The sequence below is a fragment of the Dipteris shenzhenensis genome, chromosome 23 (genome assembly GCF_047967505.1).
Source record: "Dipteris shenzhenensis isolate YYH24624 ecotype China chromosome 23, Dip_SZ_1.0, whole genome shotgun sequence".
In the NCBI taxonomy this organism is placed as follows: Eukaryota; Viridiplantae; Streptophyta; class Polypodiopsida; order Gleicheniales; family Dipteridaceae; genus Dipteris; species Dipteris shenzhenensis.
Genome location: NC_141618.1, coordinates 5,887,006 through 5,959,094, shown reverse-complemented (window position 1 = coordinate 5,959,094; position 72,089 = coordinate 5,887,006). Strand labels below are relative to the sequence as shown.

Genomic DNA, 72,089 nt, shown 5'->3' with positions numbered 1-72,089 from the left:
GGGAGGATGCTAGTTCTTGTCATCATTGAGGATACTAAAAGAGTTGTACAGTTTTTTGGCAAAAGGAATGAGGCCTTTAGGGTTGTAGGCAAGATTTGGAATTAGATGCCTTTGCCTCTATACAAGAGGCAGTCGGGTTCTGTTTGTACTCGTATATATCTTTTTTCTTCTTAATATAATTTTGCAGAGTTCACCCACAAAAAAAAAACCGCAAGCAAATAATTTCTTTAGTGCATTAGGGTGGTTACACATCGTCGACCCTTGCCCAAGCTACACCCAGTATGTGGGTGGGTAAGTTGCATAATTCGTGTCCGCCACTGCTTACACACCTTATGGCCATTTGTGAGGTGAACCACCAGCAAACGGATGGGGTGCTCACCAAGCTGAAAAAGAAATTCGAATACTAGAAGTTACCATTGTAAGACCTATAACAATATGAAATCTTGACTTTTAATCTTTAGATTACTTAGATCAATAGTCTAGGGTAAGATGTTGGCTTATAGGCATTATAATTCATTACTTTGATCAACACTCTAGGCTAAGAAGTTGAGTACTTTCACTAGTATTAGGTCATGAATAGTTTTGGGTTTGTGACACATGAAAACAATAAAACATTCCAGCTTTGTATATCCATGTCTCATGTCTGATCAAATTATGATGAAGCAATTGACTATGTGCTTGTAACAACATATTACACTGACGATAACATTAATACTACATTGTAAATGTTGTTACGAGTCCTTAGGCAACCAATTGTTGGAACTTATTACCAAATGCTCGTAACAACATATTACATTAATATGTTGGAACTTATTGCCAAGTGCTCGCAACAACATATTACATTGATGGAAACATTAATAGTACATTGTCAAAGCCCTTACAAGTCCTTAGGGAACCAATAAGCCAAGAATAAAAGAATTTATTTCATGAATTGAGATGGCGTCTGCTACCAGGATGTACCAAGGTCAACTTAATTGAACCACGAGCTAAGAACCAAACCATTAAATGCATAATTTGGAACTCACCACCCAACCATAGAGCAATCAACTCCTCCCAGAGTACTAGAGATCATAGGAAGGCACACAGCCTGACTTAGGTAAGTAGACCTCTACCTCCTAGACCAAGTACATCCCGTTTACAAGGGATGCAATGAATTAAGTTGCCATGTATATCCATGCCTCTTAAAGGAGCCACTTAATCTAGATTACCGATGATTGTCCCAAACATTGAGCCCCCTATGCCATTAGAATGTATTCCATTGCTACAATTAGCATATAGGCTCCATTCCTTTCTAGAATTTCTCCCAGATATAATTCTTGTTATGCTTATTTGTCCTAAATTCTTGACTCCACCCACTAAATAAGGTCTCCCTTAGCCCATAAGTGAGTCACTAGCTAACTTAGGTTAGCTATGGATGTAAATGAATCCCCTAATAAAAGACTATGCAATAACAACTAGGATTACCCAAGTATTAGTAAATAAGCAAAAGACAAAATTTTCTCTAATAATTGTTAGAATAGAAAGCATCAGAATATTCTATACACGCCATGTCTAAATAAAAGATTTCAAACACAAAATTAGCAATAATACCAATACTCAAAGCCTTGTAGCATAAGTGCCCGAAGCTGCATGAAATATTAATAGGAGAAAATATAAATGATCTAATACACGATAACAACTATTTAACATGCTTATACTATTCCAAGCAACCAAGACGTTGGTGTAAATAATACAACGTCCACTAATACATAGAGGTCAATAGGGCTATAATAGTGAGCAATGAACATGGGAGAGTAGAGATCCAACCTTAGTATAGAATAGTTGATGATTATTTCATCCCCTCCTATCATTAAAGAAGGAATGTTTGCTGAGCAATCTAGTAGTCTCATACCCACGTGAAATGGTTCTTCTGAAAGTGCAATTATAATGCAAAGTGTAGATTGATTCATCCATGGAGAGATCATGTGCTTAATGGTAGAGATGTAAAGGTTTGAACAACATCCACCCCAATATTTAAACATAATAACTATATTATCGCCATTTCCTATCGCGACTCGATAGGTAGTTGGTAAAGGCAATAGAAGTACCTTGGAAATTGGAACAAGCCTAGGATCTTTTTAAGGAATTGAAGGACCTTTAGCACGTTCAAGACAAATGTTACAAGGCTCCAACATTCAAACTTGGTGAATTAGATAGTGGGATTCAATGCTATGAGGCATGGATTTGTAAAAACATCATGCATGTTCTTTATGATTGAACAGCAAGCCAATTTGACTTGGATCAACTGTGCAAGGAAATGATGCTAACTCGATGTACTTTGTTCAAGTAAGAAAGACCATGTTTGTGGCAATTGCAATTCAATTTTGTGATCATAAACGATCAGTATGGAATTCTCCTTAAGAGTGCCCATGTCTTTAGTACCTACATGTTTGAGCTACTTCAAGGTCATAGGCTATTTTGCATGTCGTTGTGTAGTCAAATAATGTCAAAGAAAGAGTTGCCATCTATCCAATAGAGAACCCTCAACTGTGAATGTAGTTGACCAGTAACTATCCCAATCCCCATTCCAATTTGAATCATAAGGTAGTACTTTCTTGATAAGTGGTCACATATGTACCTCTTGAGATACCCAAATACCTCTATGTTACAAGTCCAATGACTCACCTAGGTATGATCACCACTAATGATGAAGCCATCCATAGATAGAATGATGACCATCATCATTAGATCCCACATTTGGATTGAGAACTAGGTATGCATCCGACAGATTACGAGTGAAACATATCCTCATGTAGTTGTTGTCGATCCTCTAAACTAAGCCTTTGGGGCTTATTTAAACCTGTAAGTCATGTTGTGAAGTATGCATCCCCATTATTTTTGATAGGGGAAATCCATGTGGTTGTCCTATATGAACTTTGCACTCCAGGTGTTCATCTATGAACTTGGACTTTGATCTAAGAAAGAAACAATAACCTCTACTAGATTATCGCAAATTCACATCTCCACCAATTTAAGTCTATGTATCCCTCAAGCTCAGCTCCTTGTAAGTAGAAAATGCCAAAATGCCAAGTTTTCTTGTCAAATAGACCAAGAATGAGACTTGATACAAGCAAAAAACAACAATCTATAGTAGATTGTCACAAATTAACATCTCCAGCAGCTCAATCAAAGTCAATGTATCCTTCAAGCTCAACTTCTTGGAAGTAGAAGATGCCAAACCCCTAAGTTCCCTTTAGATACCAAGGAAGTTCTCTAATGAAATTGGTGAGATGACTAGTAGAGCTTACTGAACACCCAACTACAAAAGAAATAGATGTGTGTGTTGTCAAGGTAAAGAAGGCATCCTGCCAACTAATGATATACTGTATCATCAAGCAAGTGGAAACAATTTGTTTGGGAAGTTTGCTCCTTGTACCCATCAGTGTAACTATTGGACCACTCTTTATCTCATGAATAATCTCTCCAAAAGCTCCAAGAAATACTTGTGTTAGTTGAGAGTTATTCCATCATCCATCCACTTGAGCATGGCCTTGTCATTGTATGTTAACTATAAGCTCATCAAAATACCATATAATGAGCATGATAAGACCATCTTATACCAACATGTAGGATTGTCTTTTGAAAAACTCTGATTGAGTCCAATAATGGTGATGGGCTTATATACCAAACCCTTAGAGCATGTTTTAGCCCATACATCATCTTATTTAACTTACATGTCATTTGATTCCCCTTAACCTTTAATATTGGAGGTTTCTCAATAGATACCTCCTTTTGTATCTCCCCATTGAGGAATTTAGACTTCAAGTCCATATGCAATAGTGGCCATCCATGATGGGCTACCAAAAACAGCACGACCTAAATGCGTTTCATACAGGTTGTCAGAGCAAAAGTCCCACCCCTCAACCTAAGCATACACTTTGTCCACCAACCTAGCCTTGTATTTGTACAAAGTGTCATTGGACTTAAACTTGACCATATAGAACCACTTGGTACATATGACCTTCCTCATTGGCTATTGCAACAAAATCCCGTCTAATTCCTCTAAATTGAAACAATTTTGACTCCATCCATGGCTGCCATCAATTTTGGATGCTCAGTTGCTTCAAAAATGTGAGGCTCCACATCATGCAATACTAAAGTTGTGTATCCAACATGTGCATGGACTCAATTTTGGATGCATTGAGAACACCTCATGCCATGGTCAAAGATTTGAGAATGTTTGTAACTTTGCATTCTTACACGATCTAGATATACCATTTGCACAAAGCCTTGAAGGAAGAAGGAATAGGAAAATCTAGAGCATCATCATCCTATGAGTCCCCCTCTGTACGTAGAGAGAGGGGTGTGCTTGGACACCTGATCCTTTGTCATTCCATGATTGGGACCTAGTATATTAAAGAGTGTTGTTGTGTTCCCTTCATCACTAAAGGTGACATCTCTACTCATCATGACCTTCTTCATAACTACATCATACAAGCTGTATCCCTTAGTCTCCATGTCATAAAACTGATGAAGATACATTATCTTGTACTTTGACTCTAGCTTCTTCGTCTTTTGGTCTAGGATAGTGAATATGGGATTTAGAATGAAAATGCACAAATTATCAACTAAAGGCTTTTTACTTGAATAAGACTCCTCTTGTGTGACTTCATCATATGCTTTAGTCTTTATTCTATTGATGATGTGGATTGCAATCAAAATAGCCTCAAATAGTGAATCCTTATTATTAGGTTCTTTTCATCCATCATGCTCTTTGCAATTTCCATATGACTATGCTCGTTCACTTTGCTACTCAAATTTTTTTAAGAGCATGGGCTGTCATGTGTCTCTTATTCCCCCTCTACTTGTGACAAATACCAATAAATCTTTAGCAAATCTCCATCATTGCAAAGAGTCTTCAACCAATGCTCATTGTCTCACTCACCTCTTCTAGCCATTCTTTGAACTTCCCAAAGGCATGTGATTCTTTATTTAGGAAATATACCCATACCTTTTGGATTTTGGTTACAGTTGTTGGATAAATGTAAGAAAATATAGACATCCACCAAAGGATCTTGTGGACTTATGCCCACACAAGTATGATGAACTAGCTCTAAAGCTATGGTGTTCCATTTATAGCTTTATGGAAAGATATCCTAATGTTTCTTACCCTCAATCCAAAAACTAGGTGTTAGAACATCATAGTTTCAATTGGGTAGGCAGGTAATGCCTTTATTCCCTGGCGTGTTATTGCCCTACCGTTTAGATTCACATATATCAAAATACCATGTTATATGTACAATCAATGTTACAAATCCATCAATACCCTACCACCAAAGTGTGTGAGATGACAAGGGAACCAATATTACCAATTTAAAGGGAGTTAGTCTGCACTCATGTATGAAAAGTAATAAAAGAAATAAACATAGGGGGGTAGTCCACACCCTTGTTTAAAAATTTAGAAAAATATTTTTGAAAATGGAGGATAATCATCAACTGAGTAATCGCCAGAGTTTATATTTTAACAATGAACAAAAGTATAACAAAGGATTATATTAGACTATATAGACAACTGTAAATTACTAAATTTTTTTCCAAGTCCCTACTAACAAGACCTAGTGAACCATAGTTTTTTTTTGCTCATGTATGAAAAGTAACAAAATAAATAAACATAGGGTCTTAGTCCACACCCTTGTTTAAGAATTTAGAAAAATATTTTTGAAAATGGAGGATAATCATCAATTGAGTAATCACCAGAGTTTATATTTTAACAATGAACAAAAGTATAACAAAGGATTATATTAGACTATATAGACAACTATAAATTACTAAATTTTTTTCCAAGTCCCTACTAACATGACCTAGAGAACCATAGTTTTTTTAAATAAAAGAGACCGAAGTTATAAAAAGGCATCCTAAAAAAGACTAAGTAAAAAAGGGGTTTACACTAAGGGCGGGGGGGAAAACACCCAAATAAAAAGGGTTTCATTATTAGAGGGGTGGAAAAAGCCAACTCTTTCTTCACAAGAAATTTTAAAATTTCAATTGAACATCATACAAGGACCATTTACAAATAAACTTTTAATCATGAAGATGTTATAATAATCACGACAAAGTTGTCTAAAATACAAGGGACAAAAAAAGGGTTGAATATAAAGCTATAACAAGACTTCTTAGAAATTACTGTAGTTTAGTAAAGGAAGAGGTCCTTAAAAAAGTTTTAAAGAAATGCTAAACTTAGCAAAAAAATTTACCCTAAAGAAAAAAGTAGAGCGAAGAGAATAAAAAATAACACAGAAACATGAAATAAATACATAATCATATAAGTAAAAATATATTACTAACAAAAATAAAAGTAAAATTAATAGGGCAATAAGGCCTTAAAAACAAAGAAAAGGGCTATAAGGCCTAAATTAAAGAAGGAAATTTTTTAAGAAAGCCTTAACACACTAAGGGCTAAATTTAAAAAATTGCTAATAAAAAAGAAATAAATTACAAACAATTATAAGAGTAAATGAAGGTTAATTAAAATCATTAAATAAATAACAAAGTGAAAAGGAATGTAAAAAGTAAAATGTAAATAAAAAATTACCCAAATATACCTGAAGTATTAAAAACCAGAGAAGACGACAATGATCACGCACTAGTGAGTAAAAACGAATACAGTCACATAAGAGGCGTAGCTACGTAAAGTAGACGACGAGGCGCAACTATGAAGCAGGTCACTAAAATAGGAAGAGGGCTATGAGGGCTCGCATGAGTTGCTATGAGGAAGCACAAGAGCCATGAGCTACAAAATCAAAAGCACAAGGTAGAGTAGCTGATCGATCAAAAGGTGATTGTTCAGAGAGAAGCTAACGGAAGAGCTAGAAGGTGGCACAAATAGCCGACGAAACTGTGCGAGAGTTGGGAGACATATTGAGACCTACAGTGTAAGGCAATAAAGATCTAAGAATTCTCAAGGTTGGTAGTCACAAAAGCAATAGCAACAAAGTATGTAGAGGCCAAGGTCGCAACAACAACAGTTAGTTGATAAGAAAAACCATGCAAGTCAAGAAGAGCGAACAACGAGAGCAAGGAATAGAGGTTGGTAGTAGAGGAGAGTCTTGAGAATGTGTCCACCCAAACTAGGGGAAGGGGGGAAGATGTATAGGCCAATGTACTTAGTAAGCAATTATGTGAGTGGTTGTAGTGGGATTATCCAGTGGTCCAAGGGATGTCTTATATGGAAGTAACATGATACGAGGCAAAATCCATAGGGTCAAAGTGCCGCATCTCCTCCTCTATGATCACACAACTATAGGACTCTAATAATTATCCTTATAATCATAGCTCTTTGGATTTTTCTTTACACATATCCATATCAAGTCTAACTACTTCCCACATCTAATATCATATCTAGTAGCTAGCTAAGTCATCAAATTTTGAGTTATTGTGGGTCAAGTACTAACCCTCTCTTCGATCCATGAGCAAGTCCTCAAAATAATGAATCTATCAAATCCTGATTGAGTATGTGGATCCCATCTTCACCACTACTAGAAGAAATGGAATAAATAAGTACAGTGTGACTATTCTTCCTTCGCGATGAAAATGAAACAAATCAAATGCCCAATTCCCAGTGCTTACAAATACTCTCTCCCATGTCCTTCTCGCATCCATGTAGAGCCTTACTACTAATCTCTAGGGTAGATACAAACCATTTTTTAGCAAAAATGTTATCAGAATGAGCCACACCCCTAGAAAACAAGGGTTCCCAAGGGGGAGGGGTGTGTGTGTGTGTGTTTCCCACCGACCGCATTCCCGCAGGTCCGACACACGATCCAAGTGAGGGCAGCAGTCCGCCCATCACAATGCACTGGGTTGGACTACTGCCCTAGATTAAGTCATAAACTAAAACATAAACTTAAATGGATATACCAATGTCTCATTGATCCTTTCTAACCAGTAAGTGAAAAGTAAGTAAAAGTATCAATCCTCTCTAACGCGTCATTGGAGGGTGGTCAAATTTCCATAGTCATGGAAGAGTCTTTAGACCAGTAGGTCGGGGATAATCATAGAGTGTATCAAGTGTAAGACGCTCGACCAGTTGGTAGAGGTTCAGGCCCAAGTATCAAAATAACATGCTTCTAATGATAATTAACATTTCAAGCTTCTAGATAGATTACCTCTACCATATGGAGACTTCATGTGAATATCAAATAGGTAAAGAGAAATTGCATTTCTTTGTCAATCTTCCATACCATGGGCAATGGATGCGTCCAATAACTTGATGGTTGTCCAAGCATCACAGCATAGCAACTAAGAAAAGGGGTTTGTCCCATAATCCTTGTGCCACAATCAGGCCTGAAACTTCAATCAGCTGAAACAAGTCAATCCAAGTATAGCCATTAGTCGTAAGATTTTTCTTATCTTACAATGGATATACTAGTATGTGTTTTTGCTATTAAACATCTATCCTACTATACTATTGGACCAGTTATCAATGTCATACAAACCAATTGCAAACATCTACTATTGCCATTTTCAAACACCTAGTGAGAGTAGTCCATTAATAACCAACTTCTCAATACGCATAAGTGAGAATAATCCATATCATACCATTCCTCTTACCAAGGTGTCAAAGTGAGAGTCAAATATTATACTCACATTTATATTAATACATTTCAGAAAGTACAACGGTGCTCCTCGAAGTTGCCAACACCGTGTCTTCATGCCTTAGATTTTCTAATGCAACCCTGATGGAGAGGTATGCCGACTCATCTGCATCCATCCACAAACATAGCACATTAGAACATGTACACTATGAATTGTGGGACTGCAAGCTTCAATTCCGGCACACAGTTGTTATCCGTGTCACTCGATCTAGATTAGCATAATCAAATCTTGGCATTTTACTGTTCAATAGTAATCAAAGGTGGGCAATTAAAGATATGAAGAAATGTATATAAAATGTTAGTGAAATCCAAGTAATAAGTGGAAATCTCACATAAACCATAAATATGGGAGTTCCAACCAAGTCCAAGGGAATTCCCAAGGTCAAAAAATCCAGATATAACCTCAGTATACTTATACCTTTTCTTGATTACCTGTTGGCATTTTCCAATTACCAGTATCATAATTAAATTTATGCATACATCAAAGTTATAACAATGGGAAGTACCATGAAAATGAGGTGTTATAAAATCCCAATTATCAATATTTAGGCTTAATGCCTCAACCTTGGGACTTGTCCCTCAACAAAGAAAATGAAATAAATTCCCAAGGGGAATTCCAAAGGTACTTTTGCAAAATACAATCCTACCAAAGTCACCCAAATCCTAAACCTAACAAAGTCATCAATCTCTACAATAAAGGAAATGCCATCTTTATACTCTTCTTTTCAAGCAATGGACTTCATGTCTAAAGTATAGGAATCCCAAGTAGAATGGTGCCTTAGTGCAATTGTATGATTCCCAAGTAAGAAATTGTAGTAAGAGAGTGTTTAAGGGTGAAATTTCTCTCTTAACATAATAAACTTACCCCACTTGCATATATTTATCAGTTTAAAAAAGGGGATTTGCTAGGAAACTATATAAGGACAATCCAATGGTAGGGGACCTTCAATGAGACCCTTACACCCTCTCCCAAGTATCCTCTTGCTTTAAACTCCAAAAAATTAACATAGCACTAAAGGTTAACTTGTTAATCTATTTTTATCAATTCCAGTACTTCTTCTAATTGAAAAAATGACATAATTAGATCTTTTGTCCTAGATCTTAATGTATCATTTGGCAATCATTATTAAAAAAGGTGGACAACATTCTCAGTCGGACATATATTTATGAACTCTAAGTGTGCACACATTCATTGTCCATAGATTCTAGTCCCTTCTATGGATCCAAAGGAAATGAAAATGAAAATACGTGGCTAAGACTGTAAGCCCACTATTGTAAAGTGACTTGGATGCATGTCTAAATAAAACTATCCTCTACCAAGTCCATGCAATCCTTAAATGATGGGGTAATGTGTCCTCATTTATCAATGTAATAATAATTAATCAAGCACCATAAAATCCAAAGGAGAATTAAAGAAAACCCTCTTCTCATCTCACTACTCTTGATTCCTGTGCTAAGTTGCTATTAAAATTCCAAGCAATATGGCAACACATTTATAAGGGGGATAACCCATCCTCAATATTTGGTCATCCTCCAGACCATACTGACATAGAGATATTAAAGCGGGGGGCTAGCAGTGCATGGTTTCCACAGATAAAAACCAGTAGCATACTATGTATACCTTGGGTGTCCCATAGAGGGGATCCTGAGCTCCACCTAGCTTACATTAGCTTACAAGATGAAATCCCTAGCTTACATTAGCCGCACCGTCCTCAATCCCACAATAAACACTATTATAGGTCAATGTAGCTGATAAATGCAAATATTTTCACACTTCCTTATCATTGACAGCCTAAACATGCGAAGGCTACTTCATTGCCTATGGGCGACATGCAAACGGTGAGTCATGCATCGGTGAGTCTAGCTCAAAGCAGTTTTCTGTGTTAATATGCTATAGTATTATGTGTTGATATCTAGTGATTCATCGTGATGTAAGGCGGGTATCTTACCCACATTGATAATTAAATACGTTCTCTGCATGAGCCTGTAACATTACCAGTAATCAGGGGATCGTTCCATCTCTGTTCGTAGCATGGATCCCCCAGAAGGTAAGCATGGATCCATCTCTATTCCGTTGTCCATGCTTTTCTGCCATGGTCACATTGTGATCAGAGCTCTGAATAAGAACAACTATCATATAAGCTCCCTGGCCACTTTTTAGCATCTAGTAGAAGGAAGTACAGCTTCATTGTGTTCTCCGCTTTGAAGAAGCCGGACAAAGAAAAAGGCTCATCCCCAAGGAGTTCACATGAAATGGTCACACCTTGTGGCGACATTGACCTTTTTCAAGTCTACTCATACTTGAATCTTTCTGTTCTTCTTCAGGACTATCACAATGGGTGACACCCAGTTTGTATGCTCTATCTCATAGATGAATCCCGCATCTATGAGTTTTTGGATCTCCTTCCTCACTATGAGTGCATATTTGGGATCATGTGCTACATGCCCATAGTGGGCACCCTTCATGTCTATGTACTTCTAGGCCATGCAATCCTTGTACTCTCGGAGGAGCATGATTATTCTCCTTATTGGGGATGAGGTCATCTGCTATGTATATTAGTTGTGGGTCTGTCCCTTCCGGCACCAAGTTTACTTCCTTAGCCTTAGTTGGGCCATCATATCCCTAGAAGCACCCTTCTTCCTGGGTTCTCTTGGCCTGCTGGTATAAGATCTTGCGATCCTCAATCGTGTAGGCCTTATAATGGGAAGATACATGTCTCGTAGGTCCTCCTTTTTTGCATCCTCCTCCTCCACTCCCTTTTGGGTGGTTTACCCCTTGCCCCTGGTGGGAGCCTTTGGGCTTTCAGAGCTTAGGAGCTTCGGACTTGAGGGGCCCCCCTTCATGGCACTCATGGAGCCGACTAGAGATATAAATTTACTCAACTGAGATCCCCAATCGGAGGAGAACTCATGGTACATAGTAGTGGCACCCACATATGTTAGCCAATGGAGGTCCGATTTGACCCTTACTGCCCCCTTGCTCACCTCGTGGGGTTTGAGCACGTTAAACATTCTAAGGGGCACCGCTGAATTCAACTCTTCATGCTCGGGGGTTGTTATTTGGAATTTCATTCTTTCTAGGACATCAATGTTTGCTAGAATATGCATCCAATTATGAGAGAACTCTAGTTCGGGGAGAGAATCTACCTCCTTCTTGTCACCTTCTCTCTCACAAGTTTAGAACACCTTCAGGGATTCGAGGAGAGGGGCATACCAAAATCATCTAGCTCCTTCCTGTCGCCTTCTCTCTCATAAGTTTGGAACGGTTTCAGGGATGCAGTCATGTTTCTTGTGTCAGATTCCATGGCAAATAGGTGTCTTGACAGTGGGTGGGCCTTGTATGTAAGTAGGTCCACTCGCACAATTTGCTCCTCATACCATACATATATGTTGTCCGTGCACCAATCATGTACGAGTACAGACATTTGCAGGAAGGGCCTACTGAGGATAGCTTCATATTTGGGCTGTTGGGTGAAGTCCATGACCACAAATCAAATGGGTAATGTGAAGCCAAACACTTTAATAATACCCGTGAGAACTCCTAGGGGTTCAACAATTGCGTCGTCGCTAGCTTTACTACTAGATGGGTTTGCTCGAGGAAATGTTTTCCCCACCTCTCCCAACATTCCTTGGTGCAAACACTCACACTTGCTCCCCCATCCAAGATGGCATCAACCTTTTGGTTTTGGTAGGTTATCGGGATAGCTCTATCAATGTCATCACCTTCGAAGGATTGGCCTAACTTATTGATGGGGACCTTGGGTAGGTTCTGGCTCTCCTCTTGTGGTTGGTTGTCTTTGGGGTTGGTAGGACCTTGGGTCAGGAATTGCTCGATCATCCAATTTGAGAGGTCTCACTAGAGGGTAGGATTCCCTCTTAACAAGGATGCGATTGGCATCTTGATCTCTCTGGAGAGGAGGGCCTGTAACCCGACAATATCGCAAGGTTCCTAAGAGGTCTCGCTCCCCACTGATAGTGGATCCTCGAGGCCATAGAGGTCTCTTCCTCTCTTAGGTTTTACAACACTGGGTCCTCCTAGAACATCCGTTGCATCAAGTCCAGGGCCTCTGAGTTACCAGAGTCAGGTGGCTCCTCTTCTTCCACTCTCTCTGGCACCCAAGTGCCTTTGCCTCCCTATGAGGTGGTCCGGGTGGATGGTATCTGAACCTTCGTTGACCTTGAGCCTATGCTTGAATTTCTCTTGGCATTGTTGTACCAAGTTCTGAGCATGTATTAAGAATTGTTTCTCTGAGGTTGGGTCTGAATATGTTCCCTTATAAGAAGGTGGAGATGTGAGGCCTTGGGCCCACACTGGCTTGTTTACATTCGAGTATGGGAGCATCCTTGGATCATCCTAATAAGGGGCTCATCTAGAGGTAGCGGAGGTGGTGAGGGTGGCTATGTCCTCATCTGAAGCACTTAGTTCGTTCCTTTTGCTGGTCTCCTTAGGGGCAATCCTTGAATAAATGCTCTACTCTGCATCCAGCACACAAGGGCATGGGACCTGTTATGGGAGGAACCATAGGGGTAAGATCCCTATATCAACAATCCTTTAAAAAATGTGGCCCTTTGCATTTAAAACATGGCACAAGAGGATTCGATGCACCCTTATATGGGCATTCGCTTGCCCTGTGTGGTCCTTGGCATGTATAGCATTGGATTAGGGGCCTTCGCACCAAGGAATTCATGTCTCTTACCCTCGCCTCCATGGGCTGGAACATTGGGACATGTTGATCCTCATGTAAGAGGTAGTCACTTATGATGCTACTTCCCTCCTTGTAAGAGTGATAGTCAGGATGTCCGTGATCATGTTTTGGATCCTCCCAATCATTAGGTAGTTCTTCCACCAATACTTGGTTGACTGGAAAAATACGACGCGGGGGCGGTTGTGGACCTAGTATGGGTGGCGGTAATGGAGCATGGTGGCGGCACTATTGTGGGCCTAATAGGTCGTAGAGGCAGCCTCAAGCCTTGCCTTGATAGTGGGGTCCATTGGGTTACCGGTACCGACATTGGGGCTGTGAAGCGTAGTCCCTCGTACATCAAAGCTGCAACTGCGGGAGTAAACTGTCGGCCTCTACTAGGAGGAAGTAGGTTACCGGGCATTTGCATGGAAGTTCCTTGCATTGGTCTATATGGTGGGGCTTGCGAGGGCACATAGCCGATGAATGTTGGGGGCTAGAAGGTCGAAAGTTCAAAAGAGTTTTCCCCTTAGAAGTCTCGTACATTTCCTTGGCCAGGATTTTGCCTTGCAAAGTCCCTCATCCATGGGTCTGTGTCCTCCATGCGCTCAAAGTTGAGGTGCCTTGTGAAAACTGTGGGTTCAGAGTCCCACAAAGGCAGCCTCAATCTCTGCCTATGGCTCAGGGAGACAGGTTGTCACACTGGCCTCCCCTTTCCATGGACATACTAGCAAAGGGATTCTCCATTTCTACTAAATCTGTTCGGTCCAATCATCCAAACATGTTGGATATCGTCCCTCTTAACATAAAGGCTGCCGAAGGAGCAGGAGAATGAGGTGGAGCTATGCTAGTTTAGTGGGCTTCAGAAGCCCTAAGGCCAGCGAGGTCTTGCATTTCCTCTTTCAGGCTCTTGGTCTCGTCAGAGCTGGGGGGGTCCCCACGTCGAGGCCCTAACACTGAGTGAGAGTTGGGAATTGAGCTCCCTATTGGAGCTGTGACTCGACGCTGGGGCAAAAGGTGGGCTCCGCATAGTTCAAAATACTGTCCTTGAGCTCGCGTTCCTTGGACAAAATTCTTATGGACCTCAAGTGCATGTATGAGATCTCTGCACACATACACCCTGCCTCAAATAAAGTTCTGTATTTTTTATAGAGAATCTGTTCCCAGAGCTATCCCAATGGTTGGAGGGTTAGCTGCTTGCTATAAGCCGACGAGCCATAGGGATTGTCTTAAGGCAACAATTGGAGGGTAAGTAGTATGATGACGGGGCATAGGGATAGTATAAGGGCGATGGTCAAAGGGTTAGCAATTGACACGTGTCAGCTTGGGTTAGGGTGAGATTGGTATGCGAATGGTCATAGGGTTAGCATTAAAGCAATGCGCGGGAATATATTCAAGTTGGTGGGATATGAGTATGGCAACGGTCGTAGGGTTAGCATTAAAGCAACAGGTGGCGGGATGGTTTGCCTCATAGGGATACCAAGATGGCAATGTTTGGAGGGTTAGCAATATGACGATGGATTGTGGGATAGATTTAAGGCGACGGTTCAATGCCTATCAAACCGATAGGTGGCTAATTAGGTGACTGACATGTGTCAAGTCGTGGGGATAGAGCTAAGGCGACAAGTCGTGGGGATAGGAATTGTCTACGAACATGTTGTTTCGCTGACTCCCTTCTAATGATTCCTGGTGGTTTTCCAAGTTCTATTCCAGGTTTGTGTGCATGGGGGGGTTGTTAAGGACCTACACTACCTACCACAAACAAAAAATAATAAAAAACAATAACTTTTGGCACACAAACAAGTGGTTTCTACAAGTTGGATTGTCAAGCACCCCAAACCACTTCAAAAAGTGTTTTTAGTTGGATTTGACACTACAACTAGCTTAGCAATCATTCTAGCTACCTCCTTGTATACATGAACAAAACAAGCTCAAATGGATGACAATGGCTTAATGGACAGAAAATTGAAAAGTGAGCTTTCCTACTCTTAAACCACTCTTTCTTGACTAGTTTCCGCTTCCAATCCACTCCTAATCTCCACTAACAAAGCATAAAGGCAAGTATAATGGGTTGTTTATTATGGGAGGAATGTAAACAAATGCAAAAGCATACCTCTTATCTCCCTGGCAGCGGCACCAAAGATGTGTGGTCTCGACGGAGACTCACATGTTGTGGGAATGCTTGATGTGTGCCAACGGAGCTCCTCACTCTCGCACTACTCCTTGAGGGAGCATTGTGTAGTAAAGCCTTCACTCATTTCACTCGAGTGCCTACCGGATCATTGCAATGGGGTTTCCACCAAGAAGAAGGGGGTGAGAGGAAGAGAGAGAGGAGAGGGGGAGGAAAGAAGGAAGGGGGATGGAGAAGGGGATTCGTGGCAAACAAAGAGAGCAAGCAAACCTCAATCTCAACACATGAGCAAAAAGAGAGCTTGTATTTCTCAAAGGTTGCATACAACAATGAAGACCAAAGCCAACCATTTAGCATTTTATACATGTCAGCGTTTGAAGGGAGGGCCAACCCAATTCCTTATAACACTCTCTCTTTTGCTACAATCACTTGGGCCCATATGGCGCCAAGGCATATGTTGATTCTCTCAACTTCCTCTTTGTCTTCCAATGGCTCTTGTGTTATCCATATACGGGATCGAAATGGCTCTTGTTTTATCCTTGCCAATTTGGGCAATCCCTATGACTACCTCGGTCCTGAGCCATTTGAGGCTCAAAACCCATAGGGCTAGATCTGTCAACATGCTCAATGGATGTTAACAGAGTGTTTTGTAGTATAGCGAAGACCTGCAAGGTGATGGTGCCATACCTATGACAATAAATATCCTATACTTCTCACAAAGCTACAAGATAGCATGAAAGAGAAGAGAGGAGATAGGTCGAATAAATTGGCTAAACTACGTGCTATGTGAACACATTGGTTTTGTAATACCATGTAGAAAGGAAAAGAGGGAGACTTGCCTAGGATAGAAAGTTCCAACACTTACACTATCCACATTTGAAGCTATAAACAACTTAGAGAACACATAGTAAACTAATTGTAAATATATTGCAAGAATGAATTTTGAATAAATTTTCACTTTAGGATTCCAACAAAGGGAAGGAACTCTTGTTGCACAGATGTTTCTTCAAGCACCTTAGCGAGATGATTAGGTAGGATAGGTTAGATTGGCATAAATCTATGGAGAGGTAGAGAAGGTTGGAAAACTATACTAGAGAGGCCAAGGTAGGAGGTTTACATATGAGCTAAAATAGTCCCTTTATTGGCTAGTTGAGTAGCTTGGTTGGTTGGCTGAGTGGGCGCTAGTTGTTTGGTTACAACCAATTTAAAGGAGACATAATATGGTTTTTCTAACGATAGAGGGGGCTGTTCTTGTACTACAACCTCCGATATTCATGATGCACCCAATGCAAGGCCTAACGAACCAAACAAGGATTGCCTCCCAAGGTGCCTGCCACCTAAATAGGGCATAAGCACACCAGAACAAAATACCCTCGAGTAGACCCTATGTCCCCTATTGGGACTCATACGTAGGAGTGTCCTCTATCAATAGCTTGTTCAAGATGTGTGGAATTCAAAATTCAACTTCTCCATTGGTGCATCTCTAGTGACCATTGCTTTCACAAATTGGTTATAATCCTTGTTGAGATCATCATGTAAAATTTGCACTAGTCTTTCATTATTTGTTTCTAGAGGAGAAGTCAATTGGGTTGCAATATCCTTTAATCTGATAAGGTATTATTGTGATAGTTTAAAGTTTCCTTAATTTCTTTGCATTATTAAGTTGATTTTGAACCATTATGATTCTTGACATGCTTTTGATGTTAAACTTACTTCCAATGATCTCCATGTATTTATTCTTACTTCTTTCCCTTGATGATTGGAATTATTATTGTGTGTTTGATGTTGAAGTTGATTAGTTAAGAGACAATTGCACTCTTCCATATTATGCTTGCTTGTCAATGATTTCTTTTGTTTTATTTGCTATCATTAATGGTGTTTGTTGACGTCAATGCTAGACTTGGTGGAATTTATCTCATCTAATGATTATTATAATTTCTTTAGTTGGGATACATTCAACAATAGCTAATGACCTTTTTCCATAGTTCTTGTCACCTAATTTGCTCTTTAGGTCCAAAAGTATGGTGGTCATGAGATTCTATCACTTTGATGTTGAAATTTGCATGACACTTTTAAGGTTTTGAAATTGTAGCTATAATGCAAGAAAAATACTTGCCAAGACAATGTAAATTCTGATGGTTGTTGCCAGGTTTTGTAAAAACAATATAAAAATCTAGTGCATGAATTGTGATTTTGCAAAATGTGCAAAATTATTGAAAAGTAGTTGCAAATATCGTATTTGAGGTGTTGGATATGATGGTGAAAACTACAACCAAATTTGATTTAATTTTATCAATGCATGATGAGTTTACTCCTAGATACAGCCTAGAATAGGTGAATATTTGGTAATGTGACCAAAGAACTTATAGTTGGAGTGCTTGTATGAATTTTTGTGGCATGTGCTAATAATTCATTCTTAAGATGCAAAATGCTGATGTTCAGGGATTTTCAATATTTGGCACTAATTTGGCAATAAGACATAAAAGTATCGTAGGCATTTTTATGTGTTGTTCAAAATTTTGCAAGTTTTTATTGACATGTCAAAAATGTGTTTTGTATACATCAATCTAGATCATGACCATTACACATTTTTCTAAAAATCCAAAATTTTCCAAAGCACTCGTGGCACCTACATGATGCCCGATTTGATGCTAAATTGAAAGTCAATTTTTTATTTTGGTTGTTGATACCAAGGGGGGATAAAAGGTATGGTGTAGCCATGATGATTTTTCCTTCCCAGTAGAACAATGACTTTCCCATGATTTGATCGTATTAGTAAAACTATCAAATGAAATTTTCTTAAGCGAGTGCTTTTGTCCCAAACATTCAAACAAATCACTACTAAAAAAAGCAACCTCTAGTTATTAGAGTGCAACTTACTAGAAGTATATCCCTTTCCTTGTAAATTAATTTTGTCCATGTCACTAGGATCCAAGCATTCAAGTAGTTATAGTTGGGTCTAGGGTTGCATTTTGTCACAAATTTTCATCCTTCCTAATTATGTCTTGAAATTATATATTCTTAGTTTTTTTGTTCTTTCATGACTAGAGAATCCATGCTTCCCCTTTCCTCGTCCCTTCTAAGATCTCCCTTTAAAGAAATCATGTCCTTTGTTCTATATTCAGATGTTATCAAAATTCCCTTGTAGAACTTTCCTTCCATGTCATATATCGTCCCTTTCATTCCCTTAAAGTTTTGGCTTCCCATATTTGCTATGCATATTACATTTGTATTAGGTCACCATTTCATTTCCCATGGGAAACCTTTCAATGGTTGATTCCAACAATGGTGGTGGCACTCATTACTAATGATAAAACCCTTGGTAAGGCACTTTGTGAGCACACCTCCGTACATAATTATTCCTTTACACAGAGGGATGATTTATCAAATTTTGAGTCCTTAACCAAGTGGCATTCAATTCGTTATGGATATTATCATTTTCATTTAAATTAATCCATCGACTCAAAGACACATGTGACCACAACATGTTGGAGTCAAAGTTGCACTTTGAAACATGCTTGCATTTGTTTTCATTGTCTTGACCACAACGTATAACTTTCATACGGGTGTTTTTGAGTGGTGCCCTTTAATTAACCATTATTACAGCCCTTGCTATAGAGAGAGGATATTTACTAGAACAAAAATAATTGTGTGTGGTGTCTTCATGGCACAATAATAATAGCAAAAAGCAATATTCACAAATCTTAGTAAAACATGAGTGTACTCATCTCATATATACATTTTTCATGTTTAGTTTCTCACATATGTAATTTTAAATGCTTGAACTTATGTACCATTTAATGGTTTTGCAAGTCACAAAGTATTTGGGTGTTTTTTCCATGAGTCTATTAAAGTATAAATCATTCTATAATATGAACTAATTCATTCATGTTTAAGGATACTATGTACATTTTGTGCTTTATGTCTATGCTTTAGGCATGTATCAACATAGTCCCCATATGGTATGTAGGATCCATTTCTTTGGCATATATGGTTAACATAGAGCTCCAAGTGTGACAATATAGACTCAGGTTATCTATATCAGTTACATTATAAAACCCCTAGTTTCATTATTCTTATTTGTGGAGTTTGAATAAGGTCTAGCACTATATACCCTATGGGCTTAGAGAGTAGCAAAGGAAAGATTTTCTACATTAGTTGGCAACCTTTGGGTTTCATCAAGGAGCTCTAGAGGTCCATGAAACAATTTATGACACCTTTCAATGAAGAGACAAATATCCGACACTAGCCATTAGGTAATTCAAACCACATTTGCTTGGTATTATGTCCTAGTATAGCATACATTGACAACCCTCATGATTGTTACTCTTGATTACGATTTGTAAATTTAAGGAATCCAACATCAAGATGACATATAAGATATGTGATTTTAGTGTTTAATAAATTCTATTCATCCTTAGAAACCCCTCTTTAGTATCATCTACTATTTCTCAACACAAAGCCAAAATCGTAGAAATCAACTTCAATGGCATAAGCACGTGTGAAATTACTCAAAGGGCTATGGACTTGGTCTTTTAAGACTATGAAATTAAAGATAGGTCCATGTAATCAAACCATTTAGGGATGTTGTTGTAATCTGCACCATCAAAATTACATGGATTCTTCTTTATATGATATAATTTGATCCATGAATCCTTTTTTCTATGATATAATTTGATCATAAGTTGCAATCACAGAGCTTTTAAATCTTTTCGATTCTACCCACTGGGATTGGACCTAGGAAATGTTGATAGAGCTATTGTTGCATTTCTCGTATAGGACCAAACATGGTTTTGATGATTTTTTATATGCTACTAACTAAAGGCGATAATCTAACATGTTTGAGATGATTATAAACATTATGAGAGATTATTGAATCAATGAAATCTCCAAGATATGAAGCAACTCTACATGGTGAGAAATACAATCAACCAATGAACCAATGAGGGCCGTTAGATCGGTGTCTTTCATAGCATTGGAATTGCCAAAACAAGTCATGGGTGGGCTTTCATCTTCATAATAGATCCTAGTGGCAACCAACTGCACAAGGATTTTAAGACTAGAAAACATTCATACATTAGAAATCAACAACCAAGCCAAAGCCTTGAAAGCAGGACTAATCTACCAAAGCCAAAGTAAGAGCTTGTCCCTTGAAAACACAAAATAAAAGACCCAAAACTACAAGTGCAATGAGACAACCTCATGAAGGGGGGGGGGGAGAAAATACAAACATGTGAAAAAGCCCAAAGCAACAAAGGAACAATAATATGTAGGTCAAATACTTAGAGATGTAAAATTTTGACATTGAAAGCCTTTTGTTCATGTTGTTCCATGCTCATCTAATTCTTCAGTATAGCTTAATTTCCTCATCCAATCTCCAAATCCTTCGTTCCATGCTCCGTTTGAAGGTTCACAATTTATGAGCGAGAATACTGATGCTCCATATATGTGAGTAAGAATAGTGATGCTTCAAATAATTATGAAGATTTTATCTTGTAGGAGAGCATGGTGATAGAGGAGTAGAAGAGGATGGCCACCATGATGTGTTGCATTTATCTAAATGTGGGAAGAAACATGTTTTGTGTTTCCTAAGATATGGGCAAAATGATGATAGCTAAGATATGGATATAAAAAATTAAAGGTTTCCATAGAGGAAGAACCAAAGACAAAATGCTAAGGTGTGCATTATAATGAGATGCAAAATTGACATACATTATATCATCCAACATGCATTGTTGACAATCAAGAAATAAGCCACTTATTAGTGAGAAATACATTTTAATACAAAGGGGAGGACTTATTTGCATTAGTCAAAGACCTTATTGCTATTGTGGTAACACAATGCAATACTTTTAGTGTACACCTTTCTAACACACCAAGGAACACAAGAACATTTGGTTTGGAACCTAGCATGAGAATTCTTTTTTTAAATCAAGAGGAAAAGCCAATTTACAATTACCTTGAATGCATTGTGCTATCACATGACATGGGCCATTCAACCTCTACCTTACCTATATGCCTTCAGTTTGCTCAATTGGTATCTTTGAACAAAAAATGTGCCATAGGACTCACTTTCCAACTTTTTTCATTATTGCTCACCTTTTATGAGTCGACCTAAGGCATTCTTTACTTATTGACACTCACTTACAATTAGGCCAATGTTTATCGTATAAAAGCACGGAGAATATCTGAACAAACATGCTATATAAATTAACAATCCCTTTCCATTAAAATCATGCACATAGCTCATTCAAATGAGACTTGCAACCCCCAAATCTTCTCCATAGAGCTAATGCATTAAACCACTCACTAAATCCAATTGTGCATTAGAACAACGTGTGAAAGATGAGGAGGGGTTTCTATGGTTTAAATAGCACCATTGGCTGATATATCAACTCCTATGGGAACCATTCATATTAAGTTCCACTCTCATGATTTAAGTATTTCTATATCTTGATTAATTTCATGTACTGTTTGATGTGCTCCTTGGTTGAGCAAAAAAGCATAGAATTGCTTACTTGTGACACACTAACACTTCAAAAAATTATGAATATCACATGTGAGCGAGCCATATCACTTGCTTTCTTACACATTAATATAAAACATGGAAATGGATTAGGGATAATAGAAGAGAAAAAAGACGAGTGAGCCTAAACACCCATGTTTCAAGACAAGACTCTGGGAGCTACTAGAAACATTTACTCAAATAGAGTTCTAACTAAGGGAGGGTGGAGTCTTGACGAAAATATCACGAATAGCTCGAGTTGCTAGTAAGAATCCATCTCATATCACGAGACATTACTTTGGTAAGACGCTCGTTGTGTAAGGTCAGAGGAGGTTACATGCTTAGCTATCTAGCTCAACCCTAGACCAATGGTAATGGATGGTTGCATTACTGGCGAGGATGATTATTGCCAAAGTGATTGAATTTTGGTTAATTTTTTGGCAAGTGATTATAAGGTGATTCTATTTTGTGTCAATTTTTTGGGGTTATTGTTGCCAAGGTGATCGTATATTGGTTATTTTTGGTATGCCTTGGATAGGTAGGCTATAGTAACGACTCACTCCTTTATTGAAAGAGAAAATTCCATTTTCATGAATTTGTGTGCACATTTTTATGATTGGGAAAAGTTGCACCTTCTATTTGTATCCCTTGTCTTGCTATTTGTATCCTCCATTTTTTTCTCCCCCCCCTCCTCTTCTCTCTCTTATTCTCCTTCTCTCTCTCTCTCTCTCTCTCTCTCACATGAACGAAATTCATCTTATTTTGGCATTGTACTTTGAGAGGAGGAAATCGTTACTTATTTCTCAAAAAATATGTCCAATGAAGTTGCATTGGCTATGGCTATGGTCACGGTCCTACTGAGGGCTCCCCATCTTGGGCCGACCTATGCTGCAGGTGGCAAGGTTTGAACTCGAGCCCGTAGGCAGATGCCCTATGAGAGACGATTGCGCTGCCGCAGGACGGCATTCACTTTTTTGGGGAAGGTGGTTGAATTATTTTTGCCAAGGTAATCGATTGTATAGGTATTGGGTATTGTTTGTGGTGTGGCTCACTAGGAAATTCTTACGATGATGTCAAAAAAAAAAAGGACGTACAATGAGGGTGCCCGGGCTATGGCTATGGCGATGGCGATGGCAACTGGGGAATGCCGTTGTTAGTAGTAGTAGTAGTAGTAGGAGTTGTTATTGTAGCTGCTCATCAAAATTCATGGCCTTCTCCTCCCTCTTCCCTCGACCTTCTTCTCCAATTTGATCGAATACCATGATTGCCCGACCAGAAATCATCAAGAGAAAGGAGCAGCAGCATCATCACCATCATCACCTCCACCTCCATGATCGGTCCGACCGTGAACCCCAGTATCTCCTCAAACACGCCTCCAATTCTCCTCATGGCGCAGCTGCTGCAATCCAGCATCACCACCTCTGGCATAAGGATGTGGCTTATACCCTAGCCGGAAGCGCAACCACTGCAGCCTCCACCGTGGCCGCTATGAGAGACCCCCCCAATCGCACCAAGGTCGTCGTCCGACACTTGCCGCCTACCTTGTCGCAGACCGCCTTCCTCGAGCAGATCGAATCTCGCTTCGCTGGTCTTTACAACTGGGTCACCTTCTGCCCTGGCAAGTTGAGGTACGTTTTCCCTCTGCTCTGTGGCCGTTCCTTTGGATTTTGTCTCGAAAGGGCAATCGATCGGTCACCGGTTTTGAAGGTTCTCCAATCCGCCGCCTCGTTCTGTGCAAAGCGTTTTCCGTGGAGGTTTGACGGTTTTCGATCACCGCCGCATTACCGCAGCTATTTTCGCTATATCCGCTATGTCAAGAACCAGTTCGCTGGACAGTCTATCTCTTGTTCAGTGTATATTTTGATTTTCATAAATTCGGTTTTCGGATTGCCAGGGTTGGTCTATTTTTTCTGAGAGCGAAGTCTTTTATAGAGCACAGGTTAGACATCGACCATCGATCCCTATTTGGCATCACTTCGTGTTTGACAGAAGCAGAAGATGCCTTTTGAGATGGCAATTTGTACGACCTAAAAGAGTCAATAGTCGGGCTAGGTAGTCGATACGACATAAAAGTTAGTGCTCCTCAGAAAGAGAGCGTGTACACTTGTTATGCCATTTACAGGCAGTGGTCATGCTAGGTCAAATTGATGTGGAAGCGTCCCTTTAGATCACAGGCATGCATGATGAAGGTGCACGCGCATCACTCGCAAAGACATGAAGCTGACTTTGAATGTACAGCGCAAAGTACACTGCAAGCTTCTCGTTAAACAATATATGAAGTTTTGGATGAATGGGCTAATCAATGCTGCACAGGTATTCATTTACATGTCTAGTTCTAGACATGAAGAAAGCCAATTTGCCACTATAACGATTTGGTGAGACAAGAGGAAGTCCAACTATTAGTGACAACTTAGGTGTACCTGTTGAAGGACTGAATTGGAAGGGCAATCTTAGCCAGAGAGAGAAAGCAAGAGAAACCAGTGAGAGCCAAATAACCTGTGCCATAGGACAAGTCACTAACTACACATTCACTAACTACACATTCACAAATATATAACTTTTCTATATATGTCCCCATTTAAAAGAAATGTGCAACCTTCTGAGAGAGCACATTATTCCACTTCTAGGGTCCTAGGATTTCGTATATTGTATGATGAATGGCAAGAAAGATTGTGTTAAGATCAGGAGTTCTGATTGAGAATTGTTCCCTTTTCGAGAACTGGAATTTTTTTGGGGTGTATGTTGCCGGGGCATTTGAAAATGTTCGAACACTTTTGAGAATTTGAAAACAAATTATTCACTTTCTTCACAAGATGTTCACAGCTTTCTGTCAAGCTTGAACTTTGATGTGTTGGATTTCTTATTGCCAAATTATTGAGTTGCTTTTCTGGAATCAAGATAAAAAACTGTGAACTAAACACCTGACCAGCGGGGGAATTAGCTTCCCCAAGAGGCTAGGTGTAGAGTAAGATGGACAATTGGTATGGAGAGGCTCAGAGCATAGGTATTAGGGAGAGCCGTGTTGCTTTTGTTTGTCATGTTATTGCTGAGCCATGGAGACTGTTGTTTCTGGCATCTTCCTGTTGTTTTGAGGGCTATAATCTTCAGGTTCCAGAAAGAAAAGAGGAACTTTCTTTCATGCAAGTCCATGTTACGCCGGTGCAGAGGAAAAGGAACATGTAATAGCAGGAGTTGGCTTCCCAAGCACCCTCTAAGGTTCTTTGTGCTCTTTGTTGATTGCCATGTGATATTTCCCTGGAAAGCAAGATGTCATGGTTGTCCCATCGGATTTCTGCCATGCTTTGTATTGCGACTGGTATGTTTAAAATCGTTTGCTATCACATTCCTAATTCATTTTTTTAAATGAATTTAGGAGCCTGGGGAATGAATGTACTTTTCGTGAAGTCTGTTTCAGCGATATCGGTTTGAGCTCTCTATGTTATCACCTTCCTAATTCTTTTTTTAATGAATTGAGAAGGAGCCTAGGGAATGATTATACTTTTCGTGAAGCCATTTGTGTCTGTTTTAGCGGTTGGTTTAAGCTCTCTATGTTTCATCTTCAGCATAATGGTGCCTCGGTAAATTTAGGAAGAGCTCTGTCAAGTAGGAAGATCTAAACGTAGTAGAATAACCCTTGAGTAGTAGAATCACCCTTGATTTCAAACCCTTGGCAGAGCTCTTCCAAATTAGGAAGAGCTCTTTCAAGTATAAATATCTAAACTTGTAGTGGTGCGTGTTAGATCTGTTCCCAATTGTAGAATAACCCTTGACCTGAAACCCTGAATCAAAATTGAAATAGAAAATGACTTCATAGGAGCTAAAATCCATTCTACAGAATGTTGGTTAAAAGCGGTCCTTATCTGCGCTCTCATTGCTGCTCCTGTTGCCTCTGCCGGCGACACCCCCAGTCTGGCACTCATGTTGGTTAGGCTTGGGTCTAGCTCTTTGACATGAGGCACAATGGCACACACTTGGGATATATATATGAGAGTTGGAGGAATGTCCTTGGGTCTTTGTTAGAACTACTATGTGGACACCCATGATTCTGGACTCACTGAAAAGATTTTTCTTCAGAGAGGGAATGCATCAGCAGAATTTGTTGAGGTTCTTCACAATATGAAGTGCAAACCTTTTCAACCACAGAGGATTGAGATTGAGTGGGCATGTTGGCATCTGGAAACACCTTGCCTTAACTTCAAACCTTTGTTCACGTCCAGTATGTGCAGGTTTGGCACTGTGAGTGATCCAACATCCATGATATGACTTACTTTTAGTTGGGCCGAGCTTGGTTGGCTAGGGTGGTTGCTAGTAGGGCGGGCCGGATGGCTGTTGTATGGCGCCATGGGATTTGGAAAAACTATTAAAAAATGTAAAATATTTTTAAAAGATAAGCGACGTTGATTGCCCTATGTATGTAGGTATATGTGGAACTGTGGACATGGAGTGAGATCATTTGGACTAATTGTGCTAGAGGCATAACATCCAAGATATTGGCTCTAAGATTTGTATATCTTAGCATGCAAAGAAAAAAAACGAGGGTCAAACAACCAAACATGACAAAATAGCCTCACATTCTAAAAATAGTATGCACGACGAATTTTCAAGAAGCTGCCCTCCTAAAGCTTGTTAAAATTATTTGGAGTCCACTGCCTAAGATGCCCATAAGTGTTGCTTGTTTGCTAAGTATGTCTTCCTTTTGTTTTTCATAAAAGTTGTTTACCTCTTTTTTCTTCTCTTTCATTTACTCTTTTATTTTCTGTGTAGATTTTTGGTCTTTAGAACAACGATCTCGTAGCTGGGACTTAGAAATCGAAACCCTGCACAGTGATGGCTCTCTGGTGAGCTGTGAAAATATCTCGTAACTGCGTCTGTCAAGCCATCTCGTGCTATGGCAGGGGGCATGGTCTCCTCGATCTTTGAACTCTTTGGGCTATGTCCCAAGGCTGTGATAGGTTGGACCTCAATAGAATGTGTTCTTGGCACTTTCTGTCTCGCGCGTGATCTCTACGTCCCTCTCTCAGTGGCACCGTGTCGGCTCTCTCTGTTGATCCAGCTGCCCTCAGATCAGCTAGCTCCTCCTCCTCTACTCCACTATGTCCTGGAGTTGACTCATATGTTTAGAAGTCTGTGACATGTCGCTTTGCCAAGTCAGCCTCCATGTCCTGTGGTCTAGCCGCCTCTTGCTGCTCTTTGTTCTGCCGCAGGATTGTCTCCCTGTGCCGGCGTATCTCCATTAGATAGAGCCCCAAATACACCTGGTCATGGAAATGGATCAGTTGTGATAGTGGACCAAAGCCACTTCCCTCTAGGTAGAGACAGTGGTAGCATCCTTGTATCTCATATTAGGATGGGCAAATAAAGAGAAAATGCTCCTCTTATCTCAACCGCCCCCAGCGTACATAGCATGTGTATACCTGCAGCTCTCCTTGCCTCAATCCTTAGCTGATGTGATGAAACATGCATCTGTCCAGTGGCAATCCTCAGTGCATGTGACTCCTCTGTCCTCGAGGTACTAGGGTCTGATGATGAATCCCTCCTTAGATACTCTCAGGAAGTGGTCGCGATAGAACCAGATCTTTGTGGGGACCGGTTGATCTCATCTTGTGGGATCGACTCAGGAGGTGTGTCCATGCTATACTGAAAGGAAGTTTGTCCATCTAGATACCGTGCCTGGCAAGCCAGATGGATATACGTGCATACCATATCTCTGCCCCGCCCTCTGCTAGTCGTTTGGATGACTCTAGGGCCAGCCTCGGAAGTCTCCAGTGAGGTAAGTCCCAAACTCTGTGGATGAAAGTCACTGTTTGAAAGATGGCATCAGTTTGGAGAGGGGTCATGGTGAACTCTGCCTGTACTATCTCATGTGGGATTGAGGGCTTACATCGAATCACCTTGGACCCGGAGCCGCTCAAATTTCCTCCACCTTGCCTTTGGGAGTCCACATCCCCAAAAGGACGCTACATACATGGCTGTCGGTCGCACTAGCGTAACAAAAAGCCAGCCCTTCGTCGGTGGATCCTGGCAGTGTGCCTGGAAGCATTGTCACTCTAGTCGAGCCAAAGCACTCCGTCCTTGTGTGAGTCATGCCTCAGTTGCATGGGTCATCGTGAAGAGGGGTCCTGTGAAGATTGCTCCCAAATACGTGCAGGATTGTACTATCTCAACTAGCTCACCACGATAAGTGAAGCTGAGTCGGTGGAGCACTGCCCCTGAGGTGTTGAAGACCATAACCTTGGTCTTCCCAAGGTTGACTGCTAGGTCTCTCTCTTGGCAAAACACCTCTAGGGCCTCCAGATGTCTCTGCAACCCTTCCGCTGAAGATGATATAAGGACTATGTCATCAGCGTATAGTAGTGTCTATATCATGAGGTCTGCCAGTAATGATCCCTCGCCTCCTAGGCAATTGATGAAGGATGTGATCTCATCGATGTAAAGTTCGAAGAGAGTCGGTTAGAGGGGACAACCCTGCTTCACCTCGATCTTGCTCTCGATCCAATCCGATAGACCACCTGGAGTAAGAACTCTGCCTCTGACCGACTCATATAGGCTCATCACTCCCCAGATCAACGTCTTTGGAATCTGCATCTCCTGTAGTTTCTTGATCATGCGGGAACGTAGGACTGTGTCAAAGGCCTTTTGAAAGTGTACGAAGCATGTGTAGACTTTTTGGCGTTTGGACCTCGCCGCCTCAATAATAGCCCTTAGAGTGAAGATGTGATTTAGTGTAGAGTGTTGCCTCTGTCACGAGGCTGTAAACATTCCAAAGTCAACGCATAAGTTGACCAATTATTGATCATAATTAATGAGTTCTTTTTTATTCAATTATGTTCAAAGAGTTACTTTTTATTTGGCCAAAGTCTTGACTCCAGTCAAAGATACTTATCCTCGGTTAAGTAAGCCGAACCTTGATTAGGGAACCTCGGTTAGGAAGATTTGGCTTCGGCCAAGATGGTTAACCACGGTTAACCCAGCAATTAAAGTGCTGACTTCGATTAGAGAGTGTTGATTTCGGTCAACGAGACTTGGCTCATGCCAAGCGGGTTAACTTCATTAACCAAGGTGCGCCAACTTCGGTCTCCAACTTCGGTTGGAGAGGCTTGGCCATAATTAAGGCGCTCTGACTGATGGTCAAGCCCCTTAAGTACGACCAAGAGGGTTGACCTTAGTCGACCAAGAATTGTGTTCTATGTTTTGTTCAAATGTTTGCTTGGTGGGGACGCCCATAGTCACTAGGAGTAGTCTACGGATCATTATTTGCATGCAAGGCGCTAACCTTGAATGGGTGCCATGGTTGTGTGCTTTAGTTTACTATTGCAGGTACCAAGCGGGGTTGAGAACCCAAGCGCTTTGGAGCTCTATGCGCAGCCAGGAGGTGTCTGTGTGACCAAGGGCTATGAAGACCCTAGAGTTTTCGCCCTTTGTGGCATGTAACTAAAATCTAGTTAATTATTTTGCCAAGTGGCATGTTGCCAAATGAATGACCCATGAGGTCTTGTAAAAGAATTCATGTTTTGGTATTTTGTAACACAGCTCAATGCTGAACTCTCTGTACTCAAATCTTTCAAGTAATGAAATACCTTCAGGGGGTCCAGCCCGACAAATTGTCCTGGGCCCTAGTGTGTTGTGAGAGAGAGAGGGAGGGAGAGAGCTGTTTGCTGTTATGTGATGGTTTTCAATGACGGATAGCTGCAATTCAGTATGGGTGCACTTATGGGAACCGGTAGGCATTTCTGCCGGAATCCTGCCTGAACCTTCCACAAAACCCTCCATGTGCCCAAGGTGAGAGAGAGAGAGTTGTTCGTAGCGGTGAAAGAGGCAGGTTGTAACCTCCTGAATCCTGCCTGCCCTAGTGCCCTAGTGCCCGCTGTCCCCGTGCCTCCGTATGACTGCTTATCTCCCTCTCTAGTACCGATCTATAAATCTTGGCCAGTGTGTGGCCAATCATGAGGGTACGGTAGTTCCCAGTGTCCATGGGGTCTCCTGCCTTGTGTATCGGTACAATAGTAGTGGTGCTCCAAGCTGGTAGGAAGCCATGGCATACATCATGGTTGAACATCTGTGCAAGAACCGGGGCTAAGATCTCCTGCCAATGTGCGAAATGCTTAGTCTGTAGGCCCTCATGGTCCTGTGCCTTGTGATTGTGTAGCCAGCGGAGTGCGGCCCTTACATTGTGTGGGGTAAATAAGTGACAGGTAGTGGGCCTGGGCATAGAGGACATGTCAGGTGGGTGCCTGCATCGGGACATCATATAGGGAGCATGCATAAGTGTGCCACACTCTCGGACCAGTGATGGGAATGGGTGGCTTCCCTCTCGAAAGAAGTCCCCATCCAGTGGTCGGGTCCCCGCCTCGAAATGATGTGATGATCTCATTCATCTGTGTGTGAGGAAGGCCCGTCTATTGCGGCATGTTAGTCGTCAGAAGATCCGATGAGCCTCAGATGGCATCAATTGACCCAGGGCTTGCTCTCTTGTGAGGTGGACTCGTGCCTCTTTGCACTTGTCGTCAAACCAAGGGTTTTGAGGCGTCTTCCCATCCCGGGCCCGTGTGGATCAGGTTGTGGGGAAGGGGCGTCTTGTACTTCTGAAGCAAGGGTGTCCGAGGCGTGGGCAAGGTCGCGGACATGTGAGTTGCAAAATGATATTGGAACCTAGGTCATCTCTTTCTCTCCTTCCCAGTTTCATGTGTGTGAGGTGTGTTCTCTCTCTCTCTCTCTCTCTCTCTCTCTCTCTCTCTCTCTCTCTCTCTCCATTTCCGTTCAGCTCCGCTGCACTTCTCACAGTTTATACTATGGTCTACACCGTTGGGCGCTGATGATGTTGATGATGGTGGTGGGGATGCCATAGTAGCTAGTCCCTACTACTACACTTCCTTTGGAGTCTACCTCAGATGTCTCTAGCACATGCTTGCATGATTTGTGTGACATCATCAATGATGTCAGGGAGATTCTCTCCACTGACATCATCTATGATGCAGATGTGTGCAAAAGACAAGGCAGCCCTTGCCTTACAAAAGGAGGCACCCATTGTACTTGTAATCCGTCACATCAACTGAGTACTGTTGCCTCCATATGTCTTTACCTTTCAGCTCCATCTTGCATCTTCATCATGCGATCATTCCCTATTCTCTCTCACTCCCACTACCATGGTTTCCTACATGGTATCAGGGCCACCATTTGGCCGACATTTACTGAGTGGGGGTCGTCGTTTTCTTTCAAATCTGCCTGTCCCTGCACATCCTCTTCAGTCCTGAACTGAGATGCCACATTTTCTGAAGGAAACGCCATTCTGGTATGCACAATCCGCCTCTTGTGCAGTCTACCTTGGAGGGAACTACATCTTGATGAAAACATTGCTACATCTTGCCCGACTCAGATATATGATATATGCCAGTCCTATTGCTTCCTGCCTGCTTTGAACGTGCTGCTTGCTGCTAATACATTATGTTTCTTTCCTTTGCGGTTTGTAGCCATTCTCCCCTCCTGCTATCAGTTCAGAAGATCCCATTTTTTTCTCTGAAACTGTACAGTCTCAGTTCTGGTCGCCACTAGAGGGACCATATCCATGCTCTGCAGAAGGTCAACATAATGCTGCTTACTGTCCCGTTTTTAAAGGCAAACAAATCTGCTGTAGAAATGGCTGCTTAGAATCAGGTGTCTGTCGTCTTTTTTCTGTCACGCTTCTGTAAATGAGAGCCATTCTATTCTTCTTTGCTGGTCGATGTTATCGCCCACGAATATTAGCTTCCATGATTACATAGCCACAACCAGAGGCTGCTTGATGTTACTGGTCACAGCACCGCCACCATGGTAGCCTAAGCAGGGCCTCTGTTTCAGGCCATGTCGCTGCCTGGAGCTGCAGCTGCTGAGTTATCCTGGTCAAACGTCGACTGAGCTGTGGGCCACCATTGGAGCTGCTATCGACCTCAGCTACTGCTGGGAGAAAAGTGCTGCCGTTGTTAGAAAATGAAATCCCACCAGAGCGTATCCTGCAGCGGAAGACTAATTGATGGGCCCAGGAATTACACGCGGAAGTGTTCCACTATGGAATCAAGCTTCATCAACATGTGTGTACTTTACAACCATTCATGTGAGTGCAAGCCAGCAAGTAGACTGTGCTCAAAGACAAATATAGAAGCAACATTTATATATTTCCGTTTGTCCACAAACTGGATACAATACCAAAAGGTTTTCCTACTATATGCCTGGCACCTCTAGATCTCTGAGCCGCATGCTCCACTGAGCATATGTAGACTCTCTGTCCAAAGGATCTCTTCCAGCCTAGGTGGGCTGCCACTGTAGCTCAGTCTGCAGCTTCTTCTGGGTCTTGTTCTCCTGAATGTAGGTCCAAGGCTGCCCCTTTGCTGCTCGTCTGCTGTCCTGAGGGCTGCTCCAAGTGTTGATGAATGGGCCCCAAGTGCCCCCTTTTATAGGCCCCAAGGGCCCCGCAAGTAGAGGACCCGGTAGGGGGATGGACCAACCCCCCCCCCCCCCCCCCCCTGGCTGACTTCTAGGTTTGTAGCAGCCAGCCCCTACCAGCACAAACAGGCCCTATAAAAGGGCAAGGGGCCTGCCCCCTTCAGCCCTTTTACCTGCCTCTTTAACCCACTTTGCTGCTGCACTAGTTCTACCTCCTACTAGGCCCTCTCCAGCCCCGTACAGCCTTGTACCCTGCTCCGTGCTCTCACTGATGTCAGTGCCACCTGTCCCGGGCCTACATCCTTGTGCAGTTCTTGCTCCAGCCAGTCTTTGATGGCCCCGTCCTTCTGCCCTCCATGGAGCCTCATAACTGCCTAATACCCTTCTTGGCCTGCTGTCCACATGGCAGTCCATTTCCTGTCCATGTGGCAGCCCCCTCTCTTTGTTTTTTTCTCTGGGTGTGTTGCCCACATGGCATCCAATCAGATGCCTATGTGGCAACCCTAACCCTAGGTCCACCTCCCTCTCCCTCACACTCTCCAAATGCCCCCGCTCTCCTCATTTGGGGGCTTACAAATGGGGAGGTGACCACTGTATGTCCAACACCGTCACTTCATCACTAAATGGAACTTTCTTAGTCTCGACGTTTTAGTTCAGATTTTGGGGATTTCTAAAATTTTAGGGCTTTCTTTTTTAATCAAAGTCTCGTCTTTTGTTCCTTAAGGTAGCATGAAAAACCCCAAAATTTGGGAAACCCTAATTGTTGAACATCAAATTTAGGGCATTTCTTGTAAGGGATTAGACGTCGACATCTGTTGTTAAGACCTTCTTGATATTTTATCTGTGCGATTTGGCAGCAATAGATACCACATTCCTAACTTGGCAAACTCAGATACAACTTATACTGATGCGAGAGGGATTATGGGAGACGACGAAGATCCGGGAGATAGTTCATCTGGCTGCAACGTGATGAAAAAGCCATTGCCCTAATTGGTCTAAATCTTGCAAACTCTTTTATGCATCACATTGCCTTCGAGTCCACAGCCAAACAAAATTTGGGAAACTCATATACAACTCATATTGATGTGAGAGGGAGTATGGGAGATGTCAAAGATCTGGGAGATTGTTTATCTGGCTGCAACGTGATGAAAAAGCCATTGCCCTGATTGGCCTAAGTCTTGCAAACTCTTTTATGCATCACATTGTGTTCGAGTCTACAGCCAAACAAATTTTGGAAGAAGATCCAAGACGTGACTCGTATGGGTGCAATTGATTACAATTTGATTATCTGAGTGTGCTGTGTCAATAATGGTTATGTGTCCGGGTAGTCCCCCAAATTGATTGTAGTAATCTGTGCGTACTTTATGTGCCTTGTTTTGTGTATGATCTTGTATACCAATTAGGAGCCAAGGGTGATGGTCTCAAGTGCCCATCAGAGCTGACTGAGGGGATTCCTGTGGCACAAGAGGTGCACACGATAAGGCTGTCTCGTTGCAGTATTGCGGGGGACAGGAGGATCATTTATCTCTTTGTGTGTTGGGTCTCACCATCTTCACTTCGAAGAGGGGATATGTCGGGTCTAGGTGTGTGACAGGGCTCTCGTCTAAGCTATAGTTGGAATGTTTGTGCAAGTGCTGTGTGAAAGGGGTTTGGGTTTGTTCTTTGCTAGTTTTAGGGGTCACTTAACCCTTGGGATACAACATCAATGATGTCAGGTCCATTGACATAATGTAGATGTAGGTGTATGGAAGATAAGGCAGCCCTTGCGTACAAAAGGATGCACCCATTGATGTGATCATTCCCTCTTCTCTCTTACTCCCTACCATGGTTTGCTACATATCAAACATAAACATGGTCACACCATTGTTAGCATATTTAACCTTACAGGAGCAATCACTAGGAAAAGTTCTTTTGTTACCTCTTTGACTTTGACCTTCATCCTTTGGGCTATGTCAGGAGGGCGTGATTTTTGGTGCATGCAGGTTGGCCTGCATGTGGGTAGAACCCTGGGAAAACAAGGGGTGTGGTCAAGGGTTGCTTGATGTGCTAGAACCCCTAGCATATGTGCCTTGGGGGCAAATGAAAGGTCTAGGGCCAAGAGGGGCCCAAAGAACCTTAGGATTTTTAAGTTGGTCATTGGTGGGATTTTAAAAAAGGCCCCACTAGAGGGGGCCTAGGGGCAAATGAAGGCCCTTGGGGGCAACCCAAGGCATGGGCTGCCACGTGGCAAGCCCATGCAACCCCTTTTGGAAAGGAAGGCCTTGGGCAAGAAATGGACGCGGAAAAGAATCGCGTGAAAGAGAGACCGCACAAATGCAAGTGCCTATAGAGAGGGTATACTTGTGGCCGTACGACGGTACGGAAGGGGAATGAATGCATTAAATGATGCTGGTACGGCAACGTACGGAGCACTGAGAGCTGTTGAGTATGGACTGTACGGACAGTCCGTATGGTATCCTTGATGGCAGGCTGTACGGGTATGTACGAACCGTACAGTATCATTGATGGCAAGCTGTGCGGGTATGTACAAACTGTACGAAGTCATTAATGGCGCTGTACGGGTACGCACAAAAACAGTACGGCCGATCAACGGCAAGCTGTACGGATCTGAGCGGCAGTTCTTGTAGGGGGAGTATGGAGGGTTCGGGCTGCTTAGCGACCATTGATTACAAAGTGCTGGCTTCATGGTTGTATGGGCTGTACGACGGCCACTCTTTTGCCCTTTGAATATGGGTTGTGGCTAAGTGGCTGCATATTTCAGCTTGACAGGGCATGCTTTGGGTCCAAGTGGGTGTGCAATTAGCTCATGAATGAGCTTGGTTGAGCTGTTGGTTGGTGGTTTCGTTGCACTTATCCAGGCCCGTGAGCATTGGGCTGGTTTGTGAAGAGACTTGCTTGGCAATGGATCACAATGAATGCTTGCAGAGATTGTTTGTCCTTCTGAGCACCGGGGGCAGCTCAGTTATGCTTTCACCCATTGTTTGGGTATTCCAGTGAGTCAGTGGACAATTGTGATTGTCTGGGGAGTGTGTGGCCTTGTGTGGGCTGCTAGTAAACGCTCTCGGGTTAGATGCAGGTGTTTGCACTGTGTATGGATGCCTATGGTCGCATGGGTGTGAGAGCAGAGCCCCGAAGGGCTCGTGCTTGTGATACTGATGCCTACCGAGAGAGGGATGAACACTGAATGCGAGTGAGTTGGTACCCATTGTGTATCCAATTTGCTGGCTTTGGCAAGTAACATGTTCCGTGTGGGAATATGTTTTTGGTTTCTCTAGGAGATGGGTCACATGCAGGTAGTGGTTGCTAGGCAGACGGCACATCTTTGGTACAGCCTCGTTGCTGAGTAGGCAGGGGTCGGGAATCCATGCTTTGAATGGGAAGTATCCCAGGAACCCTGAGAGGGATGGAACAGGTGTGACTGCCATAGTGTTTGCTGTGTTGTGATGCCAGTTCTCTTATGGGAAACAAGTTGTTCAATCAGGATATGTGCGACCCATAGGGTGAGAGACTATTGGTCATAGCAGTCCCGGTGAGAGGAAAAAGCTTTTGTATGCTTTCTTTTTCTGCTTTGAGCAGATAATTGGCTTTTTGGGCACTAGTGACAGCTATGGGGAACTGTGTGGCTAATTGTGGTCACTAGTGACAGTTCTGGGCTGTGTGCAAGCTTCTTGGATTAGGGATGGAGTCCTACTGCCAGGAGTGGTGAGAGCAGTGAACAGTAAAGGCTGTGCAGGTTATGTGGATGCCCAATGGGATGTGGAATTCCCCAGATGTAAGTTCCCATTGGGATTCCCCAGATGTAAGAAGGAATGTATCCTTTATGTAGCCTGGAATTCCGGCTCTCTCAATTAATTAAAGAAATACCGAAAGGGGCGCCAAGGTTTGGGGCCAATCTGTGTCTTTGTCTTGGTGCAGGGGAACTCTAGCTCCCAGTCTACTGGTAATGCTTTTGCTGAATTGTTAATGTAACAGTGTTGACTGGTTACTTGTTAGTTTACTGCCCTTTAATTTATTGAAGGCCAGTTTCAGCTGGTTCTCCTTTTTCTGATCTGCCGTCTTCTTATTGCAACCTCTTGCTTAATGTCTAGGCTTATCGCACTAGATGCACTCCTTTTTCTCACTCGTGCCATTTGAAGAGTCTCTGACCTTCTCTGAAGGTCCTTGTCATCATCGTTTTTCTTGGCCTTTCCCTTCGCGTTTGCCTTACCGTCGCCTGAAGCAACAAAGACTTTCTTGTCACCGACTTCTTGATACATCTTTTCCTGGGCTTCCTCTTGTAGTAACAACATTAACTCCTTGAATGTGTGTGGCGTTGCTGCTTGGTGGGTCTCATGCTTGGGACCAACCCTTCAAAGCTTTTAGGAGGCAGGATGAACGAGCATGGCTAATGGGTTTGTGTCCACTTACTGACCAATTGCTTGGTTGTCATTTTTTGTGAGGTAATCATTTTCTCTATCCTCACGGAGAAAAGTCTCAATGATCATGCACGGTCCCTCGGAATCCTTGTCCTGCCACTCTTCCATCTTCATTGGATCTGCAGGTTTCTAGAAGGTAGAAATTGCAAACTAAAAGATAGAACGGGGTTCCTCATCCCGCTGATTGATTATAGGGTTCGTGGCTTGTCTCTGCTCTTGTTTTTAAAAAACGAATGTGGCCTGCAGGAATTTGTGAGTGCTGACCATATGATAGGAATCTTGTACGTTCTAGTCACGACACCTGGCAGAATGTTTGGTTAACATTATGAGAGGACTCTTGTGAAGTCAAGTCAGCTTTCATGACATGACTTATTGGCACCTTCTCTCAAGAGAAGAATTATGTAAAAAAATCCATGCTTCATTGATCTTATAGGGCTTCTTTTATCAATGGAAAATTCAGTAGCTATTAAGAGAGCTGGCACTTCTCTAGCTTTTCTATCAATCTGACTTTGTGAAATTTCTTGGTGGCAGTGTGCAGTCAAGCAGTATAGGCTGACGAAATTCACTTTTGCACTCTTTATCTTTATATGTACAACACATGCTTGCTTAGCATGCCAAGGGGAAGGAACTGCATATTTAGGGTGAAATTCAAGAATAGGAAAGAAGGGTTTTCGATACTAAAAATTTACATTTTGTTCATGTTTTTTGTTATTGGTTGTCAAAGATTTATAGCCTTATTGATTATTTGATCCTCTTTTAGCGTAATTGGTGTATTGTGAATGATCTTTCTAAGCCCCTTGTACAGGAAAGGGGTTTTTTATTGCACTTGAAGCAAGTTAAGGTCAATTTAAGTCTCAATGTGGATTATTATTCATGTCAGGAAGTAAATTGTTGAATCCTTTCATTTTCAGCCTGAAGGGCACCACCTACGCTCGCGCATACATTGACTTCAAGCGACCTGAGGATGTTTTTGAGTTTTATGATGGGCTTGATGGTCATGTCTTTGTAAACGAAAAAGGTAATGGCTCTGGCGCTCACATTTTTGCAATGCTCATATTTAATTAAAGTCGTCTCTATTTTTGCATTTCTCTCATCTATGAACGGAATTTGAATCATTTAGGGCTAATCATGCAGGGACAGGACTCTACACTTGCATTTTGCCATACACAGTATTGCATAGAAGTGTTTTTTTTCCTGGGCATTTGGTTTCGTATATAAATGGATTTTGAATGTGCAGGGACACAGTATAGAGCTTTGGTTGAATATGCTCCATATCAACGAGTTCCAAAACTTTGGTCCAAGAAAGATGTACGAGAAGGGGGAATCTTAAAAGGTGTGTCAATTCGCATAATACTCTACCTGGACGGCTGACTTGTTGAGTTGGGGGAGTTTTTAATTGACATCTCTCACAGTGCAGATCCTGAATACCTGGAATTTCTTGAAGTGCTAGCCAAACCGGTTGAGTACTTACCGAGTGCTGAGGTGCAGCTTGAACGGAAGGAAGCTGAGAGGAATTCTAACTTAGGTAAGCCGTTTATCCCAATGTCTATATTGTGGGGCTATCCTTATGCTGATGGTGGTAATCACAATGTCTCTTTATCTTATTGCTATCCATATACTGATGGATGCCAAGTTTACTAGCAGTGCAGAAATCTTTAATCTCATGGTGGGAAGTTATTGCAGCTACAGTTGGAGCAAAGGAGGCTGTCATTGTGACACCACTTATGGAGTACGTGCGTCAGAAAAGGGCTTTGAAGTCTGCTCCTCAGGTCTTTTTCCTTTTCTGTGCTTTGTCAAGATAGCCAGATGGTTGTACGAAGTATCGGGATATTAGATTGCTTGCACCATGTTTTTCCCATTGTTTTACATGGAAGTTTGCAAAGGTAAGTTGAGGAACATGTGTAGCATATACTTGGCATTCATGTTGTGTACACGGGAAATGAATTTTTGTGAGATTAATGTGCTGCAAATAACTAGTTGGAATATGCGATGCAGCGTACCAGATTGTAAATATGCAATACAGTATCTCGTATTACAGCATGATCATTGTGCCATTTAGCTTTCCTTTGAAACCTTTGTGGCCCTGAAAAATTGCCATATTTTCATTTGTAAGATTGGCAGAATCATCGCTAATAAGATGTCAGAATGGCTACCAAGGATGCACTTTTTCTGGTGGCTGTACCACTGCGCATAACATAATAACACTAATTGGGGACCTATATGACGGTCTGCATGGCAAGCTTTTGGGCAAGGCCAAGCCTCAAACTGTGTCCAGTCGTGGATGCAGGCCTGAAGAACCATAGGATGGTGCTAATTATTCTGTAGTTATCCGATAGCGGCCCAGTCGGTATATGTTCTCAGTTGGCACAAACGTACCTACCATCTGATGTACTGCATGCACATAATTAGTGAGAGGAGGCGCTTCTCTGCTTTTAAATTTTTTTAACTTAGCAACTCACTACTTGTGAGGGATAGCGCTCTTCAAACAAGAGTGTTCTTGTGATAGCTGATTAGGAGCCATAACAAGTTTTCCATTATTAATAGACGGGATGTATCCTTCTCTTTTAAAATATGCAAGCATGCAGAAAAGTTATGACTAGCGTTCATCGCCCATGGGAGCAATATTTACTTCCAAATTAGGAAGAAGAGCAGTATGCACCAGGCACCTATCTCTCATCCTTTTCAGTCTTCGCCATCCTGTAAACTCCAAGCTGAGGAATAATGTTAGCGATCAAGGACATTCCTATGTGGCATTCCCTGCCTGCTTGATCTTTTTGCTTGAATTTTGTCTATCAATTTTATATCTTGAAATATGTTATGTTTCATTTGCTGCCTCACTATCATATCACCTTGATTATATTTCATGCAATTTTAAACGATCGGTAGAAAATATTGAATCTTACTTGTGATACCAATTCTGTTGCAGCCTGCCTCTGATACCAATTTCCATAAGGAAACCCCGTAAAATTCTAACCGTGACAGCCATACAATGGTTAACGTATGACACTTTGGAGGTACTAACATGCAACTACCTCCAACTCTATGCTTCCATTCAGAGCACCTTAAGCTTGGAACTCAGATGGCCTCTGGGATCTGTCCGTAGCCAGTACTTGTGGCATCACCATTACAAACCATCCATGAGACGTGCCTTGCCTGGATTGGACTATCCCCCAGCAGCACAAATAAATCTCATGTGCCTATCAAGTGCTTGGCTCTCCTTATACAGCTGTGGCTCGTGACCATACTAGCAGCATAATCTATACTTAGCAAGATACACTTACTTGGCAGGTTTTCCTATATTGGATGAGATGGTTTTATAATTTACAATTGCTTTTGCTCATTTTTTTTTTCTGGAATTCAAGATTGGATACAAGTAGCTCTTGCGTTGGAGTGGGACAACCAAACTTTGGTTTTAGCTAGGTGAATTTTGTGCAGTTGTTTCCTTAATGCATTTTTTTATAATGTATACAGAGATTGCTTGGGGCATCAGGGAAGCTGAACGCTCGGGGAGGAGGTTTACCTCAAGCAAATTCAAGCAACTTGTTATCTAAACGAGGTGCTGATAGATCAAGGGCAAATTCCATGGTAATGTTTGTGGCATTTTATGTTTCTCGAGCACTTTGTTAATAGTGTTGGAGGCGGCATGAATGAGCATGTGAAATGCTGCCTAAATTCTTTGCATATGACTTTATGTGAACGATCATTGCAATCGTGATACTCGTTTTTGTGCTATTATACTCTTTTGACCATCTAGTAGGCTTATTCTATATATCTCAATTGGAAGATAGTACTCTTCACACAAAATTGTTTTTCTTTTAAATTGCTTCATTTTCTGTTCTGCTCGTCATGATAACTGTCTCCATAGCTACGAAAGGTGAACAGTGTGTGCCCACACAGGTGTCCACGTGTACCCTGTTACTTTCATTCTCCTCGCTTCTTGAGTTTGTCAGCCTTTCCCTCTCTTTTCTTCTGCCTTGTATCTGGCTCTCCTACTTTGTGCAATGCTTAACTTTTGTGATTCCTTTTTGCAGTATGCTCCCAGTCAGGTGGCAATCAGAGTGAAAGAAAAGTCAACGTACGTTCCTCGCCGAGAAGAAAACCAACGTCGAGATCGAGAGTCATTTGCAGATAAAAAGAGAAGAGAATCACTTGAAGTGAAAGACAAGAAGCTTATACAAGAGATTGGTTTGCATAGAGTTATCTCGAGCAATCAAGATATAGATGTGCGAGAGGATTCTGCTGACATGGATGCAAAAGATTTTCCTGAAAGCACCCTAGGTAAGGCTAAAATTTAACAGCACTATGTGAAGAGATGCAAGGTTTTCCAAAGCTGCTGCATGTTCTCCTGTGTAAAATCTTGTTTTAATTGCATGTGCTGTCATAAGATGCTCCCAATCAGATTTACATTCTTAAATCATTTCTTTGCAAGCAATAAACAAGTAACCTTACCAAAGAAAGCCACTATGACTGCACGTTATAGTAAAGTGGTCCTGCTCATGTGGTAGTGTTTATGTTAATATATCTCCCGTAATGCACTTCCCAAGTTTTATGTTTGTCCTTAATATACTCTGATGTGTGTATCCTCTTGGATCTGTTCTGGATTTACAAAACTCTCTCTGTTCTGGATTAACAAAACTCTCTCTCTTTGAAAATTCCCCATCTGGTTTTGATCTTGAATCCCAAATACCCAAGTTTGAAATTGTTCTTTTCTTATCCTTCCTAAGGATCAGTTAGTAGTAAATGAAGAGTTCATGTGGGACTCGTTGGCATTGTGAACAAGATAAACATAGAGATTCAAGAAGATTGAGAAATTTTGTGATGCACTTGAGGCATTTCACTCAGAAAGCTCAAGAACATCATTGCTGTCAACAATTTGCCTGCAAAACATGAAGCCAGAGTTGTGGATTGGTTTTGTTGATCCTTTTTGGTTCTTTAACGGTCTTTCAAGTTGAAGTTTTAGTGGTGATTAACTCACACAAAAGCTGTACAATCTTCCCATGTCTTGTGGCAGATGCGCAGTGCACATGGACAAAGTGATTGCTGTTTCTGCAAATGTTAGGGCTGCTGTTTCTTTTACTGTAAGGCATGCACTATTGCAAGGCGTTGATCTGCAACATTTTGCAGGGGCAGGAGGATCTGTGGATATCAATGACCCAGATCCACACCTTCTTTCTGGAAAAGTTTCTTTGATTACTGGAGTAACAGCTGGTTTGGGAAAAGAAGGAAGTGACGGGCGAATTCTACCAAAAAGCAAAGTGCTATTAGTCAAGGAAAAAGAGAAGGAATCTTCCAATGTAGGGATGCTCATGCAAATCAGTTTCTGCATTTATAACAAATTGTTTCCTTCTGTAGGTGCTTGATGTACGGATAGTTTTACCGAGATGCTAATCAATTCTTCAGCTGCAGGGGACTGTTTATGGAAGCTCTGTATCAGCTAGTGATGGTGCAAAAGGGCCTTTTGCTTTAAGGCATCGCGGGACACCCTCAGCAAAAATATCTCCTGGATCATTGACAGCTCAGCAGAGTCTCACTTCAGCAGGTAGAGGTGGTTCTCTGGCTTCCAAACCAAACCAACGGCGTGATGGTGGAGGTCGACTTGGCAGGGTGGCAGCATTATCAAGGGACTCCCTGCTGCTTCAGCAGCATCGACCATCTGTCCAGCCACAATTACTGTCTGACGTACAATCTGACAAAGACAAGCATCTTCCAAGGCCCCAAATGTTAAGAGCCACTTCTAAAGAGCTCAAAGCTATCCCTGTGTCTGTATCTGCAGTTGGTGAATTTGAATCTCGTCTGCAGCAGAATAATCTTAGCTCTTCAGGATTCGCAGATGAGAGACATGAGGTTGTGTATGGGGATGAGATTGACAGACAAGATGGAGGACGTGTTAAGAACAAAGATAGGCCTGATCGTCCAGTTTGGACGGTGCGCCGGCATGGTGATGCTCCTACGACTTCAGATTCGATATCATCTCCTGCTGCTGCTAATTCCTTATCGGTACTAGGTGAGATTTTGAAAACAAGTGAACCTTGAAATACTAATCTCAAAATTGGTGCTGGTAAAAAATTGGGACATTTTATAAGAATGTGGGCATGACAACTTGTAGTAGCCATATCTGGTAATTTGTTTTCATGGAGCACTACCTGATTGGGCCTGTTGGTAAGTAGACATTAAACACGAAGTGATTAGGCTAAGCATGACATCAGACTTAAGAGCACAGGTTTTCAAGTAAAAGCATGAATGTAAATAGAGAATGGAGATTGCTTTATGCAAAGCTCCCTATTTTACTGAATGAAAGGCCTAGACACATGATGGAAGTGAATTAGGAAGTATTTGTTTCTGAATGATTATAATGCATTTTCAGACAGAAATTGGGCTATGCATCAGAATGTGTGCGCACGTGCACGCAACATATGAGACCCCTATGAGGGTGACAATGGGGCTTGACACTTACATGCATGCGCCATGGAGGCCTTGGCCTGCGTGCGGGTGCAGCCCTTGGATGAGTGTGGTGTCGTCCGCTATGGACGGCTACATGGAGGCTCATGATTGAGTCAAGGATGGGCTGTCATTAGAGCAGCAGATGGCCCACCATTAGGTGTGTCTCTCTTCAGCTATTCATGTGGCCAGGTTGTGAGGGACATGATAGCTAGTGCTATTTGTGAGAACTGGCTGCGGTGGCTATGAGGCCCTATCAAATTCGACTAGGGGAACTAGAGGTGTCTAGCTGAAACCAGCCTCAACAACGTAAAGGGTGGTAGGATCCACACAAATACAGCATATACAGTAAATAGACAAGCAAATTTGCAACACACCACAAATCATAGGGGAGCTAGAGCGCTCCTACTCAGAAACAAAGACACCAATTAGCCCCAAACGCTGGTGCCCCTTGCGGTATTTATTTAACATTCATTTGAAGCCAAGAGGCTGATTACAAAGGTCTCTGGGAAGCTGCTCCACAAGCAAACCAACGCCCTCAGATTTCCCGTCCAGCCCATCCTGTATTTCCCTGCTCGACTTCAAACAGTGAACGGCATCCAATCCCTAGGCAATCCTATATCCTCCTCCAACCAATGCATGCAACAGAGACCCCAATAGCATCCACTGTCTAAACCACTCTTGCAATCACACATCCAAGTGCCCAACCAGCCAAACACGGCTGAACAATTGCAAGACAAAGCCCTCAACAGCTGAACTCTGGTGCAATCAAACAACCAAACACTTCCCAGCGGGTTGCCATAGTCTATAGCCTCCCTGGCCATTGCTCAATAGCATAAATCAACCCTTCTTTGTAAGAAAAGAAACCCAAACGCAATAACTAGCCAGCAACCAACCTGAGAACGGCAAAAGCGGGCAAAGACAAACCTTCTTCTACCTGGAATCCACAGAAGAAAGGTCACCTTGGCTAGAAAACCAAGATCCTGCGGAGATAAGCTGATTCTGCCCTGGCACAGCCCCAACAACAGCCTAGAAGCGAACACCCACACTTGGAAAGTTGCCAAAGTCAGCTAGCACAGCCCGGAAGCCACCAGAATCAAATCACAATCCTCTTGGACAGCTTGGAAAATGAATCGCAATTTTCCTGCACAGCCTGGACAGCCTGGGCAGCCTAGAAAAGAAATCGCAATTTCCTTGCACAGCCTAGAAACTCTTGAAAAGAAATCGCAATCCCTGTAGAAGCCCAGAAATAGCTGGAAACAGTACCAGAACAAGATGTAGTGACCTGGCACAGATAGGAAGACTTGGAAACTGGATTGCAATTTACAACAGACACCCCTGGCAGAAATCACAATCTGCTACAGTCCCTGGATCTGGTGCGTTTTCCTCTGGCAGGTCCTGGATGTGCTGGTACAGGCCTTGACTGGTGACGTTTTCCTCTGGCAGGCTCTTGAAGCTCTTGGGAATCTGCGATTTTTACTCTAGCAGCTCTTGAGGAGCATTTTATTTTCAGGTGCCCAGTGTACTACGAGATCCGAGGTCGCTACCACTGCCTCTTCAGAGACAGCTCCGGGCTCCTTTCCAGATTCCTCGCCTACCCAGATCAGCGATGCCTCGCGGCCTTCATTCACGAGGTGGTCCAACACAAAGAGTACTTACTTAGGCGACGGGGCTTGGCCACATCATCAAACACCTCTCAGAGCAGGATCTCAGAGTTCTTCCCATCGAGTGACATTGATCGTCCAGTCTCTACCCGTAGACGTGACAGAGACCCCGACCCGACGATCGCAGCACGACACATGAGACATCGAGGGGACACACATCACTCTGGGGGACCTCCCATCATTGTTTAGGCTCGGGATACGTCCCACGGGAGTCACGGTGGCTCTGGTCTTGCGTTGAGCCTTGTCCAGGAGATCGAGACGTACAACATCCCTTAACGAGCACCAGCGTCCCATCACCGGCTATGCACCAGCTAGGGCGACATGACATACGAAAGATTCGGCTCCGCTCCAGTCCTTTTCTTTTCATTGTTACATCCATATGTATTTGATTTGATTATGTATGATCAGACTTAGAATTCAGCATGGGTGATGATGCTCGTTTCAGTAGCTTCATCCTTATTGTGATTTGTATTAGGTTTTCTTTCAGTCTCATAGACCCATCGGTCTTCCGAAGACTCTAATAAAATTTCTTTCTTTCTTTCTTTCTTTCTTGGCAGGGTTTGGCAGGTCACAACTGATGATCTGGCTCCTTTTGAAATTGATTTGGCCAACTGAACTCAAAATAAGAGCATTGGGTCCTTTTGTAGGTCTGTGCTAAAAATAGCAGTTTTTAATTGCACCGCTCTTTCCCCCCCCTGTTGCACACTTTGGCCCTAGGAATTAATTGCCTAGTAACTGAGCTATTTCCAAGGGCCTACTAGGAATTTTAATTCCCCAAGTCCCGTCCCATGGCTGGACCCTCGTGCCTCAGAGGCTTCAAGGCAGTCACGCGCAAATTATGGGAGTCGCAAATCAAAAGTCCCATAATTTCACGTCCTCGTGACAGACCCCCCTCTTGAAAGAAGGCAAACGTCCTCGATTGCCTGCAAAAGAAAACCAAGTGGAAACACTACAATGTTTGTTAGGTAAAAGGCAAGCAAACATTCCACATACATGCATACGTGCACTCACAAACAATATGCTCCCCACGATGTCCGATCCACCTCACGTATGGCCATCCCTAAGGACCCATTGCCAGTGGTACATCATGAGCGTATGTAAACACTTAATGCATGCACATAGATACTCATACTGTACTTTCAAGAGAGTTCATGCATGCTTTACCCACCTATGGCCATCTCTTCAGACCCACACTAGTGGTATATCATGAACATCCGAAGTACCTGAGATATCAAATCCAAATTTGAGTGGACAGCTAACCAAGCCGCCAACAGATCACCAACAATGCATATACAATTTGTAGAGCTGCAGGTAACAAATACGTGTAGCATTGCAAACCAAGCGACTAGTACACCCACTGTGACTAGTACACCACGTACATCGTGGCCAACGATGCACGACATAAACCACTTCCAGGAATTGCGCATCGGGAACCAAGGTCAATCCATTCTCTTTTTGTCGAAACCACATGACAAAAAAGAGCATTCCCATCTTGTCGAATCCTCATGACAAGAATAACATGCATATTTTCCCGAAACCTCATGGCAAAAATAGCATTCTTATTTTTTGTTGAAACCTCATGACAAAAATAGCAATCTCATTTTGTTAAAACCTCATGACAAAAGAGCATCCAAAAGTAGCAGGGAAAACACCATCTTGCAAACTGTATACATAATCTAGAATCGGATGCCAAAAAGAGTGGCAGACTTTGCCATACAAAATTCTTTTTACAAGTCCCTGTATACCGTGCCATACAAAACTAGCCGTAAATAACCCGTTGTGTAATTAGGAACTCTTGCCCTTTGGAACATTCCGTGGCTTATCCATGTAACTAGTCGGCTCCTTCCTCTTATGGTTGGGACAATCTCTAGACCGATGTCCCTCCTCTTTGCAAATAACACATTTTTAAGCTTCATATAAAGCGCGTCGTTCCTCTGGAGACAAACGATTATATTCATTCTTTTGGCAATTAGCTTTTCTATCGGACTTATCCCCGCGATTCTTAGATTCATGCCTTTGTCCACCTTTGAACCCAGAAGTCCTCCCTTGCATCAAAGCATATGCCGTACTAGTATTCTCGATAAGCTGAGACATATTGGAGACTTGAGTCTTTGTGCAGCAGTCTCTCAACTCCTTAGGCAGCCCACAAGAATATTTCTCAACTTGCTCAGTGAAAGGAACAAGCCGGTAGGAGCTAACGGGCAACAAAGCCGCCCAAAACTTGCTGTTATACTCCTCTAAATTGCGGCAATTAATGGAATTCAGCTCATGCCAAGCAGTCATGATATCTACTTCAAAAGTCGTGGTAAGCCACGCAGCTAAAAACACTTGCTTGAAACCTACCCACGTGTTTGGTGCAGTGTTTTGCATAAGCATCGTGGTCCACCACTGAAGTGCATTCCCCTTTAGAAAACTAGCAGCCCGGCGTATCTTAGATGACTCTGTGAAATTCCCTCCCGTGTAAGCTGCATCGAACTGTTGCAAAAAGGTCAAGGCCTTGAGTTTGTCCTGCACCCCACTAAACGTTTCAAATTTCACGGCTGCACCTGCCTCTTTAAAGTCCTTCAACTTCCCCTGAGGTGCCAAATTTTCATAAACAGGTGCCTGGGCAAACGGGACAGCAGCACTCACTCTATCCCCCACACTACCAGATTAGGAAAAGCTGTACTATTCAGACTAGCACCCGAATTTTGTATATTTCCCAAAGTAAGGTTACCTGTTGCTGCTTTAGGCATACCTGTTTGCATCCTTGGGGCTGCTTCAACATTTGCATACATCATGTTCTCTCCCGTGGGCTGTAAATTAGGCTGAAACGCAACTGTTTGACTAGCAGGCATACCCAAAAAACCATGGACTGAAAATTATTACCTTGAGACGGCCGTGTTGGACTGCTGCTGACCATAAGGGATCTGAGAGGGCTGATCCTGAAAAGTGACATGGGGTCGCTTGTTAGATCCATCATCCCGATCCCCATCATCAGGCTTGTTCGGTTGCCAATATGAGTTCATTATCTTCTGGAAGCGAGGATCCTGTGTGAACTGCGTGAAAAGTGACATGGGGTCGCTTGTTAGATCCATCATCCCGATCCCCATCATCAGGCTTTGTTCGGTCGCCAATATGAGTCATCATCTTCTGGAAGCGAGGATCCTATGTGAACTGCGTGAAAGCACTCACAAAGCTCTACATCTGTGCCTTGAATAGCTCCATATCCTCTGCATCTGTCCGATCATCTTGATGCTCTGCAATATATTGGGTCTCCTCTCCTGTACCCTGGTCCCCTCCAAGAGACTGAGACATCTGCTCCTCCTCAGTAAGGCTCACGGAGCTCTCCCTGTGTGACATATTTACTGAATAGTATGCTGTCTTCTTCACCGGACTTGCACCAAGCCAACCACAGGCTCCCCTCTTGAAGAAGTTAGGTGGATCTCGGCAATAATCACAGGGGAGCTAGAGCGCTCCTACTCAGAAATAAAGACACCGATTGACCCCAAACGCTGGTGCCCCTTGCAGTATTTATTTAACATTCATTTGAAACCAAGAGGATGATTACAAAGGTCTTTGGGAAGCTGCTCCACAGGCAAACCAACGCCCTCAGATTTCCCGTCCAGCCCACCCTGTAATTCCCTACTCAACTTCAAACGGTGAACGACATCCAATCCCTAGGCAATCCTGTATCCTCCTCCAACCAAAGAGACCAATAGCATCCACTGTCTGAAGCACTCCTGCAATCGCACATCCAAGTGCCCAACCAGCCAAACACAGCTGAACAACTGCAAGACAAAGCCCTCAACAGCTGAACTCTGGTGCAATCAAACAACCAAACACTTCCCAGTGGGTTGCCACAGTCTATAGCCTCCCTGGCCACTGCCCAACAGCTTAAATCAACCCTTCTTCGCGAGGAAAGAAACCCAAACGCAATAACTAGCCAGCAACCAACCTGGGAACGGTAAAAGCTGGCAAAGACACGCCCTCTTCTACCTGGAATCCACAGAAGAAAGGTCACCCTGGCTAGAAAACCAAGATCCTGCCCTGGCACAGCCCCAACAACAGCCTAGAAGCGAACACCCACACGTGGAAAGTTGCCAAAGTCAGCTAGCATAGCCTGGAAGCCACCAGAATCAAGTCGCAATCCTCCTGGAAAGCCTGGAAAGCTTGGAAAATGAATTGCAATTTTCCTGCACAGCTTGGACAGCTGAGAAAAGAAATCACATTGTCCTTGCACAGCTTGGAACAGCTTGGAAACTCCTGAAAAGAAATCGCAATCCCTGTAGAAGCTCGAAAACAGCTGGAAACAGTACCAGAACAGGACGCAATCACCTGGCATAGCCCGGAAGACCTGGAAATTGGATCGCAATTTGCTGCAAACACCCCTGGCAGAAATCACAATCTGCTACAGGCCCTGGATTTGGTGCATTTTCCTCTGGCAGGTCTTGGATGTGCTGGTACAGGCCCTGGCTGGTGACATTTTCCTTTGGTAGGCTCCTGAGGCTCTTGGGAATCTGTGGTTTTTGCTCTAGCAGCTCCTGGCAGGCTCTGGCAGGTCACAACTGATGATCTGGCTCCTTCTGAAACTGATTTGGCCAACTGAACTCAAAATAAGAGCACTGGGCCCCTTTGTAGTCGTGTGCTAAAAATAGCAGTTTTTAATTGCACCCCTCTTTTGGCCCCCCTGTTGCACACTTTGGCCCTAGGAATTAATTGCCTAGTAATTGAGCACACGTTCACTATTTCCAAGGGCCCACTAGGAATTTTAATTCCCCAGGACCCTCGCGCCCCAGAGGCTCAAGGCAGTCACGCGCAAATTACGGGAGTCGCAAATCAACAGTCCCATAATTTCACGTCCTCGTGACACTAGCACACCCCCTAAATATTTCATGAAAATTGCTGAAACAGGCATACTATGAGAAAGAAAGAAAGAAAGAAAGAAAGAAAGTTTATTAAAAGTCTTCGAAAGGCCAAAGGGTCTATGAGACCGAAAGAACGTGATACAATAAGCCAAATAGGTGGAGCCTCTAAGCGGGCACTTGCACCCAAGACGAATTCAACTTAATCATAGAAACCCTGACATAGAAATGTCCGAGCACATGGGAGGATGGAAACTGTGCTGTTGTGTTCCATTAAGTATCTTGTGGTCTCGGGGTGAATCTTCCGCTGTGTTGGAGAGTTGGCCTTAGCCAAGCAACCTCTCTCTACTTTCTAACAATTGGGCATTTGCACTGTTGTGTCTTGTTGGCATTGCATATTTTGGGGCTTTTGCAGGTTTCAAACAAATTTGGGGCTTTTGCCGATTTCATAGACAAACAAGCAGACAAAGAAATCTGCTTTTTGCAGATACACAAGTTGACATTTGTAAGAAAGTGTAGAAATTCGCTTTGCAGGTTCCTTTGCAGACTTTTTGTGGCTTAAGCTACCTTTGCAGCTTTTTGAGTCTAGCGTAGTCTCAAGGCAATTTTAAAGATATCTAGAATCAGCGTTTATCATATTTTTGGGGCACATTGCAAAGCATTTTTTGAACTTTTGTTTTTAGAATAATGGGTCAGCAAGGGGGAGATGCATTTGGGGTTTTGGTAAGTTGGATGGAACCAACTACTCCTTGTGGTAGAAAATCTGTTGGTTGCAAACAATTTATGGGGATGAGCTTTGTTCTATAGATATTGCACCTGGCACACTTGTTAGAAGTGGACAATAAGATGTTGGACAGCAAATTGCATGACCTTCAGCTTCCACACAAGATTAGAGGAGGTGGGATTCACCGAATGCTGGAGCACTAGCTGTGATCTCCATGTTAGTCAAGAGATCCACTCACATCCATTCATGCAAAAACTTCGTAGCGTGCATGGAAGATTCTTGAGACCATGTATCAAGCCAAGAATGAGGCAAGTGTTGCTTTTCTCAAGAGGGAGCTTGAGAATTCGGAGATGCACAGAGGTGAAAGGGTGGTGGATCTTCTTATAAATATTTAGGATCTTTGGGAGCATCACCTAAAGATTGACGAAGTCTTTCCTGAGAAGGAATTGTTCGTAGGACTCGGTCATCATTGCCAAAGACCTACCTGAGTTTCCACATTTCGATTACTTTGTCTTTTAGAGCTAATGCTCAGCCCATTAAGTTTGAGGAGTTCATGAGCTTGTTATCAAGCAGGGCAAAGGCAGACATTCAAGCCCTTTTTAGTCAAAGGCTGCTTTAGAACAGCAATCAAATAAAGCGAAGGTTGATGTGGCTTTGCAGGGCCTGGTAGTAGGCCAGGTACAAGCAGGTCCATGTTGCAACCTGTGAGTTGTGGGCTATTTTATGGACCAGGTCGGCCTGGTTAAGGTGTTGGCTACCTATACAAGGAGCCATAGGTGGCCTAGATCATAGCCAGTTTATTTGCCCTCAGCTCTCAGATTTGCACAGCCTTCTCTAGATTCATCTCCCAAACATGTATGTGAGGATGCATTTTGGGCAAATCATCGCAATGCTTTGCAGAAGGATGGAAGTTGACAGGAAATTACAGCTCATTCACAGCGATGTGTGGTCCCATGAGGACACCATCACTTGGAAAGCACCTTTATTTTGTGACCTTCATTGATGATTACTCCAGATTTGCTTGGGTGTATCCTTTAAAAGTAAAATGTGAGGTATTTATGTGTTCTCAGTATTTGTTGTAAGGGTTGAAAATGAAATATGTTGCAAAGTGCACACCCTCTGTACAGATTGAGGGGAGAAATATATGTGTGATTCTTTTAAGGCATACATGGATGTGTACAATGCCATACACACCTCTGCAAAATGGTGTTTCTGGTTGGTCTCTGATGGAGATCGTGAAAGAAAAGGCTCTGCCACACAACTTTTGGTTGTGCGTTACATATGTTTTGAACAGATCCCCCAAGAGCTTTAGAGACCATCATGCCTTTGAGTCATAGTATAAGAGGAAACCCAAAGTAGACTACTCTAGGGTGTTTTGATACTTAGCCTATACACATTTGCGTGCCTCAACAGATGACAGGAAAATTGGATGATAAAGCTATCAAGTGCATTTCACTAGTGGGACAAGGGATGGTTTTAGAAGTTTTGGGGATGCACATTTTGTGGATGCTACTTGGATTAGCAACGTATGTGATGAAAGTGAACCTGACAGCTTTGAGGTTGCTCAAGACAGGTGTTGGAAATATTAAGGCCATGGTCAATGCTAGGTTAGTAATAAGGTTAGGGGAACTTTTTCCCTCATTGAGGTACATCCCCCCCCCCCCCCCCCAACACACACACACAAAAAGAAAAGAAAAGTTCTTCATTTCAGCTCCTGTACGGTTGTGCACCTCACTTCCATTTCTCACAGATTGTTATTAGAGCAAATTGCCTCTTGCTCCCTCGTGCTTCCCCTGCCCTTTGGGAAGCACTTCTGTCTCGAAAACCCTTAAGAAACTCTGTGTGGGAACACATTTTCACATTTGGAGAGCTCTTGGAGCTGCTCTACATCAGGCCAACCCTGATTTTGTGAAAACTGTCTTCAGTTTTACTGTTTTTTGCTGCTGCATGCCTGTTTTTCAGCTCCTCCAGTTGTTTTTAGCAGTTGTGATTGTTGCACGGTTGCCATACAACAGCTGTACGGCTGTCTATGGCCCTGTCCTATAGTGTTGCCACCTGCTGCAGTCATTTCCAGTTGTTGCAGATCCATGCGACATATTTCTGCAGGTCATTTTACTGATTTCGAGCTGCTGCAGCTGTTTCTGGCGAGGGCGACCTGTTTAGAAATGTTTGCAGACCTGTTTTTATGGTCTCGGATCTGTTCCAGACCAGTTTTTAGGGTTTCGAATTTGTTTTTAAGGGTTTCAAAATGCTGCCTCCTGTTTTGAAGTTCCTGCAGCAGCATACTTTAATCTGGAAAGTAACATTTGCTGCTGTCTTGAAGAGTTTCGACCTGTTTTCGAGGAGAGTACATCTGTTTTTTGGGATGCTTTACAGGTTGCAACTTTCCTGCTCAGTTTCGCCTCATTTCTGCTTGCATTTGGACTATCTTTTGCTTTCAAAAATTCAGGGCTTTTTGTCTCCATTGATTTTTAGTTGCACGTACAAGTCAGATATCAGCCAGCTTGTGCAAACTTTGGCCAAGCATTTGCTTGTGGAGCAGTGAATTTTGTTGGTGCAGTTTAATTCACAGCAAGTTAATTTTTCAGAGGTCGTATATTTGTGCATTTGTTTGTGATGGCTCAAAATTTTGGAGTTGTGTTTGGAGTCCTCGCTCAAGAGGATAAGTTGGATGGCACCAAGTATTCTCTTTGGAGATTTATGATTAAGAATCTTTTGGTTTCAAGGGGACTTAGGGATTTTGTGACACGTGATGAAGCCCGTCTTGGAACTAGTAGCCGGTCAAAGGTGCTAGCTGTGGTGGGCAGTAGCTTGGGCCAAGAACATGCTCAACCACTTGAAGAAGAAATCGAGATGGAAGGGTGAGACGAACGCTCCTTGATTTTGAGGAAACCTTTGCTCCCACATCACACATCACTACCATTTGGTGTGCCATTGCCATTGCATCTTATGGGCATTAGGAGGTTCATCAACTTGAGATTAAGATTGCTTTTCTTCATGGTGATTTACCTGAGGAAGTCCGTCAGCCAACCTTCTGGTTTTGAGGTTGAGGGGTCTGGAAGTAAGGTATGCCGTCTGGCTGTGTATAAGATTGAGGCAGGCAACGATGCCACGAGTCAAAAATGAAGCAAACGAGTCCAAGCAAAACTCAACATGTAGGGGTTGAGTCGCAGTTTTTGTTTCATGCTTGGTGCTCAAACTACAGTTGCTAGTTCGAGTTATGAGGCTGAGTATAGGGCATCCTTTATGGCTACTGTGGAGTGTGTCTGGCTTTGTAAACTACTAGCAGTTCTTGATGTTTACTAGACCAATAGCCAAAGTGCTTGGGCCATTAAGCATAATCCTGTCTTTCATGCACGTTCCAAGCACATCAAGGCTCACTATGAGTTTTCGACTTGGTACCTTCTGAAGTGATTTTTCTCTCCCTGTTACTATCATAGGTTGCTTTCTAGGTGGTAATCCAAGAAAAATAATGGAAAAAGTATGCACAATATTAGATATGAAGTCTTTTATCTATGGTGTATCGATAGGCCTTAGGCATGTTTAGAATGATTGAACATAAGCTGAAAACAAAAAGCAGGGAGCTGAATAGCCGGTTGTTCTTTTAGTTTCAAAAGAAAGTTTGATTGAGTATGCATGTGCTTTCTAAGTTAGGAATGTAATTTTGCATCTTTGTAGGAAGCGGTACATAAGTGTAAGGGGTTCATTTAGTTTTTTTGTTTTAAATAATTTATTCATTCCTACATACGATGCACAAAACTATGTACCTACCAAGATTCATATGGCACTGCTGTGATTGTTTCATGAACCCATACCAAATCATGTAGAAAAGATATATAGAAGAAGAGAGAGATAACTTCTGTGATTACTGTATGTGTGATACAACTCTGCCTCTTTATACTTAGAAGCGATAGGTGGGGTTTGTATCAAATGAGCTTGTCTAGGTGGTGGATTTTGGGACACGGTAGTTGTTCTCCTCTTTGATTAGGGCAGTTCCCCATAGTGTAATCATTATCTAGACATTTAGAGTAGAGCTCATGGCTCTGTGGTTTCAATGGACTTACTGGTTTGAATTTTGAAGGACCTTAAGAAGTTTTTTTTGAAGAACTACTTTCTTTTATAAAAAGGTAGAGGCCTTTGGAACTTTAGAAATAGAAGCAAATGACTATTCTATATACCCTTTTAGTTGCCCTTAAAATCATCCTAGATCTAGGCATAGCAGATAGCCTCTTCTAGAGTTTTTCTAGAGTTTCAGGATGATCATCCCTCTTCATGTCCATTAATTTTGCAATGCATAACTTCTACATCTAGCCAAAACAAATGGCTTCTATATCTACTTTTGGCATGAACTCTCTCCTTTTTCCTCACAAATGGACGTGGAAGTAGCAATTCGAATCATCTTCAAAGTCCAGAGTTGGACGCAAGTTATTACGAATGTCTAGCCAGAACAAAGTGCATTCTTTCTTATCATTCTTTTTTGCATTTTCTCGAGTTATTTCTATAAACTTCCACTCGCTTGTCTTCTTTTAATCGTGGAATAAATTTTGAATCTTATGGTATTTTGTAATTATCTCAAGCTTAAGGAGAATCTCTTGATAATTAGCTGTATAGTGGTAAGAAGCTTATCCCAAGCTTCCCATGCCTTTCATGTTTCATTTTCAAGAAGCAACTCTTTCCGATAAGCATTGTTTGAATGCTTCCCATGACTTGGGGATGCTGCCACTTCTTTGGGATTCATGTCTTACTCGTACGATTTACTGCCCAAAGAAAGAAATATTATTTTTTGCTTATCATTCTTTTTTGCATTTTCTCTAGTTATTTCTATAAACTTCCACTCGCTTGTCTTCTTTTAATCGTGCAATAAATTTTTGAATCGTATGGTATTTTGCAATTTTCTCAAGCTTAAGGAGAATCTCTTGATAATTAGCTATATAGTGGTAAGAAGCTTATCCCAAGCTTCCCATGCCTTTCATGTTTCATTTTCAAGAAGCAACTCTTTCCGATAAGCATTCTTTGAATGCTTCCCATGACTTGGGGATGTTGCCACTTCTTTGGGATTCATGTTTGACTCGTACGATTTACTGCCTAAAGAAAGAAAAAATTTTATAACTTGCAACGTTGAGGAAATACTCGTAGAATGATGAGGATCTTCTTACTTATGGCGGAAGGTACTTATGACATCTCTGCTCAAGTGAAGGATGTGTGATGTGAGGCATCCCTTTGGTAAGATAAGGTATAATCATTACTATTTTACACTAGCTCTCCCACCTAAATTTGTGTGCTACTCACATATGAATGGCATAGGGGCATTAATGGCATCTTGCCATTTTATTCCATTGATTAGCTAATCGTTCTTGCACATAAATAATAATATGCCAAATGTTGATGCCTCAATTAAGCAATATGATGTGAGAGTTTGTGAGTGTAACAGGTGGCAAGTGTGCTAAATCAGCATTTCTGAGATTAAAGCCAAAGACCCTCTGTGGCCGATTTGTGCACTTCTACTGATCTCAGGAATTCATCTGTGCTTTCTATTGGAGAACCTTCAAATGCAAGGATTGGAGGTGGTGGGAGACTGCAAAAACGTCGAGCTTAGCTGAATTGAAGTTGCAAGAATGAAATACAAGAGGCTATGAACATGATAAAACCCTAAAGCCCTAAGCGTGAGCTAAAAGTCACTCAACAACTAACTCAACCACCTACTTTGGTTAGGAGGAAAAACCTTAGAAAGAACCTAACTAACTAATACATTGGTCACTGACCACGACGCTCATAGGACAGGTTGTGTTGATATGTGTGTTTGAAGTGGCCTTTATGGTGTTTGTGATCTTTTGGCAGGCAATCAGAGACAAACTAGGCGTGATCGTGTGTTTCATCATGGTTCAAAAGAGTCTGATGGCAGCTTGGTGCTGGATGCCAGTAAACCTGCCAAACGAGGTGGCGGTTTATCGACATATGGGGGCCATGAGGTAAAGGTTCTTATAATTTGGCATTTGTGAAGGTTTTATTCCTTTTGGGACTACGAACGATCTCTTGCTGTCTTACGCAGAAGCAAGTGTGGGTTGCCAAGTCAGGATCTGGATAGACTGTCTGCAGAAGTTGGTATGTGCACTTATAATGTTCTCAAGGCACTATTTAAACTGGATAAATGTGTTTGAAGAGCCATAGCTTGTTTGAAAAAGATTCTCACGTCTACTAGGATTAAAAGGATAAGCCAAGCTGACCCAAGTCTTTTTTTTTGGTGGGGGGATCTCTTTCCCGATGCAGCGAGGCGGATTTCAATGGTTTGAGTTCATACAGAGTGTGGCTCAATATTCATGAAGCACACAAAGTTCTGTTTTTTCACGAGTTTTAACATGCTACTGGGTTTGAAGCGTCAATACAGGAGCGTTGGCCTGTTTGAATTTGAAGAGCAGGTTAAGTAATGCTGTCACACGCATTGGCAGCAAAAAGGTCATAGACCAGGCTGGGTTTTCGTTGGCCAGGCTGGGTGTTGCAGATGGGATAGGATGTTGTGCATGCCCTCCCTCTGTCTGCTGGCTCTGCATGGAGCAGTAATATTATGTCAATCAACTGCCTAGGCTGCAGACTCCTTGCTAAGTAACCCTCCCATTTGTTAATGGTTGGGGCAATTTCCTGAGCAATGAGTCATGTAGCTGGGTTTTCGTAAATTGCTGGTTCACGTGATCAAGTGCACCTTTTTGAAGATCTCTGGAGAATGGCCTACAAAGCAGAAATCTAAGCAACAGATTAAAATCCCCTTAACATTTGTCTTGTGGCAATCTTTCAGTGATGAGACTACCAAAGGTGTCCAATACCATGTGATGCCTATTCATTGGCCAGGCCAAATGCTTTTCAAGTCAATATTCTTTTGTTGAGCCGTTGACAGAATTTGGGCATTGGAGGGTCGACAATGTTTATGTGAAGACTCTGTAAATGTTCTTAAGTCATCAATTTTCTATGCATTAGCTACTCTATGGCAGTACTATGCAGCTGTGAGTTAAAGAGCGGAGACACTTGGGGGTTGAATGGTTGATCTTAGTGCGCCCAAGGATACGTACCGTGACAAATGTCAGAAGTGTCCATTTTGGTTTACTGTTCATCTAAGCTGGCAAATGCAAGTAAGCTAAATGTATACAGGAGGGAAATGAATGGAGGACTCGGCCTTAAAGCTGTGCGAGTAGTTCTTTCTAAGGGTGACTTCTCCAGTGTAGTTTTGATGTGAAGTTATATTCTCATGTTGACCATGTCTTCTAAAGACCTTCTGTATGCTTGGACTGATTTGTCTTGGAGATCGGTTTTACTATCATCAATGAATGACTGTGACCAGCTGGGATTGTTAATAAAGTGCTTGCTGTTCTTAAGCAGGTACAAAATGAAGCACGTCTATGCTCACAGACTGTCTCTCAAATTGTAAAGATTTTGCAGTGATTGCTGTTTCTGATTGTGATCTCCTCTCTTTCTCGTAATCGATATGTATTTTTGTTGCATGGGTTTTACTGGCTTGGCAGCAGGAGCTGGTGGCTCCATATTGTATCAATATTAGTCTGTCCCTGTGGTGTCAAAATAGAGCAACGTTTGTCTGAAGGATCTTCCATTTATGTGCATGTTTGGCTTCTCTTTACGATGTGATTGTAGGCAGGGAGCTGATGGGAATGTTTTATGTACAACTTACTGCAGCTGTTGCTCGTTACTGCCTGTCTATCCAGAGGGATTCACTGTAGTTCAATAATTGAATTGCTTCAAATTACTTTTGGCATCTGTACTGGGTTTGACCAGTAGGTCTTAAGATGCGCAGTGATGGCTTAGTCCATGCCATTAATCTATTTGATGCAAGACTCACAGAGTTAATTGATTTGTTTTTTAATTGATCCATGGGAAAGGGGATACTGAGTCATTATCATTGTCCCATCACCTGATGCTAAAGCAGGTCCAAGTTGTGCCTGCAGAACCCACCTGTGCAGTACAAGTGCCAACAGGGACTACCTGTAGGCCCTTGCACTCAATGGTGTGATCATGGGCATCATGCCCTAAAAGCTGCCTTCACTGCAGCCATGAACCTCAATCGGTGGACCTTGCTGTTGAGGTCCTAGTCTATCACCAGGCTATGACACAAAAAATCTAAATTCATATGATATGATATATTCTAGTCTTACAAAGGTATATCACCAGGCTATGACACGGGCTGTGGAATATTAATACACTATCATTATTTTATTGGCTGTTTTTCAACAGATTGTTGTGCAGTGCTCTGAGCTTGTGGACTATTGGGGGTTTGGTACTCCAGGCCAAATCTTTCATTGTCTCAAGGTGGTACTATTTTATTGGTTTAAAAGTAGACTCCTATTTTGGAGAATTTAAAGCTCCCAGGACTTTGTATTCCATCCTATATGCGGAAAATCAAGATTATAGAACAAAGCCGTCCACTCCAAACAGGAAATGTGGACAAATATCAGTAATAGAACACAAGCTCTGTTAGATATAGGGACTGCTTGTACAGAAACTCTAACACAGCGGAATAAACTCGAATCACTCACTGATCTCCCTCAGGAACAGCAGCTTTACTCACCGAAATCTCACACAGACAATACAACAAATAGAGAAGAAAGAGAACTTAGTATATTCATTCACAAATCGTGGAAAAACTGCTCAACGATGAGCCAAATACATCCAGCCAGAGATATTGGGCAAAATAGTGGTCAACGATGGCTGCCACCTGCTGAGATCTACAGGAGAATATGTGCCACACTCTACACTATCTGCAGGGCATTCAAAGGCTTAAATTGTTGCATGGAAATGAATGGAAATAGCGGCCTCTTTACCAAAGTAGCCTGATTGATCTGTTGGTAAGAAACCCAAGTGGGTCTGGTACACTATAAGACTGGATTTGCCCTGATTTTGTCAGGGATTTGCTCTTCTTGGAGGCACCTATTGCCTGGCCTATAATTAAGTCCTGGCAGTACACTTGCACTGTTGTTTCTCCAGCCTTGTGCCAGGCAGACATGTCACATCTTATCGTGGTCATGCCTTCTGTTTCAGGTGTGTACCGTCCTCCAAACCTGCTCCTAACAGTGTAATCAATCCATCCAGGTAGGCCGCTGCCTCGATTTTTCGTTTTCAATTGGGCGCTCAGAGATGGGTGGGCCAATGCCCATGTGTTTGATGATATGCTTCAATGGCTCTCTGGGAAGAGCCTAGGTAAAATAATTGGAGATATTTTCCTCTGCTGGGAATAAAGCTTCTTGATGATCTTATCCTGAATCAACTCCCGAATGAAGCGTGCTTTGTACCAGCACGGAATGCATGTTGCTAAACAAGTTTGGCCTGTATTCTACCTCTGTGGAAGACAACCAACTGTAGGTTTGTTGCTTGCTTAACCAAGATATGGCACCCTCTGCAAACATGAATTAGTAACTTGAAGTTGAGCTCATGTATGCCCAATGCAAATCACAAAACTTTCCAAGCTCGCTACTGTAGATGACTACTTCTATGAGATGGGATTATCTCGTAGTCCATTTGATCCTAACCTCTTCTTTTTCATAGAAGGGGGTAAGACTATGATTGTTATGCTTTGTATTGATGATTTAATTATCACAGATATCACAAGAGGAAGATCCAAGAGGCCAAATTACTCTTGATGTATCAGTTCGAAATGACAAGTTTAGGACTACATTATTTCCTTGATACGGAAGTCCAGAGAGATTGTCACGAGGTGCTAAAAAAAAGCATGAATTCCAATCAATGCTGAGTAATGAGAACACACCTCGATCAATGCAAAGGTCTATCGAAGAATGGTTGGTAGTTTCTTCTACTTAACTAACACCAATCCTAATACAGCTTTTGCAGTAGGAGTAGGTTGGATTCAGGATTCTCAGGTACCTCAAAGGCACAACCAGCTATGGGATCAAGTATTGCTCTTGTGTCAGCCCGTAAAGTGCCTTGCGAAGTCTTCATACCTTTTTCCAGCAACCAGATGTTGGAACATTTCTTGCTGCTCAACATACACTTCTCCTTGAGGCTCACCCTCTAGAAAGGTAGACTACACGTCCATTTGAAATATTGGCCATTGACAATGGATTGTGTGAATGGTAGCCATCATGGTTGTAGAGAGAATCTCTCTCCATAGTTAATTGGTGGTGGTGCATAGCCACAAGTCTTGCCTTATACTTGAGTGTCATCTGATTTGTACTAAAACCCACTTGGTTTTGATAATCTTCCTCTTCTAGGGTCTATCAACTAGGTCCCAATTATGGTTCTTTAGAATGACACCAGCTCGCCACTCTGGGACTGACTTAGTTGCTTCAAAGGTTCTTGGTTCCATAATTGCTTTCCAAATTATTTGTAACCCTTGAATCCTTCAAGGCCTTTAGGTACCACGTTGGTAATTTTCTTTCCTTCATCGGGATTCCTCTTGTTAGTGTCGAGTGCCTTAGTCCTAACTCACATGCTTCAATTTGTTTGCATGATAGCTTCTCGGACTCTAGGAAACCACTGGAGCTTTTGGTGCAGTTGCTTTTGGCTCTGATTCCTGGGTCACCACATTTTTGCACACCACGAATTTTTCAGTCTCTGGGTCGTATAGTTGATATGCCTTTGATTCCTCACTATACCTAATGAAGATACACTTCTTGCTTTGGGGTCCAACTTAGTCATGTCTGCTTTGTTTACATGCACATAAGCATTAATACCAAAAATTCTTAAGCGAGAAATAATAGGCTTCTTATGAAAGTATGCTTCTTGCGGAGTTTTCCCTTCCATCACTTTCGTCTTGTCCGGTTCAGGATGTGGAAAGCCGTATGTACTGCCTCACCCTAAAAAGATCTAGCATACATAAGCCCATTTCTTGTTGATCCTTTCCTACAATAGGCGTCGAAAAGCTAAGATAAACTCTCCCTCTCTATTGGTTCTGAAGGTCTCGATCTTCTTCCTTGGGTCTTTCTACCTTCCTCTCCTGGAGCTTGATGAAGGCTTGGGACTTCGTTGCAATACAATACATCCAAATCATTCTATTGAAATCATTGATAAAGTTTAGATAGCACCTAGGTCTTGAGAGTGATGTTGTAGAAGTGTACCAACTCAAGTGGAACGTTGGATGGCTACGTAGCCTCCTTTAGGAATGCCTCGTGGTACGAGCTTGGTAGGCTTCAACAGTGTCTGCAGTCCATCCACAAGTCTAGCTCTTTTCTCTCTCTCTCTCTCTCTCTCTCTCTCTCAGCCTCCTTGCTCTCTCTCTTCTTCCCCCTCTCCTTTTTTTCTCTCTAACCTCTTTCTATTTTTTCTCAAACTTTTCCTATGTGTTCCCTAAAATTTTAAAAGAAATATCCTTTCTTAACCTTTCAAGCTAGCTTCCTTTTAATTTATATTCTCCTTTTTGCTTCAGTTTCACATTTCCCTAATTTAGCTCTTTTTTGGTTTTCCTATTTTTTCCTATTCTCCCCCTAACCTACTTCTTACATTTTTTCGCTTCCCTTTATTTATTATTTATTACTTTTACTTCTCATTGTTTCCTTTTTTTAATAAACCCTTTTTCTCATGAATTTAGTACCCTTTCTAAACGTTTTTCACTTACCTATATTTTTAAACCCAACCCACCCCCCAAACCCCCTCGTCGTGATTTATGCTGCCTCGCTGGGCTACTTCCACTGCCCTCGACTCACTGCACACCTCCCCACCCCTTAGCCTCCCCACCACTCTTCGTCGACTGCTCACCCTTCTCTTCTACTTAAACTGCTCCGCATCTCTCTCTTACCCACTTCCAATGGGCTCGCCTTTAATTCTCTTTGACCCTCTCCTGCTCTCTCTTCTCTGGCGCTATCTCTTCGTACTTGATTACGCCTTGTCTTGTGTGCCATTTACCACACAAGTCATCGATTCATCCCTCCCTACCATCTATGCCTAGGCTATCCACTTTCGTGCCTCCTCTCCTCACTATGCCTCGATTGTGGTGCCTTGGTTGACCATCTCTGATCACTATGTCTCGATTGGGAGACACTGCGTATCTCGTCTCATCCACCGTGTGCCATTACGAATTGCTTCACTTCACTCCATGACCCACCTCACAACATGGACTCTCAGGTTCTTGAGTTTAGACTCTACTTGAACCCCCCCTCTTTAATTTACTTCTCTCACATTCTTGCCCCCCGTCCTTCTCTATTTTTCCCTCACTTTCTCTATTGACTTTTACCCCCCCCCCCTTTTCATTTATTACCCCCTTCCATATTCACATTACTTCCCCTTCTTTATTTCTTCACCCTTCTCTATTTCTTCACCACCTTCCCCTTCTCTCTATTTCTTCATTATTACTCCCCCCCCCTTATTCTTTGGTTTTTCTACCTCACTATTTTGTCCTTCAAACCCCATCTTCAAATTTCCCTCTTCTCTCTCTCTCTCTCTCTCTCTCTCTATATATATATATATATATATTTGCTATCACTCCCCTTGCTTTATATTTTTATCTTCCTTCCCCCCTTCTCTACTTATTTATTCTCTTCTTTTGGTTTCCTATTTTCCCTCCCCCTTTTCTCTCTACTAAATAAATTTCATCTTCCCCCCCCCTCCCTCTCTTGTCCCTCCCCCTTCTCTATCTATTTTATCCCCCTTACTTTCCCCTTAGTTTTTCCCTTTACTTCTTCCTTTTTAATCTCCTTTAAAATTTTCCCATATAATACTCCACCCTCTATGTTATTATTATTAATTATTGTTCTTACACATCCCCTTCCCCTCCAATTTTACCTCATGTTGGTTTAACCCACCATATTTACTTCAAGATGGTTCACCCCACTCCATAGTCTATAAACCCTTTTTCCCTCCCCCTCCCCCTTCTCTATCTATTAAAAATCCCTTTTATATTTCCCTTTATATTTCCCCTTTAAAATTTCTCCTTCATACTTTTCCTCATGTAATACTACACCCTCCATATTTTTATTACTTCGATTAATTATTTGCTATTACACCTCTCCCCCTCCATTTTTACATCAAGTTGTTTCACCCCACCACATTCACTTCAAGCTAGTTCACCCCACTCCATAATCTGTAAAACCCATCTTTTTGCACCAATACTTCCACAAGGTGATGTTTAAGTTTATGGTTTAGCTTCTATTTTATTGTGACCCCGATAACAAGGGAGGGGTGTTTATGACACTTGTCTTCCCAACCAAAGTTAAGTTGGTTTTCACCATGTTTTCTTGTTGGATGGTGGCAGGTATGCAGACTCCCCTCTTCAATATAAGTGATGCTTGCTAGGACTTATCCAAGCTCTACTTTTATGCAGTTCTACAGAATCATTTTTACAAAATTTCCCACTGCTTGGTAAGTTTTAGGGGTTCACCTACTTGTTCAAGTACTTTTTCTTTAATGCAATAAGTTTCTTTTTCTATTCCACTCTCCAGCTTCACTCTTTGGTCATTTCACTATGCAAAGGGGTGTTGTCAATTCTTCCACACACACACACACACATATTCTCATTTTCTCTTTTATCCTTGCAAATTACCTTTCTTTCCTTTATAAATCCTTTGACAACCCTTTTTGAACTACCTCTCCCCTCTCCCTCCCTCAATAATTTCCCCCCCAACTCTCTACACCCTTCCTCCTCCTCTTTTACGTAATTTCCGTTAAAACCCTTTCCTTCTCATTTTCTCATGGTTCTTATTATCCTTCATATTTTCTAAACTTGTCTCCCCCTACCCTTCCCCCCCCCCCCCTCTCCCCTCCCCTCTCCCTATCTTTTCTATTATTTTCTCCCAATATTTTCTCCCTTTTTCCCATTTTTCCCAATTTTTTGTAATATCCCCCTTTTTTCAATATTTTTCATAACCTTTTTTCCATTAGCTTCCTAATTTGTCACAAAATTTTCCTCTCCCTATTACAATTGCTCCCTAATTTCTCCAATTAAAATTTTTCCTCTTTTTTCCAAAAACTTCTTATTACTATTGTTCCCTAATTTTCCTAATTCTAACTATATTTCTCGTTTCCCTATTTCCCCCTATTTTTTTCTACTTTTTCCCTAACTTTCCCCCCCTCCCCCCCCCCAATTTTCCTATTTCCCCCAATATGTATTGGGCTTTTAAACTAATGGTCGCAGGTTCAATGGCCATAGAGCATTGGGCTTTTAACCTAATGGTTGCAGGTTCAATGACCATCCCTCTTAAATTCACTTTCCTAATTTTCATTCCCACCCTTTTACATTATTTTCTCTCTACATCTACCCTTTTTAACCCCCCCTTCTCCCCTCAATTTTCCTAATATCCTTAATTTCCAAGCTCTCTGTTTCTTTAATAAATAAGAAAATTCTTTACTTAATTTCCCTCGCTCTTCCATGTATTTTGTTGTTTCGCTTTAAAACTCAGAATTTGCACTAATTTAAAGTTATTATCCTAAAGTCTTTCTAATTAAAGGTTTTTTTCTAAATTACTGCTCCTAAACCTCATCTTTAATAAAATGCAATTACCCTACATGCCCCCTAAACTACATTAATTTAATACACCCCCTACTCCTTTTAAAACTCCTGGCCTTCACGCTTTTTATGTGCCCCTTATACTTCCCACCTTCCCAAACTCCCGACTATCCTCCTTCCTGACTACTCTTCTCTCTCTCTACTATTTAAATACCTAGTTACCATCATATGCCACCCACCCTAATCCCTATAGCCAACTGCTTTACGTCCCTACTCTCCTATGCTCTGATGCCCCTCCCCCACTGCACTGTCTGACCCTTCTAGAATTCACAACATACGTCGCTTTTTGGTTCCTGTTGTGCATTGCCCTCCACTCCCTACCATGTACTTTTTACACAATGTTGCTGCCTTGGCCCTCAAGCATTGTTGCGGCTTCTACGCTTCGCTGTCCATGCCCACGATCTACACCTTCCATGTTGGTCAACGCCCATCTACTAGACCTAAGAGGAGCTCGGCCTTCGAGCCTTCTTTACTTCCCTCAGTACTAACTCTACTCTATGTGCAGTATGCATACTCCAGAGTTCGTGCGTACTCTGTCCTACCTTCTACTACGGCCAGACCAGGATCTCATTGCTATATGTCCCATGATGGCAGCGACCTTGCTTGCCTTGTCTACTTGTACCCGTGTGGATACTGCCTATGATGTCACATCCCTCGGTCCCTGAGCTCTCAGTGAAAGCATCATCTTCTAGTGACTATACTGCATACGATTTCTTGTGCAATTCTTTATGCTGCCTTCACACACATGCGTCTCCTTCATAGTGATGGACACATAGGTTCTTTATTTAACTCTTTATCCCTTATAAGTTATTCGTTAAACCCCCCCTCCCTCTCTAATTCCTCATTAACCCCAACCCCCCTTTTTCCCTATTTTCTCTTTTTTCCTCCCCCTTCTCTATATGCATTATTTTCATTCTCTCTATAATTTCCCCCCCTTTTCTATTTATATTATTTTCCCTCATAGATAGATTCATTAACTCCTTACATTTTTTTACTTTTCTTTAATGCTATGGTCCTTTAATTTTCATTAATTTCTTTAATTTCCTTAATCTATGGTCCTTTACAAACTCGTTGCATTAAAGTTTTCCCCTTTTAATCTATGGTCCTTTAATTTTCAGTAATTTCTTCACACTTCTCAAAACCCCCACCTCCCCTTAATCCCTTGTCTTGTGGATTGGTATCCACATCCAAATCCTTTTATTTTGTTACTTCCTTTAGGTAGATTATTTCTTTTTAATCACTTTCCCCCATTTTCCTTTTATTCATTTGTTTTATCAAGTTGCTTGGATGTTTGATAACCATACCTTCTAGCATCACCCCTCCCCTTCCACACTCTTCTCACCTACCCCCCTTCTATAAAGGTTCAATAATCCTCTCCCTATAACCTCTGAACAAAATTCTTCTACCCAAACAATCTTGTTTTTACATTAAGCTAGATAAGTGTATGGTCAAGTGTTAATTTTTATTGTGACTCTGATAACATGAGAGGGGTGTTTATGACACCTATTTTCCCAACTAAATTTAAAACTGGTTCTTACTATTTTGCTTGTTGGATGGTGGTAGGTAGGCAGATTCCCCTCTTCAATAAAAATGATATTGCTAATGACTTATAACCACATGACAGGTCATGCAGAATGGATGCAGGATGCAAGGAAAATGGAAAGACCAGAATTTGTGGAGACTAGTGATGATACTACACATCCTATTATGCAGAATGGTAAAATTCCTTTGTCTATGCAGGATGGGAAAAAGAAATACCTGTCTGATATATTTCATGTCCCGAATATCACCAAGAATCTAGTTTCTGTTGGTCAAATGGTTGAGCAAGGCTTGTAGGTTAGAGCAACCGCAGTGGCCTACATGTTGATAGCACGGACCACCATGTCCACACACTATGTGATATTTATGAGGAATAAAAAAGAGCTACAAGGGACAATATGGAGTATTGTTTTGAAGAAAGTATGTTCTCTTGGTGCACACATGAGCATTGCATTCATATCTCTCATCTTCTCCTTCAACCGCATCACTACATGAGAGGAATTATGAAGTTTTGTCCCATCTATCTTTAGGTACTCCATCATTTGGTTACTATAACAACTCCATCATGTTCACCTTTCCTATGTCTAAACTCATAAAACTTTCAATTAATGCAAGAACCAACCAATGTATTTGTAATCATTTAGCTAGTCATGGATTGGATTTCATCAAACTCCTTAAAAATGTACTTTTTGCAAAATCATCCATAGAGACAACAACATTTTCTAGGCAAATTATTCAGGCACTCTTTGAATTGTCAAGGTTTATTGTACATTGAAATTACAAAAAATAAATCTTGTGAAAATGGGCTTCAAATTTTTACACCAGTCTATAAGGACTAGTTCAGAAAATAATTCCCTTTTTATGATTTGCCATCATCGACTTTCACATAGTCAAATACCTTCCACTATATGTTTGCATCCATGCCATGAACTACACACATGCATGTGCACACATATTCACACATGCGTACACACATGCACACACATCGTTGGTTTTTTAAAAGAAGAATTACTCCCCCCCCGACGGCCCCTCTCCCTACCTGCAAAACACACACACACATGCACGCACACACACATCACTGGTTCTTTAAAACAAAAGGTACTTTTCTTTCTTTAATTAGCTCATTTGTGCATATTTTTCTTATGCTATTCATAGGTATAATTTTGTGTGCGCTACATACTAATCCTTCATTTTCACACTAGAGAACTTTTCTCATGGTTAATGGTTTTGGGTATATTTTCATTTACATTTGAAATTATTCATGTTTTCAGGGCCCTCAAGTCTTGGGAAAGTCCAAGGGTTGGAAACAACCAAAAGTATTTCAAAAAGCAAACTATCTCAATCCATTGTAATTCGTTGTCTTTATAGTTTTATTTCACTACCCTTTCAATGACAAGTTTTGTCTTATTGTTACAATCATTGAGCGGTTTCATTAAACCTCCATTGCAACTAATAGTTACATGTAGCCTTTGGACTCTTGTTGCTATGATAGCTTCTCCTTGACTCTTGTTACTACATGCAACTTATAGTTACTTGGACTCTTGTTGCTATGGTAGATATTTGTATTTATAGGTCCATCCCAATCTTGGCATGTAGACTATCATAGCAAAATCAGTGAGATGTTGTTGGATCATTGTGAGGATCGTGGGTTTGCCATGTCTTATCAGTTTCTAGGGTTGTAGTACTGTTTAAGGTGAAGTGTATATGGATCATGTATGTTGTCTTTGTGTGTTTGTATGCTTTGTTGCACCTGCTTGCTATCTATTTTTGTGTGGCTGTGTTGTGTGTGCAATTTGTTTATTTCTATTGCTTGGCTATGTGTTGTGTGTGCTTGTATTATTTTGGCTTTATGCGGCTGCATGCATGTGTGTGTGATATTGTGTGCACATGTGTTTGCGTCTACTGGGGCTTGTGTGTTGTATGTCTTGTGTATTGTGTGCATGCATAGGTTGTGTGAAGAGCCGTCTACATAACTATCACTTTAGCATGGGTTGATGGTAGGCTGCATGTATTGCATCGTACTGTGATTGAGGCTATCATGTAGGTTGTGTGAGTGTTTTTGTTGCATGTTTCTTGAGTTGGGTTTCTTCTTGTGTCTTACAGTAACGATACTTGCTTGTAGCATTTGTGTGGCTTCCATCTTGTCTACCTTCATTTCTTCATGTGCGGATGGAGATTGGTGTTGTGTATAAGTTGTTTGGTGTGCTTTGCAGTTGGTTTTATACATGTATGTATGGGTATGCATAAGTGCAGTTTTGTGTGTTTCAATTTGTGTTGGGTGCTGTATTTAGGTTTGTTGTCTTTTTTTGATGTTGGTACTTTTTTTACATTCCATCACTTAGTCTATATCTTTTATTTTTTAAAATCTTTCCTAATATTTAAATAATGAAAATATATTCTAAAATTAATGAGGCATCTACATTTTTAAATCCCATTCTAGAATCTAGTTTTATGTTTTTTTGTGATTGTACATTCCGATTTTCCTTTAATCATTTATTGGATGTTGTCATCTTTTTCTTCAAGCATCTTTTAATGCATTTTGATGATGGGTCTCCATCCACGAGCACATTTTGACATTGAAATATGGGCTAACGAGGGACTAAACATCTAGTGAATACATCACTCTATGAATACATAAAAGATACCATAGGCCAAGCCTTGAAAAAATGCTCCCACTTTTTGGCAATCCCCATGGATCCTTACATCCCACACTCCCAAATGGCATGCAGGGCATAGATGATATCCTGCTAGATGGTGCTGAGAGTGGCCACTAGAGGGACTTAGTGACTGCCCATCATCAAGCTTTAGTGAGCGAACTAGATGTTCCAAGTAGTGATGCTAGACACTATCTCCCAAACACTATCCTCTAGGGAGAAACACAGGATGCTACCCAGAAGGGAGAGTCGCATCTTGTACCTTGATATAAAAACTGCTATATCCATGGATCCTATAAGATAGGAGATCATGTGAATGGGAAAGGTGTGGCCTCCCTTTATCAACCATGTTTCCATTACCCAAGTAAAATTTCTCTGTAACCTCTATGACCAAGCCAAATCATTTGTGCCATAGAGAAGCTCCCTAAGGTGGCATGGGATGTGTCTAGATCTCCATCAGTGAAGCAATGACAATGCCCATTAATGCACATCTTTCTAGCTAGGAGCCATTAGGCAGACCCCCATGGGAAACCATCCAAAAGAAGTAGGAGATGATTTGTGGCTGATGGCTAGCCCATAAGCATGACCAAACTAGAGATGGCACTTGTTGCTTGATCCAATGCCTCTCCCTTGAAGGTCCTTAGGTGACTGCCTACAAAGGCAATGCCAAATGCATATCATGTATGAGAAAAAGGGAGCCTCACCACTCTCTAAGAGTGCCCTACTATGGTAAGCCAATTGCGTAAGTTCCATTGTACCTCTTGAAGGGATGTCCCCCCAATAGCTAGAGGCACCACCTGACCCATCCTGCTTTCATGGGTCAATGGTCCATGCCTATCCCAAAAGGCCCATTTGAGGAGCCCAAGCAGCCCCATCCTATAATGCATGGAGCAGAAGGAACTAAGGTCGCGGTGCTAAAATTGAACCCTTGTCTTGGAGAATTGCCCATACAATCATAGATGAGATGAAGGCCTTTGAACAAGACTCAGGAATAGTAGAGTCTATCCTTAGCATCTGCATGCTTGCCCCCTCAAATGGGGGGGGGATCTCAACCATGCATCTCTCGCACTGGGGAGGGCTCTCAACTGTGCATTTGTTGCACAGGGGAGATGACATCATGTGCTAAAATAATTGGTTGGGCCACTATTCCATGGTGCTCAATCTATATGTGTCCTTTATCCTAACATGAGACCCTCGATCTGAAATTTATAGATGCCATAGAAGGGGGTAGTGCTAGAACTACACTTGGCACTAAAGGCTATCTTGAATGGTGAGCCCTATGCAGGCTCCTCATCAATGGTGAGACCTTCCTTAGGTGGGACTATTGCTACCACAATTGGCTTCTTGTGTGGGGTGTTCTTGAGAAGAATTAAGACCTTCCACATGGCTTTGATCCTAGATTGATTCTACGCAATACTAACTTGCCCAAAAGGGCTCTACTTTGCATCTCTGGATCTATCATGCCCACACTCCCTCTCCTAGGTGTAGGATCATTACCGTCTATGAGGCAACCTTGGCTCTAGTGTTCCTCATGTTGTCCAATCTGGCCCATAAGAAATTGCACACCAAGCACTTGAGCTGTCCCATGCACCCCCTATGAAAACACTAGCATAAGGCTATGTAACAAGCTATGTCTAAGATAACTTGGTTGTCCACCGGGCTCGGCCTATGAAGGAAAGTTAGGCCAAGCTACAATATAAGAGCTTGCATTGCACACTTTGAAAAATGTATTGCTCCATCGAAATATGAATGCCCACCTAGTAGCCTAAGTGCCTCGCCATCTGACTCCATGAAATCCAATGAATGACCAAGAGTGGCTCCCTAGTTTAGGCCTTGTAAGCCTCCTAGATTACTATAAGAAAGCCAACTTATTTCATCCAGTTTTTTCTATCCCTATATGCCTAGAAATACTCAAGGGCACCTCAAACTCTCTCAAGGCTCGCTGTCATGCCCTCCACAAAAGGGCAATCTTTGAGTGTAGAAGCTCATCCTCTTGGTAGATGGGTAAGCACATCCCAATGAGACTAGCCATATGGGATTGCAAAAAGCGGATCAAGGACTCTACCACAAATAGAAAAATAAAATTTGATAGAGGCTAGCCTTGACGTACTAAGTGGGAGCTCCCTTCTATGGCCTCCAATAAACAATTGACTGGCTCTCCCCATGTACACGACCACAACACCCCAAATCTAGTACTCTGAGAAGCCTTCTGCCACTTTACCTTGTCATAAGTCTTCTCAAAATCAAGAGAGGGACTTTAATAGGTTGAGAATACTCTAATCCTATGGGCACCAAGGTGAAAATCTATGTCAAAATCCATGCACGAAGAGCTATGAAGAAAACTTATGCATTTCCAATGAATTTTGGCCTTCAGAATAATCTATCTTTTTGAGTTGCAAACCCAATTTTTCCCAACATCATCCCCCTCCTTGCTAATATACATTGCTATTGCAATTTGGTTAGTTCTTTAAAAAAAGAAACACACTAGAAAATCAGCCCAGATTAGAGGATCGTATCTCCTAAATGGTGCAAAATTTGGAAATAATCAATAGGATGACTTTTGAACCATCTTTTGGTTTCCTATCACTTTGGTCATCATCACTTTTTGCCAAAACCCACCATCTTAGGACTCAAATCGGTGTTTCAAAATCCTACACATGAATCGGAGCACAAAAAGTAGTCCAAAGTGCCTTTTCTCGGTCTTTGGGTCACTATTTCGTCATCCAAAATATTGAATCACAAAAATTGCAAAGTATCAAAACTATAGCCTATCAGATAGCCTATAACTCTCTCATATAGAATTTTTGAGAATAATTCATCTTCTCTCACATATTTCCTTCACAAAAATGGACATATCAATAATTTGATGCCAAAAGAAAATATAGAAAATGTGGAGCATAGTCATGGAAGCAAATATTGCGTATGGTGAGATGGGGCCTCACATGGCCCCAATCCAAAATTTTCCCAAAAAGTGATCCAAAATGCTCCACTC

At 41.9% G+C, this 72,089-nt stretch overlaps 1 protein-coding gene across 1 annotated transcript; it reads left to right on the top strand.

The window, feature by feature from the left end:
* Positions 1 to 23,061: 23,061 nt before the first annotated feature.
* Positions 23,062 to 57,990, top strand: UPF3 (Smg-4/UPF3 family protein). Its single transcript, XM_087394357.1, has 12 exons — positions 23,062 to 23,579; positions 37,694 to 37,800; positions 38,020 to 38,115; positions 38,200 to 38,307; positions 38,466 to 38,551; positions 40,254 to 40,367; positions 40,814 to 41,060; positions 41,907 to 42,076; positions 42,189 to 42,786; positions 56,291 to 56,421; positions 56,502 to 56,554; positions 56,720 to 57,990. The coding sequence occupies exons 1-11, from the start codon at positions 23,212 to 23,214 to the stop codon at positions 56,535 to 56,537; spliced, it is 2,061 nt and encodes a 686-aa protein (XP_087250483.1). The 5' UTR covers positions 23,062 to 23,211; the 3' UTR covers positions 56,538 to 56,554; positions 56,720 to 57,990.
* Positions 57,991 to 72,089: the final 14,099 nt, after the last annotated feature.

What these genes read in the sequence shown, in the direction of transcription:
- UPF3 (XM_087394357.1), top strand. Translation starts at nt 23,212, where the DNA reads ATGATTGCCCGACCAGAAATCATCAAGAGAAAGGAGCAGCAGCATCAT. An exon ending in TGAGAGGAATTCTAACTTAG is followed by an intron (nt 38,308 to 38,465) that starts GTAAGCCGTTTA and finishes AAGTTATTGCAG; the next exon opens with CTACAGTTGGAGCAAAGGAG. An exon ending in TAATTCCTTATCGGTACTAG is followed by an intron (nt 42,787 to 56,290) that starts GTGAGATTTTGA and finishes ATCTTTTGGCAG; the next exon opens with GCAATCAGAGACAAACTAGG.